At 46.5% G+C, this 72,089-nt stretch overlaps 1 gene segment (V, D, J or C); it reads right to left on the bottom strand.

The window, feature by feature from the left end:
• Positions 1–7,445: 7,445 nt before the first annotated feature.
• Positions 7,446–34,179, bottom strand: LOC145338659 (Ig heavy chain C region, secreted form-like). The segment is given in 9 exon segments: positions 7,446–8,134; positions 8,291–8,611; positions 10,850–11,167; positions 11,258–11,560; positions 17,918–18,220; positions 20,785–21,105; positions 31,696–31,780; positions 33,692–34,014; positions 34,134–34,179. Coding segments are annotated over 9 exon segments (2,403 nt in total).
• Between the last annotated feature and the right edge of the window lie 37,910 nt (positions 34,180–72,089).

A 72,089-nucleotide genomic window follows, 5' to 3' on the forward strand; every position in this document is an offset into this window, starting at 1 on the left:
CACGACTGCCACTGTGCTTTGGTGGTGGTGGAGTGAATGTTGGTGGATGTTGGTACCATTCGTGGATGGTGTCGAGCTTCTTGAGTGTGGTTGGAGCTGCACTCATCCAGACGTGTGGAGAGTATACCACCATCTGACTTGTGATTTGTAGATGGTGGACACACTTTGTGGGGGTCAGGAAGTGAATTCTCTCTGCAGGATTCCTAGCGTTTGATTTGCTTTTGTAGCTACAGAATTTATATGGCTGCGTCCAGTTCAGCTTCTGGTCAATGGTAACCCCCCCCAGGATGTTAATAGTGGGGGATTCAGCGATGGACACTAAACAACAGGAAACTGACCTTTTGTGGGTGAGCTCGATATTAAAGGACAGGAACTTCAAGGGTATGGACAGTAAAGGACAGGGAGTCTGACCACATTCTGGGAGATGGACACTACTGGGTGGCACGGTGGTTAGCACTGCTGCCTCACAAGCACCAGGGACCTGGGTTCGATTCCCAGCCCGGGTCATTGTCTGTGCAGAGTCTGCACGTTCTCCTCATGTCTGCGTGGGTTTCTTCCAGGTGCTTCGGTTTCCTCCCACAGTCCGAAACGATAGGTGCATTGGTCATGATAAATTCTCCGGCAATGTACCCGAACAGGTGCCAGAGTGTGGCAACTGGGGGATTTTCAGAGTAACTTCATTGCAGTGTTAATGTAAGCCTTACTTGTGACACTAATGATAAAACTTTAAACTGGCCAGGGAATCTGACTCTATTCTGGGACATGGACAGGAGAGGACAGGGAATCTGACCTTATTCTGGGACATGGACAGGAGAGGACAGGGAATCTGACCTTATTCTGCGACCTGGACACTAAAGGACAGGGAATCTTGTGCTATCCTGGAATATGGACACTTACAAACAGGAAACCTGACCTTATTCTTGGACTTGGACACTAAAAGGCAGGAAATCTGATGTTATTTCAGGAGATGGACACTAAAGGACTGGGAATCTGACCTTATTCTGGAACGTGGACAATTAAGGACTTGGAACCTGACTTTTCGTTTGGAGTTCTACACTGAATTACAGGGATGGATAGGGAATCTTAGGTTATTCTGGGACATGGAAACTAATGGACTGGGAATCTGATCTCATTCTGGGACATGGACACTAAAGGACAGGGAATCTGTCCTTATTCTGGGATATGGACACTAAAGGACAGGAATCTGGCCTTATTCTGGGACATGAACACTAAAGGACTGGGAATCTGATCTTATTCTGGGACATGGACACTAAAGGACAGGGAATCTGGCCTTATTCTGGGACATGGACACTAAAGGACTGGGAATCTGATCTTATTCTGGGACATGGACACTAAAGGACAGGAATCTGGCCTTATTCTGGGACATGGACACTAAAGGACAGGGAATCTGACCTTATTCTGGGACATGGACACTAAAGGACAGGGAATCTGATCTTATTCTGGGACATGGACACTAAAGGACAGGGAATCTGACCTTATTCTGGGACATAGACACTAAAGGACAGGGAATCTGACCTTATTCTGGGACATGGACACTAAAGGACAGGGAATCTGACCTTATTCTGGGATATGGACACTGAAGGACTGGGAATGTGACCTTATTCTGGGATATGGACACTGGAGGACTGGGAATCTGACCTTATTCTGGGACATGGACATGAAAGGATAGGGAATCTGATCTTATTCTGGGACATGGACACTAAAGGACAGGGAATCTGGCCTTATTCTGGGACATGGACACTAAAGGACTGGGAATCTGATCTTATTCTGGGACATGGACACTAAAGGACAGGAATCTGGCCTTATTCTGGGACATGGACACTAAAGGACAGGGAATCTGACCTTATTCTGGGACATGGACACTAAAGGACAGGGAATCTGATCTTATTCTGGGACATGGACACTAAAGGACAGGGAATCTGACCTTATTCTGGGACATAGACACTAAAGGACAGGGAATCTGACCTTATTCTGGGACATGGACACTAAAGGACAGGGAATCTGACCTTATTCTGGGACATGGACAGGAGAGGACAGGGAATCTGACCTTATTCTGCGACCTGGACACTAAAGGACAGGGAATCTTGTGCTATCCTGGAATATGGACACTTACAAACAGGAAACCTGACCTTATTCTTGGACTTGGACACTAAAAGGCAGGAAATCTGATGTTATTTCAGGAGATGGACACTAAAGGACTGGGAATCTGACCTTATTCTGGAACGTGGACAATTAAGGACTTGGAACCTGACTTTTCGTTTGGAGTTCTACACTGAATTACAGGGATGGATAGGGAATCTTAGGTTATTCTGGGACATGGAAACTAATGGACTGGGAATCTGATCTCATTCTGGGACATGGACACTAAAGGACAGGGAATCTGTCCTTATTCTGGGATATGGACACTAAAGGACAGGAATCTGGCCTTATTCTGGGACATGAACACTAAAGGACTGGGAATCTGATCTTATTCTGGGACATGGACACTAAAGGACAGGGAATCTGGCCTTATTCTGGGACATGGACACTAAAGGACTGGGAATCTGATCTTATTCTGGGACATGGACACTAAAGGACAGGAATCTGGCCTTATTCTGGGACATGGACACTAAAGGACAGGGAATCTGACCTTATTCTGGGACATGGACACTAAAGGACAGGGAATCTGATCTTATTCTGGGACATGGACACTAAAGGACAGGGAATCTGACCTTATTCTGGGACATAGACACTAAAGGACAGGGAATCTGACCTTATTCTGGGACATGGACACTAAAGGACAGGGAATCTGACCTTATTCTGGGATATGGACACTGAAGGACTGGGAATGTGACCTTATTCTGGGATATGGACACTGGAGGACTGGGAATCTGACCTTATTCTGGGACATGGACATGAAAGGATAGGGAATCTGATCTTATTCTGGGACATGGACACTAAAGGACAGGGAATCTGGCCTTATTCTGGGACATGGACACTAAAGGACTGGGAATCTGATCTTATTCTGGGACATGGACACTAAAGGACAGGAATCTGGCCTTATTCTGGGACATGGACACTAAAGGACAGGGAATCTGACCTTATTCTGGGACATGGACACTAAAGGACAGGGAATCTGATCTTATTCTGGGACATGGACACTAAAGGACAGGGAATCTGACCTTATTCTGGGACATAGACACTAAAGGACAGGGAATCTGACCTTATTCTGGGACATGGACACTAAAGGACAGGGAATCTGACCTTATTCTGGGATATGGACACTGAAGGACTGGGAATGTGACCTTATTCTGGGATATGGACACTGGAGGACTGGGAATCTGACCTTATTCTGGGACATGGACATGAAAGGATTGAAAATCTGACTTTATCCTGGAATATGGACAATAACAAACAGGAAATCTGACCCTATTCCTTGATTTGGAGACTAAGAGGCAGGAAATCTGATGTTATTTTAGGAGATGGACACTAAAGGACAGGGAATCTGCCCTCATTCTGGGATATGGACCAAAATACTGGAAAACCCATTTTATTCTGGAGTATGGACACTGAAGGACAGGGAATCTGACCTTATTCTGGGCTATGGACACTAAAGAGCTGGGAATCAGACCTTATTTTCAGTCATGGACACTAAAGGACTGGGAATCTGACCTTAGTCGGGGAAATGGACACTAAACAGTCATAGCATCCCGACAATGCGGAATAAGGCCGTTCAGCCCATCAAGCCTGCACTGACACCAATCCCATCAAAGCCTACCTTATACACCCACGGATTTGCACTGCTATGCCTCTTGACTCTAACGGGCAATTTAGCACAGCCAATTAACCTAACCCGCACATCTTTGGACTGTAGTAGCAAACCGGAGCAGCCGGAGGAAATCCAGGCAGACACGGCAAACTCCACACAGACAGTTACCTGAGGCCGGACCTGAACAAAGGCCCCTTTTGCTGTGAGGCAGCAGTGCTAACCACGTGCCACTATCCTACCCAAGAGTGGAGGGTAACCTGACTTTATTCTGTGACATGGACACTAAAGGACACAGAATCTTTCCTTATTTTGGGACATGGACTGTAAAGGACTGGGAATCTGACCTTATTCTGGGACATGGACACTAAAGGACTGGGAATCAGATCTTATTCTTGGACATGCACACTAAAGGACTGGGAATCTGATCTTATTCTTGGACATGGACACTAAAGGACTGGGAATCTGATCTTATTCTTGGACATGGACACTAAAGGACAGGGAATCTGATCTTATTCTCCGACATGGACTCTAAAGGTAGGGAATGTGATCTTAGTCAGGGAAATAGACACTAAGCAATCGTAGTATCCCGACAATGCAAAAGGAGACCATTCAACCCATTAAGCCTGCACTGACACAAATGGCAACCAAACCCGATCTCGAATTCTCACGCGTTTACCCTGCTAATCCCCCGACACTAAGGGGCAATTTAGCACAGCCAATCAATCTAAACCGCACAGCCTTGGACGGTAGTAGCAAACCGGAGCACGTGGAAATCCAGGCAAACAATGGGAGAACGTGCAAACTCCACACAGACATTTACCTGAGGCCGGACCTGAACCTGAGTCCCTGGTGCTGTGAGGTAGCAGTGCTCACCATTCTGCCGCAGGGGGGACAGGAAATCTGACTTTATCCTGAAATATGCAGACTACAAACAGGGAATCTGTCCTTATTCTGGGACATGGGCACTAAAGGACAGGGAATCTGACCTTATTCTGGGACATGGACACTAAAGGACAGGGAATCTGACCTTATTCTGGGACATGGACACTAAAGGACTGGGAATCTGACCTTATTCTGGGACATGGACACTAAAGAACTGGGAATCTGACCTTATTCTGGGACATGGACACTGAAGGACAGGGAATCTGACCTTATTCTGGGACATGGACACTGAAGGACAGGGAATCTGATCTTATTCTGGGAAATGGACACTAAAGAACAGGGAATCTGATCTTATTCTGGGACATGGGCACTAAAGGACAGGGAATCTGTCCTTATTCTGGGAAATGGACAATGAAGGACAGGGAATCTGACCACTCGGGTGAATGAAAATCCCTGGATCAGGTGAAGTGAAAAGCTTAAAATAACAGTAGTTTGTTGCCACTCAACTGTGGGTGTGTTTGTAACCTAATGGTTGGAATTAGAGAGTTGGATAATAAGATGTGGGAATCAATTGTAGATAAACCCTGTTATTATTGAATTGAAAATTAAACTCTGGTCACCTTGACGACAGTAACAAAGGTGCTGTAGAGGAAACTGAGAATAAACAGAATGGCAAAGGCAGCAACTGTCAGCGCGTTGTCATCTCCCTCCAAGTCTTCCATTTCTTCCTTTCCTTCCTCTCCTGTCACATCTGGAGGTGGTTCTGAAACGAAGAGAAATCGGAGCTGTTAGAGTTCACATCAAGGTCCCCAACATCTCAATAGTTTGAAGATAACACAGCAAAGGAGGAGATGACAGTGGAGCAGTGGGGGCGAGGGAGGTGATGGCCTAGTGGTATTATCGCTAGATTATTATATCAGAAACTCAGCTAATTGTCTGGGGACGCGAGTTCGAATCCCGCCACGGCAGATGGTGGAATTTCAATTCAATTAAAAAATCTGGAATTGGGAGTCGACCAAAGATCATGAAACCATTGTCGATTGTTGTAAAAAAAACCATCGGGTTCACTGATATCCTTGAGGGAAGGAAATCTGCCATCCTTACCCAATCTCACCTATGTGTGACTCCAGAGCCACAGCAATGTGGTTGACTCTCAACTGACCCTCAGGTAACTAGGGATGGGCAATAAATGCTGGCCAGCCAGCAATGCCCATGTCCCACAAATGAATAAAGAAAAAGCACTGGGAGCAGTGAATCATTACAAACTCTCTGCTTCTCAACATGTCTCTCTCTCTCTATGATTCTGTCACCCTCTTCCCTCTATCCCCAGGAATTCTGTTCCCTTGTTTCACTGTCACTCTCACACTTTCTCTCTGTCTGTCACACTCTCTTTTTCTCCAGTAACACCCATTGACCTGCAGGGAGCACTCTGAGATTATCCCCACAACCAGGATGAAATTCCTTTCACTTCAAATATTTCTTTCTTTTTGATTCGCTGCCTCTATTTAATATTTCAGTTGACCCAGTATTTTCTGAGGCAGCATTAGATGAGCCTGTGCAGTCACCAGATACGACACTGACCTTATCTGCTCAGTAACACAAATTGCTGTGAGTGGTGATGTGAGAGAGTGAGGGACCAAATGGATTCTGAAAGCCTGCAGTTCATGGATCGCTGTGATGGGGTTTTGTGGATAAAATTCCCACCTCTGGCTCAGAGAATTGTGGATTTGAGTTTCACTCCAGAGACTAGAGTGCATCATTCAGGCAGGCACTACGATGCAGGACTGAGAAAGTGCTGCAGTGTCGGAGGTGCCGCCTTTCAAATGAGACGTTAAGCGATGGCCCTCAGGCTGATGTTAATGTGTAAATGAGCCACAACACTACTGGAAGAAGAGCAGGAAGTTCCCTGCAGTGTTCTGAGCCGGACAACATCCATCTTTCAACCTAAACACCCAAAACCAGATGATCCAGTCATTCTCACAGTTCTCAGTGTGGGAACTGACTGAGAGCAAATTGAATTGGGTAAACCGAGAAAGACCAAAGCCAACCTGACATTAGTATGGTACAATGATGATGGAGTTGTTTTAAAGTTTCTTTATTAGTGTCACAAGTAGGCTTATATTAACGCTGCAGTGAATTAATGTGAAAATCCCCCAGCTGCCACACTCCAGCGCCTGTTCGGGTACACTGAGGGAGAATTCAGCATGGCCAGTGCACCTCACCAGCACGCCTTTTAGACTGTGGGAGGAAACCCACGCAGACACGGGGAAATCGTGCAGACTCCGCACAGTGATCCAAGCTGGGGGCTGAACCCAGTTCCCCAGCGCTGCGAGGCAGCAGTGCTAACCACTGTGCTGCCTTGTTGTGGGCCAATCATCGCAACTCTGCTGGTTGCAAGCACATTGCACTCACCACATCTCATGTCCTAAGTTAGGGCGGCATGGTGGCACAGTGGTTAGCACTGCTACCTCACAGCGCCGGGGACCCAGGTTCGATTCCCAGCTTGGGTCACTGTCTGCATGTTCTCCCCGTACTGTGCGGGTTTTCTCTGGGTGCTCCAGTTTTCTCATAAAAGAAATCCAAAAAATATGCTGGTTAGGTGCATTGACCACACTAAATTCTCCCCCAGCTTTCCCAAACAGGCCCCAGAGTGTGGCAGAGTGAGGATTTTCACAGTAACTTCATTGCAGTGTTAATGTAAGCCTACTTGTGACACGAATAAATAAACTTTAAGTTTGACTGAGTTTCTCAAACACACCAACAATGAAGAGTCGAAACTGAAACCTTTTCACATCATGTTTATTGAAACTGGATCAGGACGCTTTGCCACGTACAATTAACCCTTTGTGGGATCTCACACTCGATCAAATGGAGCAGAAAAATATTGCAAAGGGAACTCAGGACTTTCAGACATTTGGAGAAAAGGACGTTCGGTGTCTGATTCAATCACCAAATAGTTCTTTAACTCAATTATTGAGCAAAGCTGTTTTCTGTGACCTGTCACCAGAAGAGAGATGTTCTTGTGATCACAACAATCCTCTGGCTGCATTAACCATCCATTTACAAGGATTATATAAATGGCTGATTGAATGGCCAGATGTTATGAGCAGGATTTAAAACTCTCGGTCAGGACAAGTGACACATTGACCAGGGTGGGTTTGCTGTGAGATTTATTAATGCTCCTGAACAGGTCTGATGTGACTGACTCATGTCCCACCACACAGGAGTAAGTGGTCCCGCTGTTCCACTCGTCCGCAGAGACTGTCAGCTGACTGCTCGACTTCCAGCTGCTGTGACCGTCCTCGCTCACCGGCTGGTTCACGAATCCCAATTTGAGGAGAGTGTCATTGGCCATCCAGGCCAGGTAGATGTCTGCGGGGGAGAATCCGGTCACCAGGCACACCAGGGTCGCAGTCTGGTCCTTCTCCATCTCCTCCGACGAAGGGGGAAGGAGGTAGACTTGAGGCTGAGTCTTAACCTCAACTGGAAACAGAGACAACATAGATTAGACTGAGTCTTTCTCTCTTGTATTTACCCACTGACACAAACCGGGTGAGCAAGACGGGGCGGCACGGTAACACAGCGGGTTTCCATGCTGTAAACCTCTATGACTCTTTGACTAGTTCCATCCACACGTACCTTGGGCTTTCCTGATTGACCTCTTCTCCGGCGTGGGCAAACTCTTGTCCTCCACCCAACACAAATACTCAACTCCGCTTTCCCACTCTGCGACGGGGACCGTCAATCTGCTGAAGATCATGTCTCTGTCTCCATTCCTCTTGGGACTCTGAGTCTTCACTCCATCTTTTCTCTCAATTCCATCCACCTGCCAGGTCACCCTGGCTCCCTCCAAATCACCATGAAGTATCTCACAAAGAAGAGTGGCTGTCCTGTTCCTCCAGATCTCTTCAAAAGGAGGTTTCCTTAAGGTGACTGAGATCCCAGTGTCCAAACACTGATCTGGGTGAGAAATGACAATGATTATTTCATGATTCCCCAATGGGATGAGGAAGTGGCTTTGCAAGGCTGGCGATTCAGGCCCGTCATCACAGATACAGCAGTGGCTCACAGGGCTCTTTCACAGGGTTTGTGCCTGGAGCCACATCTGAGGCAGACAGGGTCAGGACAGTCGGCACGGTGGCACAGTGGTTAACACTGCTTCCTCCCAGCGTCAGGGACCCAGGTTCAAATCCAGCCTCGGGTCACTGTCTGTGTGGAGTCTGCATGCTCTCCCTGTACCTGCGAGGGTTTCCTCTGGGTGCTCAGGTTTTCTCCCACAGTCCAAAGATGTGCAGGTTAGGTGGAGTGGCTGTGCTAAATTGACCTTAGTGTTAGGAGGATCAGCTGGGTAAATAAGTGGGTTACAGGGATAGGGCCTGGGCGGGATTGTGGTTGGTATAGAGTCGATGGGCTGAATGGCCTCAAGGAACAAAAAACAAAGAAAATTACAGCACATGAACAGGCCCTTCAGCCCTTCAAGCCTGCACCGACCATGCTGCCCGAGTTAACTAAATCCCCAACCTTTCCGGGGACCATATCCCTCCATTCCCATCCTATTCATGTGTTTGTCAAGATGCCCCTTCAAAGTCACGATGGTATCTGCTTCCTCTACCTCCCCCGGCAGTGAGTTCCAGGCACCCACCACCCTCTGTGTAAAAAATGTGCCTCGTACATCTCCGTTAAACCTACGCCCCCGAGTAATTGACTCTTCTACCCTGGGAAAAAGCTTCTGACTACCCGCTCTGTCTGTGCCTCTCATAATCTTGCAGACTTCTATCAGGTCTTCCCTCAACCTCTGTTGTTCCAGTGAGAACAAACCAAGTTTCTCCAGCCTCTCCTCATAGCTAATACCCTCCATACCAGGGCAACATCCTGGCAAATCTTTTCTGTATCCTTTCCAAAGCCTCCACATCCTTTGGTAGTGTGGCGACCAGAATTGAACACTATATTGCAAGTGCCTCCTTCTGTGCTGTAGGGGTTCTAACCTATAATCTTTCCTGAAACCAACATTAACAAACCAGTTGGGTTTTTAATGACAAGAGAACAGCTTCTGGTTGACTGATGCCAGAGTTTAATTTCCAATTTTTACTTTCTAAAACCAAATTCAAATTCTCAAGCTGTGCTGGATTTGAACTCAGTTCTCTGGACCATTAATTGGCCGTGTCAGCCTTGCCTCGTTCGCCGGGCTGCCTCCTCTCCATTGCTACATGTTCAAGTCCCATGACAGATACTTGAGTTCATGAGCAAGAATGACCAACCAGTACTGAGGGAACTCTGCACTGTTTCCAGTGCCATCTTTCAGAAAGAGACCTGAAACCAAGGTCCCTTCTCAGGCTGAAGAAACAGATCCTATTGTCAGGGTTCTGAAGAAGAGGAAAGTAGTCAATATATAGCAATTATCTGATTGTCATATTGGCATGTCAGCTCCAACTCTCACCAACTTTTACAGATGCACCATAGAAAGCATTCTTTCTGGTTATATCACAGCTTGGTATGGGCTCCTGCTCTGCCCAAGACCGCAAGGAACTACAAAAGGGTTCTGAATCTAGCGCAACCCATCACGCAAACCATCCTCCCATCCATTGACTCTGTCTACACTTCCCACTGCCTCAGGGAAAAGCAGCCAGCAGAATTAAGGATCCCACGCACCCCGGACATTCTCTCTTCCACCTTCTTCCGTCGGGAAAAAGATAGAAAAGTCTGAGGTCACGTACCGACCGACTCGAGAACAGCTTCTTTCCTGCTGCTGTTGGACTTTCGAATGGACCTACCTCGCATTAAGTTGATCTTTCTCTACACCCTATCTATGACTGCACTCTCTCGTTCTCTTTTCTATGAATGGTATGCTTGTCTGTGTAGTGTGCAAGGAACAATACTTTGCACTGTATACCAAGGTATGTGAGTTTAATGAATCAAATCAAATTAGCTGACATTTTCCTTGCATTGAAGCTGTGTCTACACCTGATGGAAAGCATTTTACTGGCTGTGAAACACATTGGAAAATCCTGAGGATGTGAAAGGTACAATATTAATGTGATTGTATCTTTCTGTGTTCAGGCCTCTGGATTACTGACCCACTCAAACACCCACTGCATAAACACGCGGACATTGTCCGTGTTAAACTTCCTGACCCTCACAGAGTTTACAGCCTCAGGGATTAACTGTATTAATTTTGGAGTTGGGGCCCCAGGGTCATACCTCGGATGATCTTCACTGTCTTGCTGCTGTTGAAGTGGGAGGGTGGGTGAGACACAGTGCAGGTGAAGGCTGAGCCTTGCATCCACTCCGCTGTACTCACAGTCAGGTAGTGCCTGACACTGAATGTCCCTGCCTGCTCCAGAGCGGTGAGCCCAGCACGAGTCTTGGAGGAGATCAGAACACCATCTTTCTCCCAGGTGACATTCACGAAGTCCGGGTAGAATCCAGTGATCAAACACTCGAGTGTGGCTGTGCTCATACTCTTCATCTCTTCTTCTGCTGGGGGCAGCAGTCTAACTGTGGGACTTTTTGGCTTCACTGGAACAAATGGGTAAACACGGGAAGCGTTAAAATTTTCCCCCTCAAGCCTACCAAAGTCAGGAAATTAATTTCTGATTGTTTGCCCACCTTTTGCTCTGCTTATCCGTTTTGACACCGGTGCAGATGAGGCAGCACCATGCACGGAGCACACAAACTCCACCCCGCTCTCCCATTCCTCTGCACTGGTTCGAAGTTGGCTGACGATAATGTGCAGGCTCCCTTCCCTTGTGGGCGGATAAGTCAAAACTCCGTCACTTCGACTCTTGTCACTCACTTCCCAGAGGATTTGGATTGGGCTCGGATCAGAACAGACCACTGAGCACTCCAGGGTAGCCGTCTTGTTCATCCAAACCTCTCTGATGGAAGGATTTCGGATCAAGACAGTCATTTCTGGGAACGGGAAAGGGGAAAAGTTCAGAGAAATCAAAACAAAAACAGAAAATGCTGGAGAAACTCAGCAGGTCTGATAGTGTCCATGGAGAGATGGGGCTTCCCATTCCAAACACAAGGAGACTTGGGAGTCCTTGTTCAAGATTCTCTCGAGGTTAATGTGCAAGTTCAGTCGGCAGTTAGGAAGACAAATGCAATGTTAGCATTCATGTCGAGAGGGCGAGAATACAAGGGCAGGGATGTACTGTTGAGGGTGTGTAAGGCTCTGGTCAGATCCCATTCGGAATATTGTGAGCATTTTGGGTCCTGTATCTGAGGAAGGATGTGCTGGCCTCGGAAAGGGTCCAGAGGAGATTCACAAGAATGATCCCTGGAATGAAGAACTTGTCGTATGAGGATCCTGGATCACCTCAGGCTTAGAATCCTCAATCTAATGTTCCATTGGCTTCACTTCTCCTGATCTCAGTAATCTTCTCCATTCCTACAGCCATCCAGAAACTCTGTATAACTCTACTCTCTGGTACATCCTTCACTCGCTTTCCACCCAGCATCGGTGGACGTTCCTTCAACCATCTGGGCCCCAATCTCTGCAACTCACTGCCCAAACCTCAGCGACTTGTCACCTCTCTCCCCTCGTTTGAGACTCTCCGTAAAGCCTCCCTCTTCATCCAAGCTTTCAGTATATCACAATATCTTCTCCTTCTGGCTCAGTGTCAGCTCCCCTTTGGTTTTGTTCCTGTCAGGCCTTTTGGAATGGTTTGCTCCATTGATGGCGCTATATCAATGCACATTGCCATTGACGGTAATTCCTTGTGAAAGAAGATGGTTAGTTTGCATTGGGAGAACAACCCCCAGAAATCAGAGGAAGGAACACAAGCTCCTTCTTCCTGGAGGTTGGGATTATTTCTGCATAACATGTACTTTCCCCAGTTTCATTCAGAGTTACTGGCCTGGGAAGATAACGCTTGAATTGTTCCCATTTTCTGTTTTATATTCATCTTTCAATTCATTCATGGGACGTGGGCGTTGCTGGCTGGCTAGCTTTTATTGCCCATCCCTCGTTGCCCTTGTTCAGAGGGCAGTTGAGAGTTAACCACATTTCTGTGGCTCTGAAGTCTTATGTTGGTCAGGCCAGGTAAGGAAGGCAGATTTCCTTCCTAAAGAACATCAGTGAACCAGATCGGTTTTTCCGACAATTGACAATGGTTTCGTGGTCATTCGTGGATTCTTAATTCCAGATACTTCTTATTGAATTGAAATTCACCATCTGGAGTGGCAGGATTTGAACGCTGGGTACCCAGAACGTGAGCTGAGTTTCTGGATTAATAGTCGAGCAGTAATACCATGAGACCATCGTCTCCTCTCAAGGACATTGGCATTTCAGATATCCAGCAGTTTACTGTGTGTGCTGTACAAAGAGCAGAACAGCACAGGAACAGGCCCTTCGGCCCTCCAAGCCTGCACCAATCATGATGCTTGCCTAAACTAAAACCGTATGCACGTACAGAGTCCGTATCCTTCCATTCCCATCCTATTCATGTATTCGTCCAGTTGCCCGTTAAATACTATGGTACCTGCTCCCATTACCTCCCCGGTCAGCACATTCCAGACATTCACCATCCTCTGTGTAAAAAAAATTTGTCTCGCAAGCTCCTCTAAACTTTTCCCCACACACCTTAAACCGATGTACCCTCGTACTTGACTTTTCTACCCTAAGGAAAGAGCATCTGACTATCCACTCTGTCCATGCCACTCATAATCTTGTAAACCTCTATCAGGTCGCCACCCCTCAACCTTCATCGTTCCATTGAGAACAAACCGAGTTTCTCCAACCTCTCCAGAGCAGGCAACATCCTGGTAAACCTCTTCCATACCCTCTCCAAAGCCTCCACATCCTACACTATTAAAAAAACATTTCTTTTATGAATCACAAGTGCTGTGATTCACACTGATCTCTCCTGACGTAATATTAACGTTTATGATGATATCTCTGTCTAGATAAAAATCTGTCTTGTACACCAACCATCACCCCTTGTGGCTGCAGTTTCAGCTCCTGTTCAGCGCACAGTGTCTGTCTGACAGGACTGGGTCTTTTATAAGGTTGAGGCGTTCCACTTCTCTCTCTTGTCTTTGAAACAAAACATTCACCAATTTCCTTCCACTTTGGGATCGCTGATTCTGTTCATCACTGAGTCGAAGTCCATTTTCCGAGTTTGTCAGGAAACCTGACAGGGTTTGTGAAAAGTCCCCTTAACCTTGTAAAATAATTATATTATTAGACACTGGGCATTTAATTCCATTTTCCCACTCTGAGGAAATTGAAACAAAGAGTCGAGAGGACAAGAATACAAGAGCAGGGATGGACTTCTGAGGCTGTATCAGAGTCTGGTCAGACCCCATTTGGAATATTGTGAACAGTTTTGGGTCCCCATATCTAAGGAAGGATGTGCTGGCCTTGGAAAAGGTCCAGAGGAGGTTCATAAGACTGATGCCTGGAATGAAGAACAGTTGAGGACTCTGGGTCTGTACTCGTTGGAGTTTAGAAGGATGAGGGTGGATCTTATTGAAACTTACAGGGTACTGTGAGGCCCTGGATAGAGTGGACGTGGAGAGGACGTTTCCACTGGTAGGAAAAACTGGAACCAGAGAGGGCACAACCTCAGGCTAAAGGGACGATCCTTTAAAACAGAGATGAAGAGAAATTTCTTCAAACAGCGTGGTTAATCTGTGGAAATCTTTGCCACAGAAGGCTGTGGAGGCCGGGTCATTGAGTGTCTTTAAGACAGAGATAGATAGGTTCTTGATTAAATGGAGATCAGGGGTTATGGGGAAAAGGCAGGAGAATGGGGATGAGAAAAATATCAGTCATGATTGAATGGCAGAGCAGACTCAATGGGCCGAGTGGCCTAATTCTGCTCCTATGGTGTTATGGTCTTCCCCAACTTGGATTCCTGTGAAGACTGAGTTCCTGTGAAGACTGATATCAGTGTCCAGGATTGCAGGAGTGAAGGGAACTGTTCCCATTTCTGCCACCCAGAATTTAATCAAAAACTGTACAGATTGTGCAGGGCACCAGGTACATCCTAAATCACTGATTTGCCTCAGAGCCAATCACACCATTCTGCTGGATCAACAAGGCCCAACCCGCCAGCCCCCGACCTTTCCATCTCTCTGAGTGACAAACATGCTTCTAATTCTCGACAGCCTTAGAGAGACAATGGTCAGGCGGTGGGGTCAGGTTCCTATTCAATCTGACCTGGAGCATTTCACAAGAAAATGATCATTTAGATTAGAAACATGGAAGATAGAAGCAGGAAGAGGCCATTCAGCCCTTCAAGCCTGCTCCGCTATTCATTACCACCATGGCTGATTGTCTAACTCAATTCTGCTTTCTCCCCAGAACCTTTGATGCCGTTTGCCCCAAGCCGCCTCTTGAATACATTCGATGGTTTGGCATCAACTGCTTCCTGTGGTAATGGATTCCAGAGGCTCATCACTCTTTGGGAGAAGAAATGTCTCCTCACCTCCGTCCTAAATGGTCTATCCCGAATCCTCAGACTGTGACCCCTGGTTCTGGACACTCCCACCATCGGGAATATCCTCCCTGCATCGACCCTGCCTGGTCCTATTCGAATTTTTTAGTCTCCATGAGATCCCCTCCCGCCCTCATTCATCTGAACTCCAGCGAAAACAATCCTAACGGAGTCACTCTCTCCTCATACATCAGTTCCACCATCCTGGGAATCAGCCTGGGAACCCTTCGCTGCACTTCCTTGAGAGCAAGAACATCCTTCCTCAGAAAAGGAGACCAAAAACTGCACACAATACTCTAGGCGTGGCCTCACCAAGGCCCTGTATAGTTGCAATAGCACATCCCTGTTCCTGTACTCGAAACCTCTCGCAATGATGGCCAACATACCATTTGCCTTCTTTACCCCCCTGCTGTACCTGTATGCTCATCTTCAGAGACTGGTGCACAAGGACACCCAGGTCCCTCTGCACACTCCCCTCTCCCAATTTATAGCCATTCAGGTAGTGATCTGCCTTCTTGCTTTTGCTTCCAAAGTGAATAACCTCACACTTATCCAAATTACACTGCATCTGCCACTGATTAGTTCACTCACCCAACCTGTCCAGATCATGCTGAAGGATTTCTGCATCCTCCTCAGTTCAGGAGTGGGTTGGGTGGGGAAGGGGAACCCAAACTATGGCAGTTGCTTGTTGCATTGTTGACACTTTCATTCTGACAGACACCACAGGCTGGATCTGAACCTCCTGGATGGTTCTTAATAACATCCAACAGCCAATTCCATTCACAGTCAATCACTTTATTGAACAAGTTTGAGGGTGACATTTGAATTGGAGCTTCTCGCCATTTTTCAGGGTCACATCGAGGTTATTCTTGTGGATAATCTTCGGCATACACCCAGCACAATTGCAGGGAGGACAAGTGCCAGGAGGACCTGGAACTGGAAGAGTTGCAGATTAAGCCTTACACATTTTCACTCCCCCTCCCGTGTGCCAGGAAATTGGAAGAAGCACACGGCCCCGGAACTCAGCTCAGTCCTGCCTTTTCAGGATCCGAAAGGGACCGGATCATGTTGACATTGAAAAGCCCACTTACCTTATCCAGAACGGTCAGAGGAAATTGACCTGAGCTTGGAGGAGGAGGGTGCAGTCAGAGAGTCATACAGCACAGAAAAGGCCTTTCAGCCCATCGAGTCTGCACCAATAATACCCACCAGTAAACACACGCTAATCCCATCTTCCAGCACTTGTTCCATATCCTTGAATGTTATGGAGGTGGATTCTCCTCTCCCGCTCACCACGGGAATCATAGCGAGCAGGTGTGGGGGAGAGGGGGTGGACCACAAGAAGGTCTATTGACTCGGGTGGGGGGGGTGGGGGGGGGTGGCAGGGAATGGGGAGGTGGTCTCTGGATTTGGAGTGAGTGTAGCTGGAAAATCCCACCCATGATGGTTCAAGTGCCCATCCAAATATTTTTGAAAGGTTGTAAGGTTTCCAGCCTCCACTACCTTCCCAGGCAGTGAATTCCAGATTCCCACCACCTCCTGTGTGATTTTCTTTTCTCAAATCCCCTCTGAATCTCCTAACACTCACTCAAAAACTCTGCTCCCTCCTGATTGAGGGATGAGGGGTTTGTCGTATGAAGAGCGATTGAACAGTTTAGGCCTCAACTCTCTGGAATTTTGAAAGGATGAGGGAAGATCAAATTGAGGTGTACAAGATGATAAAAGGTATGGATAAAGTAGACGTGGAGAGGATGCTTCCTCTTGTGGGACATTCTGGGACGAGAGGTCAGAGTCTAAGGAGAAGGGGTAGCAAATTTAAAACAGAGTTGAGGAGAAACTACTTCTCCCAAAGGGTTGTGAATCTGGAATTCGCTACCCCAAAGTGTGGTGGATACTGGGACAGTGAGTCAATTTAAGCAGGGATTAGACTGATTTTTAACTGGTGATGAGTTGAAGGGTTACGGGGAGAATACAGGAATGACTAACTCCTCAACCCAGGAGAACAGCTGCTCCCTGCTCACCCTACCTAAACCCCTCATAATCTGATACACCTCAATCCCCCTCAGCCTTCTCTGGTCTAAAGAAAGTGATCCAAGCTTATCCAGTCTCTCCTTATGGCTCAAATACTCCACTCCCAGGCAGCACCCTGGTGAACCTCCTCTTCACCCCCTCCAGTGCGATCACATCCTTCCTATAGTGAGGTGGCCAGAACGGCACCCAGTACTCCAGCTGTGGCCTCACCAACGCTCTGTACAGCTCCAATGTGTCTGATAAAAGCAAGTGATGGAGGGTGGGGGAGTTCTATCGAAAAGGAAAATGTGGGGAATGAATTGATGAGCAGTCAGTTGGGTGATTTCTGGAGCAGGCTCAGGAAACGGTGAGGCCAATCCCGGCCATTCCTTCAAACACAAAACTGGAAAGATTTCCTGTATAAAGCAGCGTTTGGGAGGCAGTAGAAAAGGAAACATTGGGAGCTGATTTGAACTGTGGATGGGATTCGATGTGTTGGGTATCAGATGGGACGTATCAGCTGGACCACTTCACACCCAGCCCCATCTTCATTTGGAGTCACGGAGAATTCCATTGGATAAGGGTGGGAAACAGACAGTGACCCAATTCCAGCAGTTTCCCTCTGCTTCCTGCATTCCATTCAAATTACTCCCCTTAAGTGTCAAAACACCAAACACTGAACATTTTACCCCCTCACTGCAGGCTTGTTATTGGGGACAATGATTCTGAATTGAGGGAAAGTCTTTGCCCATGAAGTGAACACGAGTCTGAATTACTGACGGGATATTCCTTTCCTCTCTCAGACACCACTTACCCTCTCGGTATCTCAAACTGATCCCCTGATTGAAGTTCGAAGGTGCGTGGGTCACTTGACAAACGTAGTCATCTCTTTTCTTCCAATCCGCCACAGTGACTGTCAGGTAAGAGACTGTTTCGAATGTATAGCCGGATCTCCACGTGGAAGGTAATAAAACATCATTGACTTGCTTTTGTCCGGCTTTAGTCCAGGAAACCTGTACGCTGTTGGGATAGAATCCGGATATCACACATCCTAGGACAGCAGTGGTTTGGTTGTAGACAGTCTCCGGCGATGGAACCAGCGGGATGAGCTTGGGGGCTGTGGAATATTGCAATATTTCAGATTACACAATTATTTTGGCCAGAGAAAGAACAAAGAACAAAGAAAATTCCAGTACAGGAACAGGGCCTTCGACCCTCCACACCTGCACTGACCATGCTGCCCCGACTGAGCTAAAACCCCCTGCGCTTCCTGGGACCGAATCCCTCTATTCCCATCCTATTCATGTATTCGTCCAGACACCCCTTAAAACTCACTACTGTATCTGCTTCCACTACCTCCCCCAGCAGTGAGTTTCAAGCACCCCACCCATCCTCTATATCAAAAACTTGTCCTGTATATCTCCCTTAAACCTTCCCCTTCACACCTCAAACCTGTGCCCCCTAGTAATTGACTCTTCCACCCTGGGGAAAAAGCTTTTGATTGTCTACTCTGACCATGCCCCTCATAATCTTGTCAACTTCACCATGTGGACAAGACGCTTTCAATTCCCTCAATATCGAAAGCAACCACCCCGAAAACAGCCCCTTCCAATGATGATGTTGATTTTCCCGTGAGCATGTTGACATGATGAGAAGAACCGTGACTGTTAAAGGATGCTGCGATTGGGTGAGCTGGCAGTATACCTGGCGTCTGCCAAGCAGATACGGAGCAAAGCAAATGGAAGTTGAGGTGTAACTGATCTTCACTGATCATGAAGCAGACTGAAGGAGCTGACTGGCCTCTACCTATTCATGTATTCCTTTTATTCCTTCATGGGTCATGGGCGTCCTGGTTGGCCAGCATTTACTGTCCATCCACAGGGCAACTGAGAGTCAACCACATTGCTGTGGCTCTGGAGTCAGGTGTAGGCCAGACTGGGTAAGGACAACAAATTTCCTTCCCTAAAGGACATTAGTGAACCAGGTGGGGTTTTCCAACAATCGACAATGGTTTCATGGTCGTCAGTAGATTCTTAATTCCAGATTTTTTTATTGAATTCAAATTCCACCATCTGCTGTGGCGGGATTCGAACCTGGGTCCTGAAAACACTAGCTGTGTTTCTGGATTAATCATCTAGCCATAATACCACCAGGCCACTGTCTCCCAGGGCAGTGTGGATTGTACATAGGCTGTGGAAGGAGATTAAATGGGTGATAATCCCAGGACATTGTAGATTGTACATAGGCTGTGGAAGGAGATTAAATGGGTGATAATCCCAGGACAGTGTAGATTGTACATGGGCTGTGGAAGGAGATTAAATGGGTGATAATCCCAGGACAGTGTAGATTGTACATGTGATAGTGATAATACCACGTCTCCCCTGTATCCATGTACAGGAGTAGATGGAGAGAGGTTGTTTCCATTGGCAGGAGGATTGGTAGTGACAGATTTAAGATAATTTAGAGAATAAACCCAGTAGGCATGAGAAAGCTGTTCTTTCTCAACACAGCTGGTCTGTTTGCATTGGGACTGCACTGCCTGAAAGGAAGTGTCTTCAAGAAATAAGGTTGTAATTTTCAAAAGGCTAATTTCTTGGAAGATGGAAAATTTCCTGCGATATGTGGAATGAGCAGGGGAGTGGGACTAATTTGCTATCTCAGATAATGCTGCCACAGGTATGATGGATTGAATGGCCTTCCTCTGTCCTGTATGATTTTAAGACTCAGGATCTTACACCGAGTTGGGGCAGAGGGTTAGGCTGTAAAATTATTCTGGAGTTAGGTCCGCTCCATGTCTACTTCTGGACATTATGGCATCATTCACCTGTTGTACTCCAACCCCAACATCCAGCTTCACTGGTTTCCATAGAACTGAATATTGAGCATGCGATATCACAGGCGTCTACATTGTTTCCCAGCCATTGTCCAATTTGGTCTGGTTTCTCACTGAGCTTCGTTTAGTAACCAGCAGCAGCACTACTAGTAGACAGAGGTGGAGTAAATGGTTCCACAAGTTCATAAGATATACGAGCAGAATTAGGCCATTTGGCCCATTGAGTCTGCTCCACCATTCGATTGTGACTGATATGCTCCTCATCCTCATTTTCCTGCCTTCTCCACAAAACCCTTCAACCCATTACCAATTAAAAATTTGTCTTAACTCCTCCTTAAATTGACTCACTGTCCCAGCATCCACCGCACTTTGGGGTAGTGAATTCCACAGATTCATAATCCTTTGGGAGAAGCAGTTTCTCCTCCAACTGTTTTAAATTTGCCACCCCTTATCCTAGGACCTATCATCCTAGACTGCCCCACAAGTGGAAGCATCTGCTCCACATCTACTCTATCCATACCCCTTATCATCTTGTAGACCTCAATTTGATCTTCCCTCATTCTTCTAAATTCCAGAGAGTAGAGGCCTAAACTGTTCAATCTCTCTTTATACAACAAACCCCCTCATCTCTGGAATCAATCAAATGAACGTCCTAAATGGATAAATGGACATAAAATCCATTTGATTGTGCTTTGTTGTGTTAGTAGTAGCACAGTTGGCGTACAGGGATCGAATATTCATTCAGGTTCTGTTTGTGACAACCTCCTACATTGGTTGCTGAAGGTTCCTATTCTAATGTCATCCCCTGATAGCAGTTTGGTTCGCAACAGTAAATAATAAGTACTAACGTTTAGGTTGAGGTTTTTGGATCTCAGCCTTCACCATTGTGTTGGAGTTGTAGCCCGCCTTGCAGTGGTAGACCCGATTGGCGTTCCAATCCGATGCAGAGACTTTGAGCACGCTGCTCGTCGTGTATTTCATGTTTTGCCCCAAAGTCGCCGGATACTTTATGATTCCAGTATTGATGTCCCTGCTGCTACTGGACCATCTCTGATTGATGCTCTCAGGCTGAAAGTCCTTGACCAGGCAGAGCAGGCTGATTTCATCTTGGTTGGAGCTTGTGCCACAGAAAGAGCTGGAGATGTAAACTGATGGTCTGACCTGGACATCTGAAATGTGAATAGATGTACACTGATAAGCTCAGTAAACAAATAAGACCATAAGACCGTCAGAAATTGGAGCAGAATTAGGCCACTTGGCCCATCAACTCTGCTCCACCATTCAATCGTGGCTGATATTTTTCTCATCCTCATTCTCCTGCCTTTTCCCCATAACCCCTGACCCCCTTATTAATCAAGAACCTATCTATCTCTGTCCTAAAAACACTCAATGACCTGGCCTCCAAAGCCTTCTGTGGCAAAGAGTTCCACAGATTTACCACTCTAGCTGAAGAAATTCCTCCTCATCTCTGTTTTAAAGGATCGTCCCTTTAGTCTGAGGTTGTGCCCTCTGCTTCTAGTTTTTCCTCCTAGTGGAAACATCCTCTCCATGTCCACTCTATCCAGGCCTCGTAGTATCCTGTAAGTTTCAAAAAGATCCCCCCCTCATCCTTCTAAAATCCAACGGGTACAGACTCAGAGTCTTCAACCCGTTCCTCATACGACAAGCTCTTCAATCCAGGGATCATTCTTGTGAACCTCCTCTGGGCCCTTTCCAAGGCCCAGCACATCCTTCCTTAGATACGGGGACCCAAAACTGCTCACAAATGGGGGTCTGACCAGAGCCTTATACAGCCTCAGAAGTCCATCCCTGCTCTTGTATTCTAGCCCTCTTGACATGAATGCTAACATTGCATTTGCCTTCCTAACCACCAACTGAATCTGCACATTAAGTTGAAGACAATCTTGAACAAGGACTCCCAAGTCCCTTTGTGTTTCTGATTTCCTCAGCATTTTCCCATTTAGAAAATAGTCTGTGCCTCCATTCCTTCTTCCAAATGCGTTACAATGCGTACAAGCATGTAAATTTAGGGCAAGAGAGGCCACTTGGTGCTTCGAGCCCACTCTGTCATTCAGTACAATCACGGCTCATATCATTTTAAACTCAACCCCACATTCCAACCTACCCCCAATCACCAATGCCCTGTATAACTGAATCATTACCTCTCTAACTTCATGTTCAATTCCCCCCCATAATAAACAATCAAATTCTATTCCTTTCCTAATTACTCACTGTACCTTCAGACTAACACCTTGTGATCAACGCACAAGGCCACCAGATTGCTCTGTGTCTCACAGCTCTGCAATCTCTCACCATTGAAGTAAAGTGGCCAGCTTCCACCTTCTTCCATTGGGAAAAAGATACAAAAGTCTGAGGTCACGTACCGACCGACTCAAGAACAGCTTCTTCCCTGCTGCTGTCAGACTTTTGAATGGACCTACCTCGCATTAAGTTGATCTTTCTCTACGCCCTCCCTGTGACTGTAACACTACATTCTGCACCCTCTCCTTTCCTTCTCTATGAACAGTATGCTTTGTCTGTATAGAGCACAAGAAACAATATTTTTCACTGTATGTTAATACAGGTAACAATAATAAACCAAATCAAATTATATAATTTGTACAAAGTTGAGAGCCCAGCACTGATCCCTGTGACACATCACTCACTACATTCTGCCAAACTCAAAGGACCCATTTATGCAACATTCTATTTCCTGTTAGCTCGCCAATCTTCTGTCCATGCCAATATGTTACCCCTTTCACCAGGAGCTTTGTTTTCTACAGTAACCTTTGGTGCGGCACTTTATCAAATCCTTCTTGACATCTAAGTATAGCACATCCACCAGTTCCCCTTTACCCACAGGACCATGTTACTTCAAAGAGAACAAAGAACAAAGGAAATTACAGCATAGGAACAGGCCCTTCGGCCCTCCAAGCCTGCGCTGACAATGCTGCCCGACTGAACTAAAAGCCCCTACCCTCCCAGGGACCATATCCCTCTATTCCCATCCTATTCATGTACTTGTTAAAATGCACCTTAAAACTCACTATCGTATCTGCTTCCACTACTCCCCCCAGCAGCGAGTTCCAGGCACCCACCACTGTCTATGTAAAAAACTTGCCTTGTACATTTCCTTTAAACCTTGCCCCTCGCATCTTAAACCTGTGCCCCCTAGTAGTTGACTCTTCCACCCTGGGAAAAAGCTCCTGACTATCCACTCTGTCCATGTCCCTCATAATCTTGTAGATTTCTATCGGGTCGCCCCTCAACCTCCCGTCATTCCAGTAAGAACAAACCAAGTTTCTCCAACCTCTTCTCATAGCTAATGCCCTCCATACCAGGCAACATCCTGGTAAATCTTTTCCCCAAAGCATCCACATCAATGCCCCGGCAGATGAAGACAAGCATGCCATCTGCCTTCTAGCTAGGGTGCAGAGAAAGATCAACTTAATGCGAGGTAGGTCCATTCAAAAGTCTGATGGCAACAGGGAAGAAGCTGTTCGTGTGGTGTTTGGTACGTGACCTCAGACTTTTGCATTCTTTTTCCCAAAGGAAGAAGCTGGAAGAGAGACTGTCCGGGATGCGTGGGGTCATAGATGGAAGGCTGGTTTGTATGATGGACTGGGCTACATTCATGAACTTTTGTAGTTCCTTGCGGTCTTGGGCAAAGCAGGAGCCCATACCAAGCTGTGATCCAACCAGAAAAAATGCTTTCTATGGGGCATCTGTAAAAGTTGGTGAGAATTGTAGCTGACATGTCAAATTTCTTTAGTCTTCTGAGAAAGTATTGGTGTTTGTGGGCTTTCTTAACTATAGTGTCGGCATGGGAGGACCAGAACAGGTTGTTGGTGATCTGGACACCTAAAAACCTGAAGCTCTCAACCCTCCCTATTTCGTTCTACTTCATCTGCCATCCCCTTCATTTCCATTATTAATCCCCAGAATCACTTTCTATCGGACTAACGTTCATTTTGTTCACTCATTTCTTTTTTATTTTCTACTGAAATGCTTGTTATCTGTTTTTCTGTTTCCAGCTTGCTTTCGCTCATTCTGTAATTTTTCTCTCATTAATCTGGTAGCCATTCTTTGCTGGTTTTTATATTGTGTCCACTCTTCTGACCTGTTACAAGTTTAAATTTTTTCTTTAAGATTGATAGTAGGATGCTACCAGGACTTGATGGTTTGAGTTTTGATGGTTTGATCGTGACTACTGGAGTGCCTCAGGGGTTGGTGCTGGGGCCTCAGCTATTTACCATTTATATAGATGATCTGGAGGAGGGAACCGAGTGTAGGGTGTCGAAATTTGCTGATGACACCAAGATTGGAGGAAAGGCAAATTGTGCGGAGGGTGTGGAGAGTCTACAGAAGGATCTAGATAGGCTGGGCGAATGGGCCAGGAAATGGCAAATGGAATTTAATGTTGGCAAGTGCGAGGTGGTCCACTTTGGTAGGAATAATGGTAGGAAGGATTATGACTTACGTGGCGAAAAACTGCAGCAGGCGACGGTGCAGAGGGACCTTGGGGTCCTTGTGCATGAGTCGCAAAAACCCAGCTTGCAGGTGCAGCAGGTGATCAGGAAGGCGAATGGGATGCTGGCCTTCATAGCGAGGGGGATTGAATATAAAAGTAGGGAGGTCTTGCTGCAGCTGTATAGGGCATTGGTGAGGCCGCAGCTGGAGTACTGTGTGCAGTTTTGGGCGCCGTACTTACGCAAGAATATTTTGGCCTTGGAGGGAGTGCAGAGGAGGTTTACTAGCCTGATGCCGGGGTTGAGGGGGTTGAGCTATGAGGAGAGGCTGAATAAACTAGGCTTGTACTCGTTAGAGTTTAGAAGAATGAGGGGAGATCTCATTGAGACGTATAAGATGATGAATGGGATGGATAGGATAGAGGTGGAGAGACTCTTCCCGCTCAGAAAGGATAACAGGACTAGGGGACACAGCCTCAAGATAAAGGGGGGGCGGTTTAGAACGGAGTTGAGGAGGAACTTCTTCACTCAAAGGGTGGTGAATCTCTGAAATTCTCTGCCTGTTGAAGTGGTGGAGGCTTCCTCGCTAAATATTTTTAAGACGCGGGTTGATGGGTTTTTGATAAGAGAGGGGATTAAGGGTTATGGGGAGAGGGCGGGAATGTGGAACTGAGCCACGACAGATCAGCCATGATCTTATTGAATGGCGGGGCAGGCTCGAAGGGCTAGATGGCCTACTCCTGCTCCTATTTCTTATGAGTTATCAGGAGAGGTTGGATAGATTGGGACTTTTTTCTCTGGAGCGTAGGATGCTTCGGGGTGATCTCATAGAGATCTATAAAATAATGAGGGGCACAGATCAGCTAGATGGTCAATATCTTTTCCCAAAGGTAGGGGAGTCTAAAACTAGAGGGCATAGGTTTAAGGTGAGAGAGGAGAGATACAAAAGGGTCCAGAGGGGCAATGTTTTCACACAGAGGGTGGTGAGTGTCTGGAACGAGCTGCCAGAGGCAGTAGTAGAGGTGGGTACAATTTTGTCTTTTAAAAAGTGTTTAGACAGTTACATGGGTAAGATGGGTATAGAGGGATATGGGCCAAAGGCGGGCAATTGGGACTAGCATTGGTTAAAAAAGGGGCGGTGTGGACAAGTTGGGCCGAAGGGCCTGTTACCATGCTGTAAACCTCTGTGACTCTATGATAGACACTACCATTAATTTTCTTTAACTAACCAGGGATGGTGGGCTTTCCCTTTAGAGTTTCTTTCTTGTTGGAATGTATTTATTCTGCGCAGTCTGAAATATGTCTTTAAATGTCTGTCACTGCTTCTCTGTTGACCTTAATTTAAATCGCTGGTTCACTTTAACTATGTCTGCTTTCATGCCCTCATAATTGTCCTTATTTCAGTTTAAAACACTGGTCTTAGACTCACTCCTGTCTCCCTCAAACTGAAGGTTAAATTCAGTCATATTATGATCACTGCCACCTCGTAACAACTTCACTGTTTTTAGTTGTCCAGATCACTAACAACCTGTCCTGATGCCCCCCAAGCTGACGCTATAGTTAAGAAAGCTCACTAAAGCCTCTACTTTCTCAGAAGGCTAAGGAAATTTGTCATGTCCTCTATGACTCTCACCAACTTTTACAGATGTCCCATAGAAAGCATTCTTTCTGGTTGTATCACAGCTTGGTCTGGGCACCTGCTCTGTCCAAGATCACAAGAAACTACAAAGGGTTGTGAATGTAGCCCAATCCATCAGGCAAACCAGCCTCCCATCCATTGACTCTGTCTACACTTGCTGCTTCGGCAAAGCAGGCAACATAATTAAGGACCCCCGCACCCCGGACATTCTCTCTTCCACCTTCTTCCATCTGGAAAAAGATACAAAAGTCTGGTACACTTACCAACCGATTCAAGAACAGCTTCTTTGATTTGATTTGATTTGATTGATTATTGTCACATGCATTAACATACAGTGAGAAGTGTTGTTTCTTGTGCCCTATACGACAACGCATACTGTTCATAGAGAAGGATTTATATAGATGATCTGGAGGAGGGAACCGAGTGCAGGGTGTCGAAATTTGCTGATGACACCAAGATTGGGGGAAAGGCAAATTGTGCGGAGGGTGTGGAGAGTCTGCAGAAGGATCTGGATAGGCTGGGCGAATGGGCCAGGAAATGGCAAATGGAATTTAATGTTGGCAAGTGTGAGGTGGTCCACTTTGGTAGGAAGAATGGTAGGAAGGACTATTACTTACGTGGTGAAAAACTGCAGCAGGCGACGGTGCAGAGGGACCTCGGGGTCCTTGTGCATGAGTCGCAAAAACCCAGCTTGCAGGTGCAGCAGGTGGTCAGGAAGGCGAATGGGATGCTGGCCTTCATAGCGAGGGGGATTGAATATAAAAGTAGGGAGGTCTTGCTGCAGCTGTATAGGGCATTGGTGAGGCCGCAGCTGGAGTACTGTGTGCAGTTTTGGGCGCCGCACCTGCGCAAGGATATTTTGGCCCTGGAGGGAGTGCAGAGGAGGTTTACTAGGCTGATACCGGAGTTGAGGGGATTGAGCTATGAGGAGAGGCTGAATAAACTAGGCTTGTACTCGTTAGAGTTTAGAAGAATGAGGGGAGATCTCATTGAGACATATAAGATGATGAATGGGATGGATAGGATAGAGGTGGAGAGACTCTTCCCGCTCAAAAAAGACAGTAGGACTAGGGGGCACAGCCTCAAGATAAAGGGGAGGCGGTTTAGAACGGAGTTGAGGAGGAACTTCTTCACTCAAAGGGTGGTGAATCTCTGGAATTCTCTGCCCGTTGAAGTGGTGGAGGCTGCCTCGCTAAATATTTTTAAGAAGCGGGTTGATGGGTTCTTGATAAGAGAGGGGATTAAGGGTTATGGGGAGAGGGCGGGAAAGTGGAACTGAGCCACAACAGATCAGCCATGATTTTATTGAATGGCGGGGCAGGCTCGAAGGGCTAGATGGCCTACTCCTGCTCCTATTTCTTATGTTCTTATGTTCTTATGAAACAAGAGAGTGCAGAATGTAGTGTTACAATCATAGCTAGGGTGTAGAGAAAGATCAACTTAATGTGAGGTAGGTCCATTCAAAAGTCTGGCAGCAGCAGGGAAGAAGCTGTTCCTGAGTCGGTCGGTACGTGACCTCAGACTTTTGTATCGTTTTCCCGAAGGAAGAAGGTGGAAGAGAGAATGTCCGGGGTGCGTGGGGGTGGGGGGGGGTCCTTAATTATACCGGCTGCTTTTCCCCGAGGCAGCAGGAAGTGTAGACAGAGTCAATGGATGGGAGGCTGGTTTGTGTGATGGATTGGGCTACATTCACCACCCTTTTGTAGTTCCTTGCTTCTTCCCTGTTGCTGGCAGACTTTTGAATGGACCTACCTTGCATTAAATTGATCTTTCTCTACACCCTAGGTATGACTGCAACACTACCTTCTGCACCCTCTCTTTCCTTCTCTTTGTCATAGAATCATAGAGGTTTACAGCATGGAACCAGGCCCTTCAGCTCAACTTGTCCATGCCACCCTTTTTTTTTAAACCCCGAAGCTAATCCCAATTGCCCGCATTTGGCCCATATCCCTCTATACCCATCTTATCCATGGAACTATCTAAATGTGTTTTAAAAGATAAAATTGTACCCGCCTCTATTACTACCTCTAGAAGCTTGTTCCAGACACTCACCACCCTCTGTGGGAAAGAATTGCCCCTCTGGACACTTTTGTGTCTCTCCCCTCTCACCTTAAACCTATGCCCTCTGGTTTTAGACTCCCCTACCTTTGGGGAAAAGATATTGACTATCTGGCTGATCTGTGCTCCTCATTATCTTATAGCCCACTATAAGATCACCCCTCAGACTCCTACGCTCCAGAGTAAAAATCTCAGTCTATCCAGCCTCTCCGTATAACTCAAACCATCAAGTCCCGGTAGCATCCTAGTAAATCTTTTCTGCACTCTTTCGAGTTTGATAATATCCTTTCTATAATAGAATGACCAGAACTGTACACAGTGTTCCAAGTGTGGCCTTACCAATGTCTTGTACAACTTCAACAAGACGCCCCAACTCCTGTATTCAATGTTCTGACTGATGAAACCAAGCATGCTGAAAACCTTCTTCACCACTCTGTCCACCTGTGATTCCACTTTCAAGGAGCTATCTCTTTGTTCTGTAACTCTCCCCAACACCCAACCATTAACTGAATAAGTCCTGCCCTGGTTCAGTATACCAAAATGCATCACCCCACATTTGTCTAAATTAATCTCCAACTGCCATTCATTAGCCCACTGGCCCAATTGATCAAGATATACAGTATGCTTTGTCTGTATAGAGCACAAGAAACAATACTTTTCACTGTATGCCAATAGATGCGAAAATAATAAATCAAAAATCAAATCAACTATGATGTTGTTAATTTCATTATTATATAGCCTGATGCCTGGTTGGCTTTTGAACCTACCACAACAAAAATATTCTACCAACTGCTCATCTTAGGCTATCTCTGCCCATCTAATTTTCCAAACTGTATGTAAATTCAAATGCCCTGTTTTTAGCTGTGTTCCTTTCTAACAAGCTCCAGTTATTTCTTCATTTATACACCATGCTATTGTGTGTGGGTACTGTTGGGGGGGTTCTGTACCCCACCCCCAAAAGTGACTTCTTACCCTCATCATTCCTCACTTTTACCCAAACTGCTTTCCTGAACTTAAGTCATCCCTCTCTGTTGTAAGAACAAAAGAACTAGAAGCAGGAGCAGCCATCTGGCCCCTCAAACCTGCTCCGCCATTCAATAAGATCATGCCTGATCTTTTCATGGACTCAGCTCCACTTACCCGCCCACTCACCATAATCTTTAATTTCTTTACTGATCAAAACTTTACCTATCCTTGCCTTTGAAGCATTCAATGAGGTAACCTCAACTGCTTCACTGGGCAGGGAACTCCACAGATTCACAACCCTTTGTGTGAAGAAATTCCTTCTCAATTCAGTCCTAAATCTGCTCCCCCTTATTTTGAGGCCATGCCCCCTGGTTTTAATTTCACCCGCCAGTGGAAACAACTTCCCTGCTTCTATCTTATCTATTCCCTTCATAATCTTATATGTTTCAATAAGATCTCCCCAGATTTTCTGAATTCCAATGAGTATAGCCCCAGTCTACTCAGTCTCTCCTCATAAGCCATACCTCTGAACTCCAGAATCAACCTAGTGAATCTCCTCTGCACCCCCTCCAGTGCCAGTATATCCTTTCTCAAGTGAGGAGACCAAAACTGTACACAGTAACTCAAGGTGTGGCCTCACCAGCGTCTTATACAGCTGCAACATAACGTCGCTGTTTTTAAACTCCATCCCCCTCGCAATGAAGGACAAAATTTACCTTCTTCATTCCCTACAAACCAACTCCTTGTGATTCCTGCACAAGGACACCCAGGTCCCTCTGCACAGCAGCATGCTGCAATTTTTTACCATTTAAATAATAGTCCATTTTGCTGTTATTCCGACCAAAATGGATGACCTCACATTTACCAACATTGTACTCCATCTGCCAGACCCTTGCCCAGACTATCTATATCCCTTTGCAGACTTCCAGCATCCTCTGCACACTTTGCTCTGCTACTCATCTTAGTGCCATCCCACCAAAAGGTTTTACTGCGTGCTTTTTGCAAAGCTCATTCACAGCGACATTGAGAAAAATTTTTCTTGGGGACATATTGAAGCCACCATTGGCTAGTTGTTAATTTAGTTGACTATGTTTTGTAACAACAAATTAATTTTGATCAAGTACAGAAAGATAGTTTATGAATGGCATGTGGGAGAATTTCATCTCCTTAACCCCAAATGGACCATGAATCTGTACCTGTAAAAGGATCTTGTTAACAAGATGTCCAACTTTAATACGGAATACTGTCTCCATAAAAGGAACGATCAGAACACTCTGAATGTTCCACTGATTTTGTAATAAGCAATTTTATTCCTGCCGATTGGACTTAAAGTTTATTTATTAATCACAAGTAATGCTTACATTAACGCTACAGTGAAGTTACTGTGAAATTCCGCTAGCCGCCACATTCAGGTGCCTGCTTGGGTCAATGCACCTAACCAGCACGTCTTTCAGACTGTGGGGGGAAACCGGAGCGCCCAGAGGAAACCCACCCAGACACGGGGAGAATGTGCAAACTCCATATAGACAGTGACCCAAGCCAGGAATCAAACCCAAGTCCCTGGCACTGTGAGGCAGCAGTGCTAACCCACTGTACCATCCGTGCCATCCCTGAAACTCATGGCGATTTTTAATTATCGAGATTATAAATTTACATGAAATTTCACACCAATTGTTTTAATCCAATAATTGCAAACCTTCATTCGGTCCACAGAAAAATCTGGTGCCAATAAATTTAAAATTAATCGATCTTTTACTGTTATTGTCTCGAGAAAGGTTCAACCACACAGAACCCTTCCAATTCTCAGTTCTCAACCCGTGAGTGTCGGTTCAAATTTGAGCTGAGATCTCAGAGGCAGGAGATGATTTAAACTCTCTGTTTAGAACTTGTAAGTCACAGAAAGCTTAACAGTTATTGTCAAAGCACAAATCACATCCTGATTCAATAAGACAATCCTGTTCCACACGCAGTCTGATTCCTGCCTGTCTGGGCAGCTCACTGCTTCATGCTCAGCTTGATGGAATGAGATTTTTTTATAAACACAAGTCCCTGTTTCTCAATCTGTGTGAACCATTTCCCCTCCATAATCATTAAATTATCAACTGGAACATAGAACTTATTCTTTATACACCTAAAAACTGTTCTACCAATGTTTGAACTGCAATAAATAACATTTTAAACCACCCTGAAACCAACAATTAAATCATGAGACAATTGCATGAAATATTTGAACTCAGATTAGAACAAAATCCGAACCCATCTGCAAATATCCTAAAATCCAAAATCACCAAACCTGTCCTAACATAATGTCCTGAAAACTATAATCTGAATCAAACAGAACACACTAAACAGATCCGGGAATCGGTATTCCATTCTGAGAATCGATTCTGTGGAGTTAAATCTTAACCCTTGAGAGTAAATCCAGTTATCAGATTTCAGCTCCAATTACTGGGTATGTTCTTGTCTCTACAGAAATCCATCTCTCTCAGAGAGAATCATTCAATTATTCCAAATATCTCACTGATTTCAGATAAATCACACATTACAATTTAACAATCAAATTCACTAATAATGCAATTAAAGAAAATAAATATTAAATAAGGAAGGCATTGAGAAGTTTGTCTTACCTGAAATCACTTTCACCGTGGTTCCGCTCCCCCAATAATTAAGATAGTCACTGTGGTCTGTCTCCTCATTCACCCAATACAATAACTGAACTTGTCCACAATATGTAATAATCTCAGGGTAATGTAAACTTAAACCATGTTTTAACCCAGAGCAGCAGTTTGCTGGATTTGGCTCTGAAACTTCATCCTAATCCTGTTCCAAATGTATGAATAAATGAAGTATTTTTGCAGTTTTCCTGTCTGCGAACACCAGCTCCTGCGTTTTACCGAGAAACAGAATCACCTCCTTTTTGTCTTTTATTTTCCCAGAAATCAATATTTTCCTCCGACAATCCGAGTCAGTGCACAGATATTTCACTCTGGGAAACAGGAATGTGGAATCCATGGACACAGACTCTGATACACGCGGTCATTTGTACAGGGGGGAGTTTGTGTCAAGCTCTCTATCACTGTGAGCGTATCACAGTGCTTCACCCCAGGTCATAAACCACAGGTATAAGATCCAGCCCAAAATAAAATATCCCAGACAGGCAGCCAGAAGCTTTATTAACTCCTCAGTCTGTATCCGTGTGTCCCCCACACACCGGGTGTCAAACTCAGGGTCTTTCAGGACTTTACAGGAAAATGAGATGATCCACAAGGAGTTTTCATTGTTCTGCATCCTCTCGCTGTTACTCATTGTTCTTTCTCTTTTTCAATAATATCCGAAAAGAAGTTGTTCACATTCCCAGATTATTGAATCAGGATCAGATTTATATCCACGGGCCATGAGATAAAGGTCGGTAATATCACCCGAAAACTCCAGTTTAAATAACTTTCCTGTGGCAGGTTTTTGAATGGAGGATTCCCCCATCTCTCTCACTGTGCTACTCCATATAGACACTGTGATACACAGCCGTACATTAACCTCCACTCCTTTCACTGTCACTGAATCCAGTCCCTTCACATTGAATCCACACCCCACACTGCGACAAGTGAGCAATCCTGTTCTCTGATTTACACTGACACTGGTTTGAGCTTTCTCTGATTTACACTGACACTGGTTTGAGCTGTGATGTCTCAGTGGTTCTGTCCCTGGATCAGTGGGTCTAATAATCTGGGGAATGTGCTGATGTTCAACCTCTCCATGGGAGTTTGGGAATTTCTGGGAGGCCTGGGAGAAAAGCCGGGATGGGTAAAAGTGACTGTGAGGCTGTCGGATTGTCACACAAAACCCAACTGCTTCAGTCCTGGACTTTAGGGAAGAAATCCGCTCTGGTCTCTGGGTGACTCCAGTCCCACACTCAATGAGGTTGACTCTTAGCTGCCCTCTGAAGGGGTCAGTGAGGCTCTCATTTACCATCACCTTCTCAGGGTAAAGAGGGACAGGAGACAAGTGTGAGAACTGACAGTGACTCCTTCATCCTGCTGCTGTCACTCACTGAGGTTTCCTCCTTTCCAATAATATCCTCAAAGAAAGTTGTTCACATTCCCAGATTATTGAATCAGGATCTGATTTATATCCACGGGCCGTGAGATAAAGGTCGGTAATATCACCCGAAAACTCCAGTTTAAATAACTTTCCTGTGGCAGGTTTTTGAATGGAGGATTCCCCCATCTCTCTCACTGTGTCACCCTGTATAGACACTGTGATACACAGCCGTACATTAACCTCCACTCCTTTCACTGTCACTGAATCCAGTCCCTTCACATTGAATCCACACCCACACTGCGACAAGTGAGCAATCCTGTTCTCTGATTTACACTGACACTGGTTTGAGCTGTGATGTCTCAGACAGTGATCCAAGCCGGGAATCGAACCGAGGTCCCTGGCGCTGTGAAGCACAGTGCTAACCCACAGTGTCACCGTGCTGTCCACATCTCCCATTTCCAGGGCCGGCAGATCCCAGCACAATGAGGATGGGAATAAATCTGTGCTGATAATTGAGGGTGAGTGATCATTCCTCCCCTTTCACTCCTTCCACTGACTGCAGATTGTATCTCTGAGATTTTGTACCAGTCCAGCCCTGCTTCCTCTCGCTGTGTTTCTAGCACAGTAATAGATGGCGGTGTCATCCGCTCTCAGACTGGTGATTTCTATGTAAGCGGTGTTGCTGACAGCAGAAGGGGTAAATCGATCTTTAATTCCAGGCGCGAACCCTTGAGGGCTAGAATCATGGTACAGTAACCACTCCAGCCCTTTCCCAGGGACCTGCTTCACCCAGCTTATGTAGTAGCTACTGAGGCTGAACCCACTGAATGCACAGGAGAGTCTGACTGTCTCCCCCGGCTTTTTCACAACAGACTCGGGCTGGGTCAGCACGATATCAGACCGGACACCTGTTAATAAAAGAGAGAAAGGAGAGAGTTAACTTTAATAAACCCCGCTGGATAAACAGATGATCAAAGAATCCCTGAATAATCAGACTGTGTGGGGATAAAGCCCCGACACCTCTCACCTGTCAGACACAACAGAAGGACACAGAGATAAGGAGCAGTCCCCATCGTCCTGTGTATTCAGACACACACAGACACTCCAGAAACCGGCTGCCTCACAGCCACTTTGTTTGGAGCTGGAGTCAGTGCTGTTTAAATAGGGAAGTGGAGTGAGTGAGGGTCCCACAGCACAAACTACAGCTCCACCCACTGAAACCAGAAGCTTCCTGTCCCCGCCTCCAGCAGAGATTTCAATCCTCAACAAGTTATTTACAGATCCAACAGGCAGCAAATCAGCAGCAATAGTCACACTTTCTACTATTTATTTCAAAGTTAAACAGTTTGAGGAGGTCAGATAACCTGTGAGACTGCAATTATATATCTCTACCTTAGATAGGGACGAGGAGACAGTCAGTGTACAGATATCTCCCTGAGAGAGAGAGAGGGGACTGAGACACACCAGTCAGTGTACAGATATCTCCCTGAGAGAGAGAGGGGACTGAGAGACACCAGTCAGTGTACAGATATCTCCCTGAGAGAGAGAGGACTGAGAGACAGTCAGTCTACAGATATCTTCCTGAGAGAGAGAGGGGACTGAGAGACACCAGTCAGTGTACACGTATCTCCCTGAGAGAGAGAGGGGACTGAGAGACACCAGTCAGTTTACAGACATCTCCCTGAATAAAGGTGTTACATTGGCAGTTTTCCAATCCTCTTGGACCTTTCCAAATTTAAGGATTCTTGGAAGATTACAACCAGTCCATCCATTATCTCTGTAGCACTTTCATAGAGTCATAGAGGTTTACAGGATGGACACAGGCCCTTCATCCCAACTTGTCCATGCTGCCCTTTTTGTTGAACCCCTAAGCTAGTCCCAATTGACCGCATTTGCCCCATATCCCTCTATACCCATCATACCCATGTAACTGTCTGAATGTTTTTTAAAAGACAAAATTGTACCCGCTTCTACTACTACCTCTGGCAGCTCGTTCCAGACACTCACCGCTCTCTGTGTGAAAAAATTGCCCATCTGGATCCTTCTGTATCTCTCCCCTCTCATCTTAAACCTGTGCCCTCTAGTTTTAGACTCCCCTACCTATGGGGAAAAGATATTGACTATCTCGCTGATCTGTGCCCCTCATTAAATTATAGACCTCTATAAGATCACCCCTCAGCCTCCTACGCTCCAGAGAAAAAAGTCCCAGTCTATCCAGCCTTTCCTTATAACTCAAACCATCAAGTCCCGGTAGCATCCTAGTAAATCTTTTCTGCACTCTTTCGAGTTTAATAATATCCTTTCTATAATAGGGTGACCAGAATTTCCTTTAATATCCTGGGATGCAACCCATCAGGTCCAAGAAACTTATCAGCCTTTCGCACCATTAGTTTCCTTCGTACTTTGTGTCTAGTGATGGTTATTGTATTGATTTCCTGTCCTGTTTTTCCCCTTGAGAATTTCGTATTTTTGGACTGTGAAGACTGATTGATTTAAAACATTTATTTAACCCCTCTGCCATTTTCTAGTTCCCCATTATTATTTCTCCAGTTTGTTTTTAAAGGACCGATGCTCACTTTGGCCTCTTTCTTCCTTTTTATATATTTAAAGATGTTCTGACTGTCCATTTTTATATTATTTGCTAGTTTATTCTGATAATTTACCTTCTCCCTCTTCATTGTTTTTGGTCATCTTTTGTTGGTTTTCAAAACTTTCCCAATCCTCTGGTTACCGCTAATCTTTGCCACGTTGTGTATTTTTTTAACTTGGGTTTCATACTATCATTAACTTCCTTGGTTAACAATGGTTGACTTGTCCCCTCCCTGGAATCCTTCTTCCTGACTGGGATCTGGAAGGCAGTGTGCTGAGGCTGTGAGATTCTGGACAGGCAGGAAGGATTTGATGGGAGTGGCCCTTCTCACCACCAGCCAATAAATACAATCAATGCTGTCTTTACCAGCACCATCCACACCCTGAGAATGAATGAAAAAACAGAGATGGCTGGATGGAAGGTGGATTAGATACTTTCTTTCCCTGGATCTGGACAATAAACATGACATTTGTCTGGGTATTGGGAAAGATTCCTTTCACCATCGCGTTCAGTCTGAGAGAGGCAGGTCTTTTACGCAGAGTTTTCAGGAGCAGAACACAGAAACCAAGAGAGGATTTGGGAAACAGAAGCTCCTTAGAGAGATGGGCAGCCAACTGATGCCAGAAAGACAATCCTGTGCACCACACTTCAGGGAAGATGTGAATACCTTGGGTGGCACGATGGCACTGTGGTTAGCACTGCTGCTTCATAGCGCCAGGGACCCGGGTTCGATTCCCAGCTTAGGTCACTGTCCGTGTGGAGTTTGCACATTCTCCCAAGTCTGCATGGGTTTCCTCCGGGCACTCCAGTTTCCTCCCACAGTTTGAAAGACGTGCTGGTTAGACGCATTGACAGGCGTCGGACTGCGGCTACTAAGGGAATTTCACAGTAACTTCATTGCAGTGCTACTGTTAGCCTTACTCGTGACTAATAGTTAACTAAACTTTACATTTTAACTTTACCTCAGAAAGGAGATAGAGGAGGATTTTACCAGGATGTTATCAGGGATGACGGGCTTCAGTTATGAGGAGAAGCCTGAAATGTTCGGACTGTTACTTTTGGAAACTCCGGAATTCCCTCCTTGAACCTCTCCACCTCTCTCCCTCCTTTAAGATTCTCTTCTCTTTGACCAAGCATTTGACCATCTGTCTGAATATCTCCTCAGGTGGCTTGTGTTAAGTTTTGTTTTATCATGCTCCAGTGAAGCATGTGGGATATTTTAAGAACATAATAAGAACATAAGAAATAGGAGCAGGAGTAGGCCATCTGGCCCTTCGAGCCTGGCCCGCCATTCAATAAGATCATGGCTGATCTGTTGTGGCTCAGTTCCACTTTCCCGCCCTCTCCCCATAACCCTTAATCCCCTTGCTTATCAAAAACCCATCAACCTGCTTCTTAAAAATATTTAGCGAGGCAGCCTCCACCACTTCAATGGGCAGAGAATTCCAGAGATTCACCACCCTTTGAGTGAAGAAGTTCCTCCTCAACTCCGTTCTAAACCGCCTCCCCTTTATCTTGAGGCTGTGCCCCCTAGTCCTACTGTCTTTTTTGAGCGGGAAGAGTCTCTCCACCTCTATCCTATCCATCCCATTCATCATCTTACACGTCTCAATGAGATCTCCCCTCATTCTTCTAAACTCTAACGAGTACAAGCCTAGTTTATTCAGCCTCTCCTCATAGCTCAATCCCCTCAACTCCGGTATCAGCCTAGTAAACCTCCTCTGCACTCCCTCCAGGGCCAAAATATCCTTGCGCAGGTGCGGCGCCCAAAACTGCACACAGTACTCCAGCTGCGGCCTCACCAATGCCCTATACAGCTGCAGCAAGACCTCCCTACTTTTATATTCAATCCCCCTCGCTATGAAGGCCAGCATCCCATTCGCCTTCCTGACCACCTGCTGCACCTGCAAGCTGGGTTTTTGCGACTCATGCACAAGGACCCCGAGGTCCCTCTGCACCGTCGCCTGCTGCAGTTTTTCGCCACGTAAGTAATAGTCCTTCCTACCATTCTTCCTACCAAAGTGGACCACCTCACACTTGCCAACATTAAATTCCATTTGCCATTTCCTGGCCCATTCGCCCAGCCTATCTAGATCCTTCTGCAGACTCTCCACACCCTCCGCACAATTTGCCTTTCCCCCAATCTTGGTGTCATCAGCAAATTTCGACACCCTGCACTCGGTTCCCTCCTCCAGATCATCTATATAAATGGTAAATAGCTGAGGCCCCAGCACCGACCCCTGGGGCACCCCACTAGTCACCATCCGCCAATCCGAATAGCACCCATTGACCCCCACTCTCTGCCTCCTATTTGACAACCAATCCTCTATCCACGCTAACACCCTACCCCCAACTCCATGTCCCCTGACCTTCTGCAATAACCTCTTGTGCGGTACCTTGTCAAACGCCTTCTGAAAATCCAGAAAGACCACATCCACCGGCTCTCCTCTATCCACTGCCCTAGACACATCCTCATAGAACTCCAGTAAATTTGTCAGACACGACTTCCCTTTAATGAAACCGTGTTGCGTCCGCCCTATCAAGCAATTCCCTTCAAGATGCCTCGCAATTTCCTCCTTAATGACGGATTCTAACATTTTACCTACCACAGACGTTAAACTAACCGGCCTATAATTCCCCGCCTTTTGCCTGGCACCCTTCTTAAACAACGGCGTAACATTAGCCGTTTTCCAATCTTCCGGCACTTCCCCGGAATCCAGCGACGTCTGGAAAATAACCACCAAGGCATCCACTATAACCTCCGCCATTTCTTTCAGAACCCTCGGATGCATTCCATCCGGTCCTGGGGACTTGTCCACAATCAGCCCCTCCAGTCTGTCGAGTGTTAAAGACGCTTTATAGATACAGGTTGTTGTTGTTGGAACAGAGAAGATTAAGAGGTAACAGAATAGACAGTGTGTGGTTTTGATAGGATAGATAGAGACAAATTATTCCTCTGGTGAGTTGGTCAATAACTTGATTTAAAATCATTGACAAAGGATGGGAAAGGGGGAATGAGGAGAATTGTTTTCACTCAGAGAGTTGTTGGACTCTGGAATGGTCTTGTGACAAGATGGAGGAAGCTGATCCGATTTTGAAAAGGAGTTGGACAGATTTCTGAGGAGGAAGAAGTTACAGGATTACAGACAAAAAGCAGGAGTGTGGAACGAAGCATGGCTGCTCTGTCAAAGAACCAGTACAGACACAGGGGGCTGAATGGCCTCCTTCTGTGTTGGAAGATTCTAGGATTCTAACTTGAACCAAAGCTCATCTGTGCTCACACTAACCTGTGTCAACAGAGTTCATTTCACAAACTCAGTACTTCCCAGAGCACTTTACAGCCTTGAAGTGACTACTGTAATGTAACCAAGAGAGGAGACAATGGCACACAGGAATGTCCCAAAAACAGCAATGTCCCAAACAGGAATGTCCCAACAACAGCAAAACCCCAAACAGGAATGTCTCAAACAGGAATGTCCCAAACAGCAATGTCCCAAAAACAGCAATGTCCCAAAACAGCAATGCCCCAAAAGCAAAGAACCAGTACAAACACACTGTCCCCTACCCTCCCAACACCCACCCTATCCCCTACCCCCCCAACACCCACCCTATTCCCCAACCCTCACAACGCCCACCCTACACCTGGCCCCAACACCCATCCAGCACAGGTCAGTGGGTTCTTACAGAACCGATCCCCTGTCACACTCGAGAGAAGACAGTGGAAAGGCCTTTTTAGATCGAGTCTTTATCAGCGACAAGCAGAACACACACCCAGAACCAAACTCAGCCCCATCAGCAATGATTAATGGAAACTGCACTGGAAATGTTTCACTGCCTGGGCTGCCTCCACACACAGCAAATTGTTTCTGAGCTGGCAATGTTATCCAGCCTTGAATATCCCCCTCCTGTGTTTGCCCTCCTGTTGCCTCCTTCAATGTTTCCCCCTCCAACCTCACCCAGCCAGGCCGTGTTGTGAAGCCTGGTCCAGGACTCACTGAGTCCACCCTGAGCTCGGCTAATCCGTCACTGATGGGGTTTAAGGAGTGATTTGATTTGATTTGATTTATTATTGCTACATGTATTAACAGACAATGAAAAATATTCTTTGTTGCATGCTATACAAAGCATACCATTCATAGACAAGGAAAGGAGAGAGTGCAGACTGTCGTGTTACAGTCATAGCTAGGAGAAAGAGAAAGATCAACTTAATGCGAGGTAGGTCCATTCAAAAGTCTGACAGCAGCAGGGAAGAAGCTGTTCTTGAGTCGGTCGGTACGTGACCTGAGACTTTTGTATCTTTTTCCCAACAGAAAAAGGTGGAAGAGAGAATGTCGGGGTTGCGATGGGGGCGGGGGGGTCCTTAATTATGCTGGCTGCTTTTCCAAGACAGTGGGAAGTGTAGACAGAGTCAATGGATGGGAGGCTGGTTTGCCTGATGGATTGGGCTACATTCACCACCGTTTTGTAGTTCCTTGCGGTCTTGGGCAGAGCAGGAGCCCAGACCGAGCTGTGATACAATCAGAAAGAATGGTCTCTATAGGGCATCTGTAAAAGTTGGTGAGAGCCGTAGCGGACATGCCAAATTTCCTTAGTCTTCTGAGAAAGTAGAGGCGTTGGTGGGCTAACTATCATGTCGGCCTGGGGGGTACCAGTACAGGTTGTTTGTGATCTGGACACCGAAAAACTTGAAGCTCTCGATCATTTCTACTTCATCCCCGTTGATGTAGACAGGGGCCCGTTCTCCTCTGAACTTCCTGAAGTCGATGACAATCTCCATTGTTTTGTTGACATTGAGAGAGAGTGCGGGGGAACAGTTCAATAACCATCGTTACCCAAATATATTTCCCAAGGGTTGATCTATTGGACACTCTCCCTGACAGTGGGACACGGAGGCGCAGGGATTATGTTACTGGGTCAGAAATCCAGAGGCTTTCATCAATATCACCAGCTTGAAAGTTTGAGGTCAGCTTAGTAATCAGTTAAAAAATGTTCCACATCATTAAAGACCATAAATGTCCTTTCAGGATGGAGAGCTGCCATCTATACATGGAGTGCCCAATATGTGAGTCCCGTCCCACACTGAATCCTAACTCCCCCCCGAAGCAGCCCCAGTGAGCCACGCAGCTAAATAAAACCACCAGCAACATCACCACTTCCTTAGGGTAAGCAGGGGATGTGGGCTGGAAATCCCAGCCTGACCAGGGGCACCCACACCCCGAGAACAAATTCATCAGGTATCCACGAGGGCGATTTTGGGAGCCGGGGTTTTTAATTATTTTTAATTTTAATTGTGGAAATATAACTGGCTTTCTTTGGATATGAACAGCCATCCACAATCCAGTGATAAACAGGTTGTTTGTGAATAAAGGAAGGAGTTGGTGAATATCATTGTCCCCGTTGTTAGGGAGAGGTCCTGACGGAGATTGTCAGTACTGCAGGGAACAGAATGGATCCTGTCAGGAAAGAGGATCCAGACAGATTCCTGATGGAGATGTGAGGATTGATGAATATACAGGAGAGTTTCTCCAAGTGTATTTGGCAGACGGAGGGCTTTTCTCCAGAGTTTTTCTCAGAAGATTAAGTGCACTTAGAGTTCTCTTGATAGGTGAGAGTTTACAGAGTATCAGACAAGAGATTAAATGGGTGATAATCCCAGGACAGTGTAGATTGTACATGGACTGTGGATGGAGATTAAATGGTGATAATCCCAGGACAGTGTAGATTGTACATGGGCTGTGGATGGAGATTAAATGGGTGATAATCCCAGGACAGTGTAGATTGTACATGGACTGTGGATGGAGATTAAATGGTGATAATCCCAGGACAGTGTAGATTGCACATGGGCTGTGGATGGAGATTAAATGGGTGATAATCCCAGGACAGTGTAGATTGTACATGGGCTGTAGAAGGAGCCAGATTCATGGGTTGAACTGGCATTTCCAGTTCAATGTTTCTGGGTCACAGGGTAAATTCCCTGTGTTGTTAACCAGTTAACCGGCACCTTCAATCTGAGGTCATCTCAATTTTCCCGATGATCCAAACCAATGTCTTTCTTTAAATACTGACCAAGTTCCTCAAGGTTTCAGCTGAAGAATCTCCAGTTTAGAGACAGTTTAATGTTGTTCCTGTCCAAGGGACAGATTGTTCTCCACTCGAGCAGGGAGATTGGGTTTTGAGCCTCTTTTACCTTCACACATTTGGTCCTGTTGGCCTGGTCTCTTTTCGGTAAATTTAAGAATTGTTTATTGGTATGGGTCACGAAATCAGAACCGTATTTCCATATGTAAAACACTGTGCGCATTCTTTTTAGTAACACTGCTCCCTCTGGGAGGCCCCCTGTTCAGTTTAAGTGGTGCCGCTAACTCCTACAGGAAGGGTAAGGAGAAGGAAATAGACCTGAGGTTGTTGCCAAGTTTCACACGTCTGAAAACCAAGAGTGAAAATCTCAAACCTGTTTCTCATAACTCAACAGCTGCACATTGAGAGATTCTGCTGAAAGACATTGGAGAATCAGAATGGGAGTAGACCATTCGGCCTCTCGATGCTGTTCTATCATTCAGATCGATCATGGCTGATTGAAATATAGAAACTAGAAGCAGGAGGAGGCCCTTCAGCCCTTCGAGCCTGCTTTACCATTCATTATGATCATTACTGATCGTCAAATTCAATATCCTGCTTCCCCCACTTCTTCCCATATCCCTTGATCCCTTTAGTCCTAGAAGTGATATCTCATTCCTTCTTGAAATCACACACCATTTTGGTCGTGAATTCTACACATTCGCCACCCTCTGGGTGAAGATATTTCTCCTCATCTCAGTTCTAAAAGTTTTACCCCTTATTCTCAAACTATGAACCCTAGTTCTGGGCACCCCCCACCATCGGAAACATCCTTTCTGAATCTACCCTGTCTAATCCTGTTAGAAGTTTATAAGTTTCTGTGAGATCCCCTCTCACTCTTCTAAACTCCAGTGAATATAATTCTAACTGTTTTCGTCTCTCCTCATATGACAGACCTGTCATCCCAGGAATCAGCCTGGTAAACCTTCTCTGCACTCCCTCTATAGCAAGGACATCCTTCCTCAATAAGGACACCAAAACTACACACAATACTCCAGCTGTGGCCTCACCAATGCCCTATTCAATTATATCTGTACCTTGACTCCATTTAACTGCCTTGTTTCTGGATACTTCAATTCTTGTACTTTAACCAAATTCTGTCAGTCACAATATTGAATTTTTCAGTTGACCTTCCAGCCTCAATATCGTTTCAGGTTTGAGATTTCCAGATGTTCACCGTGCTTTGTGTGAAGAAATACTTCCTGAAATCACCTCTCAACCACCTGGCTCAGAGTTTTGGGTTCTGTCCACTTATTCTCGACAGCCCCCAGCAAGGAGATAGTTTCTTTCGATATACCCCAGCAATTTTTTTTAATGGACTGAAACTCCTCAATTTGACAGTTCTTTAATGTTCGATTTTTATTTTATTTTCTTTATTATTTACATACAATGAAACATATTGTTTCTTAGCGCTATGCAGACAAAGCATACCGTTCATAGAGAAGGAAAGGAGAGGGTGCAGAATGTAGTGTTACAGTCACAGCGAGGGTGTAGAGGAAGATCAACTTAATGCGAGGTAGGTCCATTCAAAAGTCTGACAGCAGCAGGGAAGAAGCTGTTCTTGAGTCGGTCAGTACGGGACCTCAGACTTTTGTACCTTTTTCCCGAAGGAAGAAGGTGGAAGAGAGAATGTCCAGCTTGCTTGGCGGGGGGGTCCTTAATTATGCTGGCTGCTTTTCCCCGAGGCAGTGGGAAGTGTAGACAGAGTCAATGGATGGGAAGCTGGTTTGTGAGATGGATTAGGGCTACATTCACCACCTTTTGTAGTTCCTTGCGGTCTTGGGCAGAGCAGGAGCCCAGACCGAGCTGTGATCCAACCAGAAAGAATGCTTTCTATGGGGCATCTGTAAAAGTTGGGGAGAGTCGTAGCGGACATCAAATTTCCTTAGCCTTCTGAGGAAGTAGAGGCGTTGGTGGGGCTTTCTTAACTATAGTGTTGGCGTGGTGGTGGGGGGGGCACCAGGACAGGTTGTTGGTGATCTGGCACCTAAAAGCTTGAAGCTCCTGACCCTTTCTACTTTGTCCCCGAGGCATGTTCTCCTTTATTTCCTATATCTGAGGGAATACGAGTCTAATCAATGTAGCCTGTCCTCAGAATTTAACCCTTTCTGCCTGGGCACCATTCTGGTAAATCCCACTCCAAACCCAGTACATTCTTCCTGAGCTGTGGTGCCCAGAACTGAACACAATTCTACACAAGTAATCAAACCAGAACTCTATTAAACTGGAACATGGTGTCCACCTCTTTGTGTTCCAATGTTCATCACCAGACACTGCACATTGAGAGATTCTGTTCAAATCTGCTCTAATGCTTAATTAAAACCCAAAACTTTCCAGTTATCTCTCACATGTGAAGTATGAGGAATCACTGAGGTCTCTGCGTCTGTACTCACTGGAGTTTAGAAGGATGAGGGAGGGATCTTACTGAAACTTACAGGATGCTGCGAGGCCCTGCATAGAGCAGATGTGGAGAGGATGTTTCCACTAGCAGGAATAACGAGAACCAGAGGGCACAACCTCAGGGTAAAGGGACGATCCTTTAAAACAGAGATGGGGAGGGATTTCTTCAGCCAGAGAGTGGGGAATCTGTGGAATTCTTTGCCGCAGAGGAGGCCAGGTCATTGAGTGTCTTTCAGACAGAGATAGATAGGTTCCTGATTAATAAGGGGATCAGGGGTTATGGGGAAAAGGCAGGAGAATGGGGGTGAGAATAATATCAGCCATGATTGAATGGCAGAGCAGACTCGATGGGATGAGTGGCGTAATTCTGCTCCTGTGTCTCATAAACTTTCTACCTTTCCCCTGGTGCCTGACAGGATTGGTCAGTTAGCACTGCTGCCTCACAATGCCAGGGACCCTGGTTCGATTCCTGGCTTGGGTCACTGTCTGTGTGGTGTTTGCAAGTTGACCTTGTGTCTGCGTGGGTTTCCTCCGGGTGCTCCGAGTCTGAAAGACGTGCTGGTTAGGGTGCATTGGCCGTGCTAAATTCCCACCCTCAGTGTACCCGAACAGGCGCTGGAATGTGGTGACGAGGGGATTTTCACAGTAACTTCACTGCAGTGCTGATGTAAGCCTACTTGTGCCACTAATTAATAAACTTCTAAATCTTTTTTTTGAATATTTATTTCAATTAGCTTTGCGATTGGGTAAATGACATCCTCTGTGACTGTGACCATGGTGTAGTTTCCTCCCTCATCCTGTTGAACAAGTCTGCAGCCCTTCACACCACTAACCACATCATCATCATCCTCCAATATCTCTTCTTCATTGTCCAGCAGAGTAGGACTGCCTTCGCCTGGTTCCACTTTTACCTGTCCAGTCATAGCCAGAGAATCACCTCCATTGCCTTCCCTTCCTGCCTCGACACCATTACCTCTGGAGCCCCTCCTTCGTCTCCCTCCAATTGACAATTATCTTAAATCTGTACTCTCTGGAGTCGATAAATGGATCTTTATCTGGTTGGGAAGATATAACCAACAGAGTGCCACAGGGCTTGGTCCTCAGGCCCCAACTCCTTACAATCAATATTAATGACTTGGATGCAGGGATGGTAGGTACCACAGCCAAATTTTCAGATGACACTAAAATCAGGGGTGGGAGACTCAAAGTTACAATAATAAAATAAAAGGTTTGCAAATAAATATGGATCAAGTGAATGGGGCAAAAGTTGACAGATGGAGTTTAACATGGATAAGTGTGAGGTTATCCAGTTTGGTAGGAAAAACACAAAGGCAGGTTGTTATCTAATTGGAGAGAAGCTGCGTAGTATCTCGATGCAGAGGGATCTGGGTGTCCTTGTACATGAATCGTAGAAAAGTAGTGTGCAGGTGCAGCAGGTAATGAGGAATACAAATGGAATCTTGGCATTTATTGTGAAAGAAATAGAGTGTATAAGCGGTGAAGTGTTGCTGCTCCTGTACAAAGCATTATTGAGACCGCAGTGAGAATATTGTGTACAGTTTGGGTCCCCTTACTTGAGGAGGAGTGTAGTTACATTGGAGGCAGTTCAGAGGAGGTTCACTAGATTGATTCCAGGGGATGAGGAGTTTATCTTGCGTAGAGATATTGGGCAGTTTAGGCCTATACTCCCTGGAGTTTAGAAGAATGAAAGGAGATCTCATTGGGGTGTACAAAATGATAAGAGGGATTGACAAAGTACACATGGAGAGGATGCTTCCCCTTTTAGGGCAATCTTGAACTGGAAGTCATAGCTTTAGGATAAAGGGGAGCAAATTTGAAACAGAGATGAGGTTAAATTATTTCTCTCAAAGGGTGGGGAGTCTGTGGAATTCACTACCCCAGAGTGTGGTGGGTGCCAGGACATTGAATAAATTTAAGGAAGAGGTGGGCTGATTTTTACTGAGTAATGGTTTGAAGAGAATGGACAGGAAAGTGGAATTGGGGCTGAGAGGAGATCAGCCATGATCATATCGAATGGTGGAGCCAGTTCGAGGGGCCTGATCCTTGTTCTATGTTCTTATTTTTGTATAGGGACAACTGCTGTAGCAGGTTTACGAGTCTACCCCCCCAGGCCCTCTGCTCCTTTGGAGGAAATTGGGACCTTGCTTCCTCCAGGTGGTCTCTCTCACTCGGCTGGACAGAAGGAGAATGAACAGATGACTCTGGTTCAACAATCAGGCTGTAATCTGGGTCCCTCAACGAGTGCAGTACCTCTGTCCAGTTATATAGACGACTGCTTCAATCATCTGGTAGGCTGATTCTGTGTAGAAACTCATGCGCATCTGTTCCATTGCACTGAACCATTTTCAGTTTGAATGAGGTGGGATTGCAGACGTGGAGTCCATTCGACCTCTTGTCCATAATGTGCTTGGTCCCAGGTCCAAACTGGCTCTTCTGACTGGAGGTTTGGAGTGTTTATCACGGTTCCACACTTGACTGGAACGATTTTCATCTTCTTTCTCCTTCACGTTTTCCAAGTTATCGCCCTGTAAACATGGCACGTGGGCGAGTTAGGTGTTGACTCCCCAATCACCTTCCCACGGAGATGGAGCTATTCCATTTGGGGTGGAATTGAACTCTTGAAAGTATTCATTGGCAAATGATCGTCCTTTATTGGTGTGGGATTTTCACAGTAACTTCATTGCAGTGTGAATGGAAGCCTACTTGTGATTAATAAATAAAACTTCAACTTTTAGCTTAACTTATAAGGTCTGGTATTTCATGTGTTGCAAAAATCTCTTTCAAGAATATTTTGATTTGATTTAATTTGATTTATTATGTCACATGTATCGGGATACAGTGAAAAGTATTGATTCTTGCGCACGATACAGACAAAGCATACCATTCATAGAGAAGGAAAAGAGAGAGTGCAGAATATAGTGTGACAGTCATTGCTAGGGTGCACAGTGTGGAGGAAGCTTTATTCTGTATCTAACCTGTGCTGTACCTGTCCTGAGAGAGTTTGATGGGGACAGTGTAGAGGGAGCTTTACTCTGTATCTAACCCCGTGCTGTACCTGTCCTGGGAGAGTTTGATGGGGACAGTGTAGAGGGAGCTTTACTCTGTATCTAACCCCGTGCTGTACCTGTCCTGGGAGAGTTTGATGGGGACAGCGTAGAGGGAGCTTTACTCTGTATCTGCGCTGTAATGTTCTATGTTCTATGTATCTAACACCGTGCTGTACCTATCCTGGGAGTGTTTGATGGGGGGACAGTGTAGAGGGAGCTTTACTCTGTATCTAACCCCGTGCTGTACCTGTCCTAGAACATAGAACATAACAGCGCAGTACAGGCCCTTCGGCCCTCAATGTTGTGCCGAGCTGTGAAACCAATCAAAAGCCTATCTAACCTACACTACTCCAATATCATCCATATGTTTATCCAATGACTATTTAAACGCCCTTAAAGTTGGCAAGTCCACTGCTGTTGCAGGCAGGGCATTTCATGCCCTTACTACTCTCTGAGTAAAGAACCTACCTCTGACATCTGTCCTTTATTTATCACCCCTCAATCTACAGCTATGTCCCCTCATGCTAGCCATCTCCGTCGGAGGAAAAAGGCTCTGACTGTCCACCCTATCTAATCCTCTGATCATCTTCGATGTCACTATTAAGTCACCTCTTAACCTTCTTCTCTGTAATGAAAAGCCTTGAGTCCCTCAGCCTTTCCTCATAAGACCTTCCCACCATACCAGGCAACATCCTGGGAAACCTCCTCTGCACCCTTTCCAACGCCTCCACATCCTTCCTATAATGCAGCGACCAGAACTGTACGCAATATTCCAAGTGCGGCCACACCAGAGTTTTGTACAGCTGCAACATGACGTCATGCTCCGAAACTCAATCCCTCTACCAATAAAAGCTAACACGCCGTACACCTTCTTAACAACCTTATCAACCTGGGTGCCAACTTTCGGAGATCTATGCACACGGACACCGAGATCTCTCTGCTCATCCACACTACCAAGTATATCTCACCATTAGCCCAGTATTCTGTATTCCTGTTACTCCTTCCAAAGTGAATCGCCTCACACTTTTCCACATTAAACTCCATTTGCCACCTCTCAACCCAGCTCCGCACCTTATCTATGTCCCCCTGTAACCTGCAACATCCTTCCGCACTGTCCACAACTCCTCCGACTTTCTCAAATTTACTAACCCATCCTACTATCCTTTTCCAGGTCATTTATAAAATGACAAACAGCAGTGGCCCCAAAACAGATCCTTGCGGTACACCACTAGTAACTGAACTCCAGGATAAACATTTTGCATCAACCACCACCCTTTGTCTTCTTACAGCTAGCCAATTTCTGATCCAAACCGCTAAATCACCCTCAATGCCTCCATACCTTCTGCAGTAGCCTACCATGGGGAACCTTATCAAATGCTTTACTGAAATCCATATACACCACATCAACTACTTTACCCTTATCCACCTCTTTGGTCACCTTCTCAAAGAACTCGATAAGGTTTGTGAGACACAACCTATCCTTTCACAAAACCGTGTTGACTATCCCTAATCAAATTATTCCTTTCCAGATGATTATAAATCCTATCTCTTATAATCCTTTCCAAAACTTTGCCCACAACAGAAATAAGGTTCACTGGTCTATTATTACCAGGGTTGTCTCTACTCCCCTTCTTGAACAAGGTAACAACATTTGCTGTCCTCCAGTCTTCTGGCACTATTCCTGTAGGCAAGTGACAACATAAAGATTGAAGCCAAATGCTCTGCAATCTCCTCCCAAGCCTCCTAGAGAATCCTAGGATAAATCCCATCCAGCCATGGGAACTTATCTATTTTCACACATTTCAGAATTGCGAACCCCTCCTCCATATGAGCCTCAATCCAGTCTAGTCCAGTAGCCTGTATCTCAGTATTCTCCTCAACAACATTGTCTTTTTCTGTGTGAATATTGATGAAAAATATTCATTTAGCACCTTTCCTATCTCTTTGGATTCCATGCACAACTTCCCACTACTGTCCTTGACTGGCCCTAATCTTACAGTAGTCATTCTATAGAATGACATACCAATAGAAAGCTTCAGGATTTTCCTTAATTCTACCTGCCAAAGACCTCTCATGTCCCCTCCTTCTTAGCTCTCTCTTTAGGTCCTTCCTGGCTAACTTGTAACTCTCAAACACCCTAACTGAGCCTTCACGTCTCATCTTTACAAAAGTCTCCTTCTTCCTCTTCACAAGGATTCAACTTCTGAAGTAAACCACGGTTCTCTCATTCGACCACTTCCTCCCTGCCTGACAGATACATACTTATCAAGGACACGCAGTAGCTGTTCTTTGAACATGCTCCACATCTCAACTGTGTACCTGTCCTGGGAGTGTTTGATGGGGGGACAGTGTAGAGGGAGCTTTACTCTGTATCTAACCCCGTGCTGTACCTGTCCTGGGAGTGTTTGATGGGGGACAGTGTAGAGGGAGCTTTACTCTGTATCGAACCCCGTGCTGTACCTGTCCTGGGAGTGTTTGATGGGGGACAGTGTAGAGGGAGCTTTACTCTGTATCTAACCCCGTGCTGTACCCGTCCTGGGAGTGTTTGATGGGGGACAGTGTAGAGGGAGCTTTACTCTGTATCTAACCCCGTGATGTACCTGTCCTGGGAGTGTTTGATGGGGGGACAGTGTAGAGGGAGCTTTACTCTGTATCGAACCCCATGCTGTACCTGTCCTGGGAGTGTTTGATGGGGACAGTGTGGAGAGATTGCAGAAAACTTAAACTGTTTGCCTTAAATAAAATGGGAGTTTGGGAGATTGCGATATTTGAATTAAGTTTGAATTATCGCTTCTTAACTCTTTAAAGGAGCTGTCCTCTTGTTTGCTGGAGCTGAGAGAGAGAGACAGAGCTAAGATTTTACCTGTTAAAAACCTGTTTAAAATAAGTTTAAAGCACTTTACTCTTTGTAGAACTGTTTAAAGCATTTATTTATTGTATTTACTGCTTTAAGAATTCTGAGGGTGTGGTGAAAAGGCATTTGTGGACCAGCCTGCTTTAAATCAGCGCCAGGTTTAAAAGGAGGCCTGGTGTAAACAGCGGGCAGCGTCTGAGCGGGCAGCGGAGTGAGGGGGAAGCAGAGTGAGTTAATAGGGCTTAATATCAAAAAGGGCTTGAGGGAAAAAAGGCCAGGTGAGTTTGTTTGAAAAAAAAACAAGGAAAAAAAATTTTTTCAAAACTACTACAGCAAGAAACAAGGAAAAAAATTTTCTCCCCATAAAAAATTACAGTGAATAATGGAGGGGCATGTGATGTGTGGTTTCTGTATGATGTGGGAACTGGCGGACCCCAGGGTCCTTCCCAGTGACCATGTCTGCAGTAAGTGCAGGTTGCTGGAGGAGCTCCAGCTCAAGGTGGATGAGCTGGCCTCTGAGCTACAGACACTGAGGCTCATCAGGGGGAGAGAGGGTGCCCCTAGACTGGCTAAATCTAAGGGTCAGGGACAAAAGGGGGCTGCTGGGAGGAGGAGGAAGGGGGGTGAGGAGCGGAGGCCTCAGCCTCTTAATCTGCATAACAGGTTTGAGGTTCTTGCTTCCAGTCTGGAAGAGGACGAGGCAGGTGAGGTTGGTGAGCAAACTGCACACGGTACAGTGATGCAGCAGGACATAGGCAAAGAGAAGGGGAAAAGGAACGTAGTAGTGATTGGAGATAGTGGGGTGAAGAGTATTGACACTGTCCTTTGTCACAATGACAAAGTGCACAGAAGGGTGTGTTGTCTGCCTGGTGCTCGGGTCCGGGATGTCACAGCTGGGCTGCAGAGGAACCTGGAGTGGGAGGGTGAGAACCCGGTCGTTGTAGTACATGTGGGTGCCGGCGACGTAGGCAAAGTGCGGACTGAGGATCTGGGGAGGGAGTATGAGAAGCTGGGAATGGAATTAAAAAGTAGAACCGACAAGGTGGTCGTCTCTGGGCTACTGCCTGAACTGAGTGCAGACGGGCGTAGGGTTGACAGGATAAAGGAAGTGAATGGGTGGCTCAGGGATTGGTGTGGGAGGAATGGGTTCGAATTTATGGGGCATTGGCACCAGTATTGGGGTAGGTGGGACTTGTTCGGGCGGGATGGGGTTGGTCTGAATCGTGCTGGGACCAGAGTGTTGGCGAATCGAGTAAAGAGGACTGTAGACAGGGCTTTAAACTAATTAGGGGGGGGGAGGGTGCGAGGGTAGGTGACGCTACGAGGTCTAAAGTTAAGGATAGGGTACAGGTAAGGGAAGAGGCCGAGGATGTCCCAATTGGTGGCGTTACGGCAAATAGGGTCCAGGTGAAGGCTGGGATGAAAGCGCTTTATCTGAATGCACGAAGCATTCGGAATAAAGTGGATGAGCTGGTGGCGCAGATCGACACAAATGGATACGATCTGGTGGCCATTACAGAGACGTGGCTGCAAGGTGACAGGGACTGGGAGATGAATGTACAGGGCTATCAAGTGTTTAGGAAGGATAGGCAGGAGGAAAGAGGGGGTGGCGTAGCTCTGCTGATTAAGGATAGTATCAAGGTGGTAGCAAGGGATGATATCGGAGCCAAAGAGCAGAACGTGGAATCGTTGTGGGTGGAGATTAGGAACAGCAAAGGGAGGAAGACGCTGGTGGGTGTCGTCTATAGGCCCCCGAATAATGATCTGGAGGTGGGGCGGGCTGTTAACACGCAAATAAGTGCGGCGTGCAGGAATGGGACGGCAGTAGTTATGGGAGATTTCAATCTGCATATTGATTGGTCGACCCATGTTGGACGAGGTGGGCTCGAGGAGGAGTTCTTGGAATGCTGCCGGGATAATTTCCTTGAACAGTGTGTGTTGGAGCCGACGAGGGAGCGAGCTATCTTGGATCTGGTGCTATGTAATGAGGCGGGTAGAATTAGGGACCTTGCGGTGAAGGATCCTCTTGGAGAGAGTGATCATTGTATGGTGGAGTTTCTGGTGCAGATGGAGGAGGAGAAAGTGGGTTCCCGGACACGCGTCCTTTGTTTGAATAGAGGGGAGTATGGTAGGATGAGAGAAGAATTGGCGAATGTGGACTGGGGGAATGTGTTGGAAGGTAGGTCTGCTGAGGAGCAGTGGAGGATCTTTAAGGAGATCTTTCTTGGTGCTCAGCAGAAATTTATTCCGATGGTTAAAAAGGACAGTAGGAGGAGAGGTAATAAGCCGTGGATAACGAAGGAGGTGAAGGAAAGTGTTAAATTAAAAGCGGAGGAATTTAGAGTAGCTAAGAGCAGTGGGCGAGAAGAGGATTGGGAAAGGTTTAAATGTCAACAAAGATTGACAAAGAAGTTGATAAAGGAGGGTAGGAGAAGCTATGAGGCTGGGCTAGCACTTAATATAAAAAAGGATAGCAAGAGTTTTTATAAATATATAAAAAGGAAGAGGCTGGCTAGGGTGAACGTTGGTCCTTTAGAGGATGAGAAAGGGGAGCTAGTGATAGGGGATGGGGATATGGCTAAGGTCTTGAATAACTTTTTTGTTTCTGTCTTCACGGAGGAGGACGTGAATAATTTGCCGGGTGTTAGCGATGGAAAGGTGGTAGGAATGGAGGGTCTTAATGACATTACTGTTACTAGAGAGGTGGTGCTCGACAGACTGGAGGGGCTGATTGTGGACAAGTCCCCAGGACCGGATGGAATGCATCCGAGGGTTCTGAAAGAAATGGCGGAGGTGATAGTGGATGCCTTGGTGGTTATTTTCCAGACGTCGCTGGATTCCGGGGAAGTGCCGGAAGATTGGAAAACGGCTAATGTTACGCCGTTGTTTAAGAAGGGTGCCAGGCAAAAGGCGGGGAATTATAGGCCGGTTAGTTTAACGTCTGTGGTAGGTAAAATGTTAGAATCCATCATTAAGCAGGAAATTGCGAGGCATCTTGAAGGGAATTGCTTGATAGGGCGGACGCAACACGGTTTCATTAAAGGGAAGTCGTGTCTGACAAATTTACTGGAGTTCTATGAGGATGTGTCTAGGGCAGTGGATAGAGGAGAGCCGGTGGATGTGGTCTTTCTGGATTTTCAGAAGGCGTTTGACAAGGTACCTCACAAGAGGTTATTGCAGAAGGTCAGGGGACATGGAGTTGGGGGTAGGGTGTTAGCGTGGATAGAGGATTGGTTGTCAAATAGGAGGCAGAGAGTGGGGGTCAATGGGTGCTATTCGGATTGGCGGATGGTGACTAGTGGGGTGCCCCAGGGGTCGGTGCTGGGGCCTCAGCTATTTACCATTTATATAGATGATCTGGAGGAGGGAACCGAGTGCAGGGTGTCGAAATTTGCTGATGACACCAAGATTGGGGGAACGGCAAATTGTGCGGAGGGTGTGGAGAGTCTGCAGAAGGATCTAGATAGGCTGGGCGAATGGGCCAGGAAATGGCAAATGGAATTTAATGTTGGCAAGTGTGAGGTGGTCCACTTTGGTAGGAAGGACTATTACTTACGTGGCGAAAAACTGCAGCAGGCGACGGTGCAGAGGGACCTCGGGGTCCTTGTGCATGAGTCGCAAAAACCCAGCTTGCAGGTGCAGCAGGTGGTCAGGAAGGCGAATGGGATGCTGGCCTTCATAGCGAGGGGGATTGAATATAAAAGTAGGGAGGTCTTGCTGCGGCTGTATAGGGCATTGGTGAGGCCGCAGCTGGAGTACTGTGTGCAGTTTTGGGCGCCGCACCTGCGCAAGGATATTTTGGCCCTGGAGGGAGTGCAGAGGAGGTTTACTAGGCTGATGCCGGAGTTGAGGGGATTGAGCTATGAGGAGAGGCTGAATAAACTAGGCTTGTACTCGTTAGAGTTTAGAAGAATGAGGGGAGATCTCATTGAGACGTATAAGATGATGAATGGGATGGATAGGATAGAGGTGGAGAGACTCTTCCCGCTCAAAAAAGACAGTAGGACTAGGGGGCACAGCCTCAAGATAAAGGGGAGGCGGTTTAGAACGGAGTTGAGGAGGAACTTCTTCACTCAAAGGGTGGTGAATCTCTGGAATTCTCTGCCCGTTGAAGTGGTGGAGGCTGCCTCGCTAAATATTTTTAAGAAGCGGGTTGATGGGTTTTTGATAAGAGAGGGGATTAAGGGTTATGGGGAGAGGGCGGGAAAGTGGAACTGAGCCACAACAGATCAGCCATGATCTTATTGAATGGCGGGGCAGGCTCGAAGGGCTAGATGGCCTACTCCTGCTCCTATTTCTTATGTTCTTATGTTCTTATGTTCTTTTACTAGAAGCACAGTGACTATTTGTCTTTAACACTTGACAGATGTCCGAAACTCAGCGATATCATCAAGTTCCTTCTCCTTCCACTTCCCCTCAGAGAGCAGAATCAGATTTAATCTGAGCAGGGGGAACTCCCAGAGAGACTTTGTTACTAAAAAGAATAAGCACACCACTTTAAATATGGAAATACCATTCTGATATTGTACTTTGTACCAATGAACAGGTTTATGTTTACCCACAGGTGACAGACTGGCAGAACTGAAACTCATGGTCAAAAGATGGACAACATCAAGACTTTATTTTCACCTCTGAACAACCTCCAAGATGCAACAGATATTCAGATTCTTCCATTAAACATGTTCTGAGGAAGGTATGGATAAGAAATTGGATTATTGAGTGGGGAATTTTATTATCTCCAATTGAAGTTGTTTGGACAACTTATCAGAAGCAGAGTGTGGGAAATTCACAGAAACACAGTGACAGTGTGGGACTGTACACAGAGTGAGGGAACTGTACACAAATGCAGTGACAGTGTGGGACTGTACACAGAGTGAAGGAACTGTACACAAACACAGTTACAGTGTGGGACTGTGCACAGAGTGAGGGAACTGTACACAAACACAGTGACAGTGTGGGACTGTACACAGAGTGAGGGAACTGTACACAAACACAGTGACAGTGTGGGGCTGTGCACAGAGTGAGGGAACTGTACACAAACACAGTTACAGTGTGGGACTGTACACAGAGTGAGGGAACTGTACACAAACACAGTGACAGTGTGGGACTGTACACAGAGTGAGGGACCTGTACACAAACACAGTTACAATGTGGGACTGTACACAGAGTGAGGGAGCTGTACACAAACACAGTGACAGTGTGGGACTGTACACAGCGTGAGGGGACTGTACACAGCGTGAGGGAACTGTACACAAACACAGTGTGGGACTGTACACAGAGTGAGGGAACTGTACACAAACACAGTTACAATGTGGGACTGTACACAGAGTGAGGGAGCTGTACACAAACACAGTTACAGTGTGGGACTGTACACAGAGTGAGGGAACTGCTCACAAACACAGTTACAGTGTGGGACTGTACACAGAGTGAGGGAACTGCTCACAAACACAGTTACAGTGTGGGACTGTACACAGAGTGAGGGAGCTGTAGACAAACACAGTGACAGTGTGGGACTGTACACAGAGTGAGGGAACTGCTCACAAACACAGTTACAGTGTGGGACTGTACACAGAGTGAGGGAACTGTACACAAACACAGAGTGTGGGACTGTACACAGAGTGAGGGAACTGTACACAAACACAGTGACAATGTGGGACTGTACACAGAGTGAGGGAACTGTACACAAACACAGTTACAGTGTGGGACTGTACACAGAGTGAGGGAACTGTACACAAACACAGTGACAGTGTGGGACTGTACACAGAGTGAGGGAACTGTACACAAAAACAGTTACAGTGTGGGGCTGTACACAGAGTGAGGGAACTGTACAGAAATACAGTTACAGTGTGGGACTGTACACAGAGTGAGGGAACTGTACACAAACACAGTGACAGTGTGGGACTGTACACAGAGTGAGGGAACTGTACACAAAAACAGTTACAGTGTGGGACTGTACACAGAGTGAGGGAACTGTACACAAACACAGTGACAGTGTGGGACTGTACACAGAGTGAGGGAACTGTACACAAAAACAGTTACAGTGTGGGACTGTACACAGAGTGGGGGAACTGTACACAAACACAGTGACAGTGTGGGGCTGTACACAGAGTGAGGGAACTGTACAGAAACACAGTTACAGTGTGGGACTGTACACAGAGTGAGGGAACTGTACACAAACACAGTGACAGTGTGGGACTGTACACAGAGTGAGGGAACTGTACACAAAAACAGTTACAGTGTGGGACTGTACACAGAGTGAGGGAACTGTACACAAACACAGTGACAGTGTGGGACTGTACACAGAGTGAGGGAACTGTACACAAAAACAGTTACAGTGTGGGACTGTACACAGGGTGAAGGAGCACGGTTAGTACGTGACAGTGTTAAGACAGGGCTGATAGTAAATCCAGAGCTGCCCAAAGAGAAGATTGAAATAGCTGCCAAAACAATTATTCAATTTGTATATTATGGGGCAGCTTCCTGAAATCAGGATCTGATTTCCCATTAATTGTGAAGATTTTATATTCAACTAAACATTGATTAAAACAGAAACAAAATTACCCTTAAACACAACAGTAGATTCACACAGTTAGCACTGATTTTTACTAGCTCCAGAAAGATCTTGGGTGTATCGAGACACAAAGATAACCTTCCATTTTCTGATGGTAACAGTCCTTTTGGATATTTCAATCTGTGGAATTCCAGTCAGTTCACCACACAATGATCTGTGGTTCTTGGTGTTTACTCTGACTGTTACAGCAAACTGTTTTCCCAGGTCTGATCCTGTCTGCACAATGTCTTTGAGCTATTACCGTCCACCACACCATCTGCTTGGGGATATTATCCCACACTGTCTTCTTGGAGGTCTAAGTAACTAACACCCTTACACAGCCTTCAGTATTTTCTTCAATGTGATCCTTCCCTTTGGTCTCCCTGTTCTGAATTTTTTCATGCAGTCTCTCAGAAGTTTCCCTTTGCCCAGGACTGACTCATTTCCATAAGTCTGTAGTTCATACATTTTAAACAGTAAACTTACCCTACCTTTGTCTCACTTTCTTAAAATTTTACAACCTTGATTTGATTTGATTTATTATTGTCACATGTATTGGGATACAGTGAAAAGTATTGTTTCTTGCGTGCTATGCAGACAAAGCATATCGTTCATAGAGAAGGAAAGGAGACGGTGCAGAATTTAGTGTAACAGTCATAGCGAGGGTGCAGAGAAAGATCAACTTAATGCGAGGTAGGTCCATTCAAAAGTGACGGCAGCAGGGAAGAAGCTGTTCTTGAGTCGGTCGGTACGTGACCTCAAAACTTTGTATCTTTTTCCCGATGGAAGATGGTGGAAGAGAGAATGTCCGGAGTGTGTTGGGGGCGGGGGGTCCTTAATTATGCCGGCTGCTTTTCCCTGAGGTAGCGGGAAGTGTAGACAGAGTCAATGGATGGGAGGCTGGTTTGTGTGATGGATTGGGGCTACATTCACCACCCTTTTGTAGTTCCTTGCGGTCTTGAGCAGAGCAGGAGCCCAGACCGAGCTGTGATCCAACCAGAAAGAATGCTTTCTATGGGGCATCTGTAAAAGTTGGGGAGAGTCGTAGCGGACATGCCAAATTTCCTTAGTCTTCTGAAAAAATAGAGGTGTTGGTGGGGCTTTCTTAACTAAAGTTGAGAAAGTCGGCATGGGGGACCAGGACAGATTGTTGGATCCTTGCTGTCTCTCTTAATCCAATGACACCAATCACACCCCCACTAGTCTATTTTCCAATCTGTGAGAAATACGACAATGTTATTCCCAAAAGAAAAATATTATAACTCCTCATTTTCCTGACAGCAGTTCCAGTGTGGATCTGTTGAAGGTTGTGTAAATGAACATTTACTTGTCTTCTTGAGTTGCAGGCAGTAGTTTGGGTGCAACGACTGACGAGGATTTATTAAATAATAAAAGCAGTATTATAGCAGAATGAAGTAGAAAGGATCGAGAGCTTCATGTTTTTAAGTGTCCACATCACCAACAACCTGTCCTGGTTCCCCCCATACTGACACTATAGTTCAGAAACCCCTCCAACGCCTCTACTTTGTCAGGAGACTAAGGAAATTTGGCATGTCCGCTATGACTCTCACCAACTTTTCCAGATGCCCCATAGAAAGCATTCTTTCTGGTTGGATCACAGCTCGGTCTGGGCTCCTGCCCTGTTAATGAACAGAGTGTACCGGGGGAATTTCATTAGAATTTACATCAGGCAATAGAATAAATCGTTTGGAACTGGGTTGCTTCAGTTCAAAAAGGAACATATCCCAGTTGTAAAATTGTCAGCACATGAGGTAAAGGTAGAGTAAGTTTCCTTTTGAAAATGTAGGAGCTTAATTTTGGTAAAATTAATTAATTAATGGTTTGGGCTACATTCACGACCTTTTGTAATTCTTTGCAAAGAACCAGCCTCCATCCACTGACTATGTCTACACTTTCAGCTGCCTCGGCAAAGCAGCCAACATAATTAAGGACCCCCACGCAACCCGGACATTCTCTCTTCCACCTCCTTCTTTTGGAAAAAAGATGCAAAACATAAGAACATAAGAAATAGGAGCAGGAGTAGGCCATCTAGCCCTTCGAGCCTGCCCCGCCATTCAGTAAGATCATGGCTGATCTGTCGTGGCTCAGTTCCACTCTCCCGCCCTCTCCCCATAACCCTTAATCCCCTCGCCTATCAAAAACCTATCAACCCGCGTCTTAAAAATATTTAGCGAGGCAGCCTCCACCACTTCAACGGGCAGAGAATTCCAGAGGTTCACCACCCTTTGAGTGAAGAAGTTCCTCCTCAACTCCGTTCTAAACCGCCCCCCCTTTATCCTGAGGCTGTGCCCCCTCGTCCTACTGTCCTTTCTGAGCGGGAAGAGTCTCTCCACCTCTATCCTATCCATCCCATTCCACTGACTCAGGAACAGCTTCTTCCCTGCTGCTGCCAGACTTTTGAATGGACCTACCTTACATTAAGTTGATCTTTCTCTGCACCCTATTATTACTGTAACACTACATTCTACACTCTCTCCTTTCTTTCTCTTTGCATAGCGCGCACAAAACAATACTTTTCACTGTATGTTATTACATGACAATAATGAATCAAATCAAAGTTACAGCCTGAATTTTACCAAAATTAAGCTGCTACATTTTAAAAAGCAAACTTACCCTATCTTTACCTCATGTGCTGACAATTTTACAACTGGGATATGTTCCTGTTTGAACTGAAGCAACCCAGTTCCAAACTATTTATTCTATTGCCTGATGTAAATTCTAATGAAATTCCCCGGTACACTCTGTTCATTAACATATCAACACCGTTTCTTACTCATCTTCAGACCCTGACAGTCTCTCTTAATTCAATTAAACCAATCACACGCTCACTCGCCTATTTTCCAATCTGTGAGAAATACGACAGTGTTATTACCAAAAGAAAAATATTAGAATTCTTCATTTTCCTGACAAGTGTACACACTTTGGGAGGAGGAATGGAGACATAGACTATTTCTAAATGGGGAAATGCTTTGGAAATCAGAAACACAAAGGGACTCGGAATCCTTGTTCAAGATTCTCTTAAGGTTAACGTGCAGGTTCAATCGGCAGTGAGAAAGGCAAATGTAATGTTAGCATTCATGTCGAGAGGGCTAGAATACAAGAGCAGGGATGGACTTCTGAGGCTGTAGAAGGCTCTGGTCAGACCCTGTTTGGAATATTGTGAGCAGTTTTGCGCCCCATATCTAAGGAAGGATGTGCTGGCCTTGGAAAGGGTCCAGAGGAGGCTCACAAGAATGATTCCTGGAATGAAGAACTTCTTGTATGAGGAACGGGTTGAGGACTCTGGGTCTGTACTCGGTGGAGTTTAGAAGGATGAGGGGAGGGGGGATCTTATTGAAACTTCCAGGGAGGCCCTGGATAGAGTGGGACGTGGAGAGGATGTTTCCACCAGTAGGAAAAACTTGAACCAGAGGGCGCAACCTCAGGGTAAAGGGACGATCCTTTAAAACAGAGATGAGGAGGAATTTCTTTAATCAGAAAGTTGGAAAACGGCTAATGTTACGCCGTTGTTTAAAAGGGTGCCAGGCAAAAGGCGGGGAATTATAGGCCTGTTAGTTTAACGTCTGTTGTAGGTAAAATGTTAGAATCCGTCATCAAGGAGGAAATAGCGAGGCATCTTGAGGGGAACTGCTTGATAGAGCAGACGCAGCACGGTTTCGTTAAGGGGAAGTCGTGTCTGACAAATTTACTGGAGTTCTATGAGTATGTGTCTAGGGCGGTGGATAGAGGAGAGCCGGTGGATGTGGTCTTTCTTGATTTTCAGAAGGCGTTTGACAAGGTACCTCACAAGAGGTTATTGCAGAAGGTCAGGGGGCATGGAGTTGGGGGTAGGGTGTTAGCGTGGATAGAGGACTGGTTGTCAAATAGGAGGCAGAGAGCGGGGGTCAATGGGTGCTATTCGGATTGGCGGATGGTAACTAGTGGAGTGCCCCAGGGGTCGGTGCTGGGGCCTCAGCTATTTACCATTTATATAGATGATCTGGAGGAGGGAACCGAGTGTACGGTGTCGAAATTTGCTGATGACACCAAAATTGGTGGAAAGGCAAATTGTGCGGAGGGTGGTGAGAGTCTACAGAAGGATCTAGATAGGCTGGGCGAATGGGCCAGGAAATGGCAAATGGAATTTAATGTTGGCAAGTGCGAGGTGGTCCACTTTGGTAGGAATAATGGTAGGAAGGATTATTACTTACGTGGAGAAAAACTGCAGCAGACGACGGTGCAGAGGGACCTCGGGGTCCTTGTGCATGAGTCGCAAAAACCCAGCTTGCAGGTGCAGCAGGTGGTCAGGAAGGCAAATGGGATGCTGGCCTTCATAGCGAGGGGGATTGAATATAAAAGTAGGGAGGTCTTGCTGCGGCTGTATAGGGCATTGGTGAGGCCGCAGCTGGAGTACTGTGTGCAGTTTTGGGTGCCGTACTTACGCAAGGATATTTTGGCCTTGGAGGGAGTGCAGAGGAGGTTTACTAGGCTGATGCCGGAGTTGAGGGGATTGAGCTATGAGGAGAGGCTGAATAAACTAGGCTTGTACTCGTTAGAGTTTAGAAGAATGAGGGGAGATCTCATTGAGACGTATAAGATGATGAATGGGATGGATAGGATAGAGGTGGAGAGACTCTTCCCGCTCAGAAAGGATAGTAGGACTAGGGGGCACAGCCTCAAGATAAAGGGGGGGCAGTTTAGAACGGAGTTGAGGAGGAGCTTCTTCACTCAAAGGGTGGTGAATCTCTGGAATTCTCTGCCCGTTGAAGTGGTGGAGGCTGCCTTGCTAAACATTTTTAAGACGCGGGTTGATGGGTTTTTGATAAGAGAGGGGATTAAGGGTTATGGGGAGAGGGTGGGAATTTGGAACTGAGCCATGACAGATCAGCCATGATCTTATTGAATGGCGGGGCAGGCTCGAAGGGCTGGATGGCCTACTCCTGCTCCTATTTCTTATGTTCTTATGTTCTTAAAGTGATAAATCTGTGGAACTCTTTGCTGCAGAAGGCTGTGGAGGGCCGGGTCATTGAGTGTCTTTAAGACAGAGATAGATGGGTTCTTGATTAATAAGGGGATCAGGGATTATGGGGAAAAGGCAGGAGAATGGGGATGAGTAAAATATCAGCCATGATTGAATGGTGGAGCAGACTCAATGGGCCGAGTGGCCTAATTCTGCTCCTATGTCTTATGGATAACAGTTACAATGTGGCTCTGTTTTAAGGTTGTGTAAATGAACCTTCATTTGGCGTTTGAGTGGCAGACAGTAGTTTGTGTGCAACGACTGAAGGGATTTATGAAGTAATCATAGCAGTACTCAATAAACAGGCATTAGTTCAGGAGTCACACACAGCCTTTCCTTTCCAGAGTAACTCAGACACAGATCAAAGCTCATACTCGTCTGGCCTGACCTCTCTCTGCTGTTTTCCTCCTCCTCCTCGCTTCCACCATGCATGTTCACATGTTATTACACACGTAACAAATTACAATTCTACACAGATGCTGTCAGACTTGCTGAGTTTTTTCCAGCATTGTCTGTTCTATTACAAGTTACAACAGCACACTTACACCAGTGCAGTATCGTATTCAATACATGTGCACGGTGGCACAGAGGTTAGCACTGCTGCCTGACAGTGCGAGGGACCCTGGTTCAATTCCAGACTCAGTTCACTGCCTGTGCTAGGATGCTACCGGGACTTGGTGGTTTATATTAATGATTTGGATGAGAGCATAGGAGGCATGGTTAGTAAGTTTGCAGATGGCACAGTAGCCGGTGCAGTCTCAATGGGCCAAATGGTCTGCTTCTGGTTAGCAATGCCTTGAGGAGTGGCCAGTTAGCAACTGCATTCTTAGGCGTGGATATAAATTTGACCCAGACCTTATCCCAGTAATGCCATGTATTTACCCTTCTGGAGAACATGCCCCTGTCTACATCAAGGGGGACGAAGTAGAAAGAATCGAAAACTTTAGGTTTTTAGGTGTCCGGATCATCAACAAACTGTCCTGGTCCCCCCATGCCGACACTATAGTTAAGAAAGCCCCACCAACGCCTCTACTTTCTCAGAAGACTAAGGAAATTTGGCATGTCCGCTATGACTCTCACCAACGTTTACAGATGCCCCATAGAAAGCATTCTTTCTGGTTGGATCACAGCTCGGTCTGGGCTCCTGCTCTGCCCAAGACCACAAGGAACTACAGAAGGGTGGTGAATGTAGCCCCAATCCATCACACAAACCAGCCTCCCATCCATTGACTCTGTCTACACTTCCCGCTGCCTCGGTGGGGGGAAAAGCAGCCGGGATAATTAAGGACCCCCCCACACACCCCGGACATTCTCTCTTCCACCTTCTTCTGTCGGGAAAAGATACAAAAGTCTGAGGTCCCGTACCGACCGACTCAAGAACAGCTTCTTCCCTGCTGCTGTCAGACTTTTGAATGGACCGACCTCGCATTAAGCTGATCTTTCTCTACACCCTCGCTGTGACTGTAACACTACATTCTGCACCCTCTCCTTTCCTTCTCTATGAATGGTATGCTTTGTCTGTATAGCGCGCAAGAAACAATACTTTTCACTCTATGTTAATACATGTGACAATAATAAATGTTGGGGAGGGGGAGGGCGGTGCAGGGGAGGGCGAGGGAGTTGTAGGGGTGAGGAGGGAGGTGCAGGGAAGGGGGAGGGAGGTGTAGGTGAGGGGAGAGAGGTGTAGGGGAGCGGGAAGGAGGTGCAGGGGAGAGGGAGGGAGGTGTAGGGGAGGGGGAGGGAGGTGCAGGGGAGGGAGGTGTAGGGGAGGGGGCGGGAGGTGTAGGGGAGGGGGAGGGACGTGTAGGGGAGGGGGAGGGAGGTGCAGGGGAGAGGGAGGGAGGTGCAGGGGAGGGGGAGGGAGGTGTAGGGGAGGGGGAGGGAGGTGTAGGGGAGGGGGAGGGAGGTGTAGGGGAGGGGGAGGGAGGTGCAGGGGAGAGGGAGGGAGGTGTAGGGGAGGGGGAGGGAGGTGTAGGGGAGGGGGAGGGAGGCGTAGGGAAGGGGGAGGGCGGCGTAGGGGAGGGGGAGGGAGGCGTAGGGGAGGGGAGGGCGGTGTAGGGGAGGGGGAGGGCGGTGTAGGGGAGGGGGAGGGAGGTGTAGGGGAGGGGGAGGGCGGTGTAGGGGAGGGGGAGGGCAGTGTAGGGGAGGGGGAGGGAGGTGTAGGGGAGGGGGAGGGCAGTGTAGGGGAGGGGGAGGGAGGTGCAGGAGAGGGGGAGGGAGGTGTAGGGGAGGGGGAGGGAGGTGCAGGGGAGGGGGAGGGAGGTGTAGGGGAGAGGGAGGGCGGTGTAGGGGAGGGGGAGGGAGGTGTAGGGGAGGGGGAGGGAGGTGTAGGCGAGGGGGAGGGAGGCGTAGGGAAGGGGGAGGGCGGCGTAGGGGAGGGGGAGGGAGGTGTAGGGGAGGGGAGGGCAGTGTAGGGGAGGGGGAGGGCAGTGTAGGGGAGGGGGAGGGAGGCGTAGGGAAGGGGGAGGGCGGTGTAGGGGAGGGGGAGGGAGGGAGGTGTCGGGGAGAGGGAGGGCGGCGCACGGGAGGAGGAGGGAAGTGTAGGGGAGGGGGAGTGGGGGAGGTGTCGGAGAGGGGGATGTTGAGGTGAGGCCGGGTCCACTGGGTGTGAATGAATTTTTTCTCTGCGGTGTGAAATGATACAACACCGCTCTCTGCTGGTGGACAGTCGCTCCTACAGCACAGTCCATGGATCCCCATCCACAGGACCTGCAGCTTGTAGTGGAGCCCATCAACCAGAGGGTAGCATTGTGTGTAATTCATCAAACCCACCCCTGATAGAACAACACGTATTGTAGCAACAGGACAGAGAGAGACACACAGACAGACAGACACACACACAGACAGGCACACACATAGACACAGATAGACACACGCACAGGTAGACACAGACAGACAGACAGACACACACACACACATACACCCACACACACACACACACACACACAGATACACATACACCTACACACACACACACACACACACACACACACACACACGTGTGCACACGTACAGACAGATACACAAAAGGCACACACACATAGATACAAAGATGCAAGACACACACACACACACTTAGGCAGGTACACAGACAAACACAGAGATGCATACACTGATCAAAAAGACATGCTGAAGCTTCTCATTTTGCACTCATCAGGGCAGCTTGCAGGATAATCCAGCAGACACAGAGAGGCAGGAGGAAAATAGAGAGTGATAGAGAAATAACACAAGCGTGGGAGAGAGACAGAAAGAGTTAGAAACAGCTGAGAGCAGACATCAGACTGTCGGCGTTAATGGCAACTATAAAGGGACTACAGAGGGACTACAGAGAGACCAGGACAGGTTGTTGGTGATCTGGACACAGGGTGTCGAAATTTGCTGATGACACCAAGATTGGTGGAAAGGCAAATTGTGCGGAGGGTGTGGACAGTCTACAGATGGATCTAGATAGGCTGGGCGAATGGGCCAGGAACTGGCAAATGGAATTTAATGTTGGCAAGTGCGAGGTGGTCCACTTTGGTAGGAATAATGGTAGGAAGGATTATTACTTACATGGCGAAAAACTGCAGCAGGCGACGGTGCAGAGGGACCTCGGGGTCCTTGTGCATGAGTCGCAAAAACCCAGCTTGCAGGTGCAGCAGGTGGTCAGGAAGGCGAATGGGATGCTGGCCTTCATAGCGAGGGGGATTGAATATAAAAGTAGGGAGGTCTTGCTGCGGCTGTATAGGGCGTTGGTGAGGCCGCAGCTGGAGTACTGTGTGCAGTTTTGGTCGCCGCACTTACGCAAGGATATTTTGGCCTTGGAGGGAGTGCAGAGGAGGTTTACTAGGCTGATACCGGAGTTGAGGGGGTTGAGCTATGAGGAGAGGCTGAATAAACTAGGCTTGTACTCGTTAGAGTTTAGAAGAATGAGGGGAGATCTCATTGAGACGTACAAGATGATGAATGGGATGGATAGGATAGAGGTGGAGAGACTCTTCCCGCTCAGAAAGGACAGTAGGACTAGGGGGCACAGCCTCAAGATAAAGGGGGGGCGGTTTAGAACGGAGTTGAGGAGGAACTTCTTCACTCAAAGGGTGGTGAATCTCTGGAATTCTCTGCCCGTTGAAGTGGTGGAGGCTGCCTCGCTAAATATATTTAAGACGTGGGTTGATGGGTTTTTGATAAGAGAGGGGATTAAGGGTGATGGGGAGAGGGCGGGAATGTGGAACTGAGCCACGACAGATCAGCCATGATCTTATTGAATGGCGGGGCAGGCTCGAAGGGCTAGATGGCCTACTCCTGCTCCTATTTCTTATGTTCTTATGTTCTCTCGACCCTTTCTACTTTGTCCCTATTGACATAGACAGGGGCATGTTCTCCTGAAGTCAATGACAATCTCCTTTGTTTGTTGACATTGAGGGAGAGATTATTGTTGCCGCACCAGTTCTCCAGATTCTCTATCTCATTCCTGTACTCTGTCTCGTCATTTTTTAAGATTCGACTCACTACGGTAGTGTCATTGACAATCGAAGACTTGAAAATCGAATTGGAGGGGAATTTGGCCACAGAGTCAGAGGTGTATAAGGAGTATAGTGAGGGGGCTGGGAACACAGCCTTGTGGGACACCAGTGTTGAGGATCATCATGGAGGAGGTCACACACCCCGGACATTCTCTCTTCCACCTTCTTCCATCGGGAAAAAGATACAAAAGTCTGAGGCCCCGTACCGACCGACTCACGAACAGCTTCTTCCCTGCTGCTGTCAGACTCTTGAATGGACCTACCTCGCATTAAGCTGATCTTTCTCTCCACCCTCGCTGTGACTGTAACACTACATTCTGCACCCTCTCCTTCTCTATGAACGGTATGCTTTGTCTGTATAGCGCAAGAAACAATACTTTTCACTGTATCCCAATACATGTGACAATAATAAATCAAATCAAAATCTAGCTATGACTGTAACACTACATTCTGCACCCTCTCCTTTCCTTCTCTATGAACAGTATGCTTTGTCGAGTTCGTGTGCAGTAAACGATATTTTTCACTGTATCCAAATACATGTGACAATAATAAATCAAATCAAATCAAACCAGGGATGGGCAATAAATGCTGTAAAAAGTCTGACAACACCAGGTTTTAGTCCAACCTATTTATTTGATAATATACTCACAGGCAGTCCCCTCGAAAGCTTGTGAGTATATTATCAAATAAATAGGTTGGACTAAAACCTGGTGTTGTCAGACTTTTTACTGTGTTTACGCCAGTCCAACGCCGGCATACCCACATCATGACAATAAATGCTGGCCAGCCAGCAAAGTCCATGTCCCACGAATGAATAAAAAAACACAGATACACACAGACAAATTCACACACGTCATATATATTATACACACACAGACACTTACACAGGTATACAAACACACACACACAGTGCACACACACGGACATACTCTCAGACACATGTGCACATACACACAGACACTTACACAGATATACAAACACACACACAGTGCACACACACACAGACATACTCTCAGACACACGCACACACACGCTTACACAGATATACAAACACACACACACAGTGCACACACACGGACATACTCTCAGACACATGTGCACATACACACAGACACTTACACAGATATACAAACACACACACAGTGCACACACACAGACATACTCTCAGACACATGCGCACACACACACAGACACTTACACAGATATACAAACACACACACAGTGCACACACACACAGACATACTCTCAGACACATGCGCACACACACACAGACACTTACACAGATATACAAACACACACACAGTGCACACACACACAGACATATTCTCAGACACACGCACACACACACACACAGACGCTTACACAGATATACAAACACACACAGTGCACACACACAGACATACTCTCAGACACATGTGCACACACACAGACACACACAGACGCTTACACAGATATACAAACGCACACACAGTGCACACACACAGACATACTCTCAGACACATGCGCACACACACACAGACACTTACACAGATATACAAACACACACATACAGTGCACACACACAGACATACTCTCAGACACATGCGCACACACACACAGACACTTACACAGATATACAAACACACAAGCACACACACACATACTCTCAGACACATGCGCACACACACACAGACTTACACAGATATACAAACACACACACACAGTGCACACAGCTTTTATCACTGATCAAAGGGCCGTTTGTTTTGATTTATTATTGTCAGTTGTATTAACGTACAGTGAAAAGTATTGTTCCTTGCATGTCATACTGACAAAGCATACTGTTCATAGAGAAGGAAAGGAGGGTGCAGAATGTAGTGTTACAGTCATAGCTAGATTTTGATCAAATTTTTGAAAGATTTTGATCTTTCTCTCCAGTGAAAAGTATTGTTTCTTGCGCGCTATACAAACAAAGCACACAGTTCATAGAGAAGGAAAGGAGAGGGTGCAGAATGTAGTGTTACAGTCACAGTGAGGGTGTAGAGAAAGATCAACTTAATGCGAGGTAGGTCCATTCAAAAGTCTGACAGCAGCAGGGAAGAAGCTGTTTGAGTCGGTCGGTACGGGACCTCAGACTTTTGTATCTTGCTAAATGGTAAAGGTGAAGCTTCTCATTTTGCACTGATCAGGGCAGCTTGCAGGATAATCCAGCAGACACAGAGAGAGACGCAGGAGAAACAGAGAGAGTGACAGAGAAACAGGGAAAGTGAGAGACAGAAAGAGTTAGGAACAGCTGAGAGAGAGCAGAAATGAGACCGTTAGGTATTTATAAAATTCCTTTACGTCCTCTGGATGTAAACAAGCTTTTCACAGTCAGTGAGTTTCTGTGTTTAACCCATCCCTTGCCCTTTCCCTCTCTCTGGGTTTAGATTCTGTTGAAGAGTTTCCAGGCTCTCAAACCTGTCCGTCTCTCTTTGTAAATTCACCAACACCCACTGCAGCTCCTCTCTGTCTGATGGTCTTACACTGCCATCCTGTGGCAGCAGCTAATTATTACAGAGAGCCAGTGCTTGTGGTCTGGCTGCTGCCAGAGCCAGTGATTAAACACAGAGGGTTCTCACTGACTTGGCTGAAGTAGTGGGAGCTCAGTCCCCTCCAAAGGGGGAACTACCTGTACAAACAACAGCTGCATTCCATTCTCCCACTGTGAGGAAATTGAAACAAAGAGTCAAGAGGGCGAGAATACAAGAGCAGGGATGGACTTCTGAGGCTGTATCAGAGTTTGGAATGGACGTGGAGAGGATGTTTCCACCAGTAGGAAAAACTGGAACCAGAGAGGGCACAACCTCAGGGTAAAGGGACGGTCCTTTAAAACAGAGATGGTGGGGGGGATTTCTTCACCCAGAGAGTGGGGAATGTGTGGGACTCTTTGCCCCAGAGGAGGCCGGGTCCCTGAGTGTCTTTAAGACAGAAATAGATCGGTTCCTGATTAATAAGGGGATCGGGGAAAGGCAGGAGAATGGGGGATGGGGAAAATATCAGCCGTGATTGAATGGGGGAAGCAGACTCGATGGGCCGAGTGGCCTCATTCTGCTCCTATGTTTTGTGATTCTATGGTCATGTAGATGTGTTGTGATTATACAGGGGCCTCGGTGAGGCCACACCGAGAGTATTGTGGGCAGTTTTGGGATCTCCTTTTGCGAGGAAGGATGTTCTCACTCTGGAGGGAGTCGCGGCGAAGGGTTTCCCAGGCTGATTCCCGGGGACGAGGAGAGGTTGACGAGGTTCGGATTGTTTTTACTGGAGTTCGGAGTGGGGGTGATGGGGGGGGAATCTCACGGAGATTTATCAAATTCTAACAGGACTGGACAGGGGGAGATGCCGGGAGGATGTTCCCGATGGTGGGGAGGGGAGTCTAGAACCAGGGGGGCTGAGGATTCGGGGTGTAGACCATTTAGGACGGAGATGAGGAGACATTTCTTCACCCGGTGAACCTGTGGGATTCATTCCCACGGGAAGGAGTTGATGTCAAAACATTGAATATATTTAAGAGGCAGCTGGATATCGCACTTGGAGGCGAACGGGGGTCACAGGTTATGGGGAGAAAGCAGGATCAAGTTGGACCATCAGCCATGATGGTGATGGGGGGGGCTGGAGCAGAATCAAAGGGCCAAATGGCCTCCTCCTGCTCCTATCTTCTATGTTTCTATGTTCTGTGTGTTTTGCCATCACCAGGATCTGTGCCGCATCTTATATTTCTGTATATTTATCAGTGTTAAGTTGCCCCTCACCAATGCATGTCTTTTCTGGAGAGGTGGCACGGTGGCACAGCGGGTTAGCACTGGACCAGGGACCGGGTTCAATTCCGGCCTCGGGTGACTGTCTGTGTGGAGTTTGCACTCTCTCCATGTCTGTGCGGGTTTCCTCCGGGTGCTCTGATTTCCCCCCACAATCCAGAGATGTGTGGGCTAGGTTGATTGGCCGTGCTAAATGGTCACTCAGTTTCGCGGGGGGGGACACAGAGGGTAAATGTGTGGGGAAAGGACTTGGGTGGGACTGTTGTCGGTACAGGCTCGATGGGCCAAATGGCCTCCCTCTGCCCTGTGGGATTCTATGGCCTGACTCCTTAGGGCTATGGGCCAGTTGTGTATCATTTAAATTCTTTCTTGAACCCCCACCGCACGCCTTCTGTCATTTTGTCATGAACAGGTTTGCTCAGTTTATTGTGAACCATTGCAGGTAAGCCTAGATAGCAGCTTCTGAGTGCAACTGGACCATTTATAGGTTGTTTCCACATGTTATTTGTCATCATAACCTAACAAGATCAAGATGCCATTTGGTACTCTGCTTTGAACCTTTGAGTCAGTTACATATGTTATTTAAGTATAATTAGCAATCGGCCAGAAACGCATAACTGACCAAGCAGTCTCCTTTGATTGAGATGTGGAAGAATTGGCAATTAATTAATGGGTAGTTTTAAGTTTATTTCTTAGCGTCTCACATAGGCTGACATTAACACTGCAACAAAGTTACTGTGAAAATCCCCTAGTCGCCACGCTCTGGCACCTGTTTGGGGTACACTGAGGGAGAATTTAGCATGGCCCTAATAAGCCCCTCACTATACTCCTTGTACACCTATGACTGTGCGGCCAAATTCCCCTCCAATTTGATTTTCAAGTTTGCTGACCACCCCACGGTAGTGGGTCGGTTTTCAAACAATGTTGAGTCAGAGTACAGGAACGAGATAGAGAATCTGGTGAACTGGTGACAATAATCTCTCCCTCAGTGTCAACAAAACGAAGGAGATTGTCATCGGCTTCAGGAAGTGTAAAGGAGAACATGCCCCTGTCTACATCAACAGGAATGAATTAGAAAGGGCCGAGAGCTTCAGGTTTTTAGGTGTCCAGATCACCAACAACCTGTCCAACAACACTATAGTTAAGAAAGCCCCACCAACACCTCTACTTTCTCAGAAGACTAAGGAAATTTGGCATGTCAGCTACAACTCTCACCATCTTTTACAGATGCCCCATAGAAAGCATTCTTTCTGGTTGGATCACAGCTCGGTCTGGGCTCCTGCTCTGCCTGAGACCGCAAGGAACTACAGAAGGGTGGTGAATGTAGCCCTAATCCATCACACAAACCAGCCTCCCATCCATTGACACTTCAGCAAAGTAGCCAGCATAATTAAGGACCCCCCCCCCCACACACCCCGGACGTTCTCTCTTTCACCTTCTTCCATCAGGGAAAAAGATACAGAAGTCTGAGGTCCCGTACCGACCGACTCAAGAACAGCTTCTTCCCTGCTGCTGTCAGACTTTTGAATGGACCTACCTCGCATTAAGTTGATCTTTCTCTACACCCTCGCTGTGACTGTAACACTACATTCTGCACCCTCTCCTTTCCTTCTCTATGAATGGTATGCTTTATCAGCATAGCACGCAAGAAACAATATTTTTCACTGTATACTAATACATGTGACAATAATAAATCAAATCACATCAAGAACCTCACCAGCGCATCTTTTGGACTGTGGGAGGAAACTGGAGCATCTCCTCCACGCAGACATGGGGACAACGTGCAGACTCCACACAGTGACCAAAGGCTAGGAATCAAACTTGGGTCCCTGGCACGGTGAGGCAGCAGTGCTACCCACAGTGCCACTGTGCTGTTCTTGACGGGTATTGCTGAATAAAAAAGACATGCCATCGAAATTTTTCAACATGCACTCATTAAGACAACCGGTAAGAGATTACCAACAACAATTTATACTGCATGAGAAGAGAGTGCTTACTGGTTGGCCAGTGCACTGATAGAGGTGCTGCTACGGGGGAGTATTAATTCTGTCAGTGAAGGATGGGGTTTGTATGTATGAATGTTTCTGACATTGTGAATCTTATTGATAT

The sequence above is a fragment of the Carcharhinus amblyrhynchos genome, unplaced genomic scaffold (genome assembly GCF_965287045.1).
Source record: "Carcharhinus amblyrhynchos unplaced genomic scaffold, sCarAmb.v2.hapA chromosome_131, whole genome shotgun sequence".
NCBI lineage: Eukaryota > Metazoa > Chordata > Chondrichthyes > Carcharhiniformes > Carcharhinidae > Carcharhinus > Carcharhinus amblyrhynchos.